At 36.5% G+C, this 72,089-nt stretch overlaps 2 protein-coding genes and 2 long non-coding RNA genes across 8 annotated transcripts; 1 reads left to right on the top strand and 3 right to left on the bottom strand.

Annotated features, from left to right (window-relative positions):
* Positions 1-3,816: 3,816 nt before the first annotated feature.
* LOC113334445 lies at positions 3,817-5,471 on the bottom strand. The gene is made up of 2 exons (XR_003352801.1): positions 4,632-5,471; positions 3,817-4,461 (listed from the first exon to the last, which is right to left on the bottom strand). It is a non-coding gene; the product is annotated as an uncharacterized LOC113334445 (long non-coding RNA).
* A 2,010-nt stretch (positions 5,472-7,481) lies between these two features.
* Positions 7,482-11,586, bottom strand: LOC113334385 (40S ribosomal protein S12, mitochondrial-like). Its single transcript, XM_026580649.1, has 4 exons — positions 11,442-11,586; positions 9,941-10,140; positions 9,377-9,451; positions 7,482-8,382 (listed from the first exon to the last, which is right to left on the bottom strand). Exons 1-4 carry the CDS (start codon positions 11,446-11,448, stop codon positions 7,870-7,872), a joined length of 795 nt encoding a protein of 264 aa, XP_026436434.1. The 5' UTR covers positions 11,449-11,586; the 3' UTR covers positions 7,482-7,869.
* Positions 11,587-23,023: 11,437 nt separating this feature from the next.
* On the bottom strand, positions 23,024-27,740 carry LOC113334818 (dihydrolipoyl dehydrogenase 2, chloroplastic-like). Of its 4 annotated transcripts, none has more exons than XM_026581031.1 (15): positions 27,216-27,740; positions 26,408-26,587; positions 26,190-26,324; positions 25,966-26,068; positions 25,598-25,722; positions 25,370-25,495; positions 25,198-25,278; positions 24,899-24,961; positions 24,733-24,807; positions 24,565-24,643; positions 24,368-24,468; positions 23,927-24,040; positions 23,697-23,810; positions 23,493-23,564; positions 23,024-23,292 (listed from the first exon to the last, which is right to left on the bottom strand). In XM_026581031.1, the coding sequence occupies exons 1-15, from the start codon at positions 27,534-27,536 to the stop codon at positions 23,083-23,085; spliced, it is 1,899 nt and encodes a 632-aa protein (XP_026436816.1). In that variant the 5' UTR covers positions 27,537-27,740; the 3' UTR covers positions 23,024-23,082. The 4 variants fall into 4 exon arrangements, with proteins under 4 accessions (XP_026436816.1, XP_026436817.1, XP_026436819.1 ...); XM_026581032.1 differs by having other exon boundaries at positions 26,441-26,587; positions 27,216-27,739; XM_026581034.1 differs by having other exon boundaries at positions 23,024-23,396; positions 26,441-26,587; positions 27,216-27,738.
* Positions 27,741-46,308: 18,568 nt separating this feature from the next.
* LOC113334494 lies at positions 46,309-49,187 on the top strand. 2 transcript variants are annotated; one of them, XR_003352844.1, is made up of 5 exons: positions 46,309-46,567; positions 46,663-47,336; positions 47,500-47,642; positions 47,996-48,492; positions 48,757-49,187. It is a non-coding gene; the product is annotated as an uncharacterized LOC113334494 (long non-coding RNA). The 2 variants fall into 2 exon arrangements; XR_003352843.1 differs by having other exon boundaries at positions 46,309-47,336.
* Positions 49,188-72,089: the final 22,902 nt, after the last annotated feature.

Below are 72,089 nucleotides of genomic sequence, written 5' to 3' on the forward strand. Positions count from 1 at the left end.
TTTACTTCGAAATTGAAGTTGTGTTGCACTCTATTTCCCTTCGATCGAGAATAGTTTTTCCCAAAGGGTTTTGTTACTCGACAAAGTTTTTAACGAGAAAATACTAAAAACATCAAGTATGTTGAACGTTGAAGACATAAACATCGCGTTGATATTACTGAAAATATATGATCAAAGAAACAAAACGCGATAGTCTGTTAAGTAAAGTAACTTCCAGAATCAACAACAGGGTCTTATAAACATTCAAGTCACCAAAGTAAAGTGTGATAAACTCCTTTTGACTGCATTATACTAATGAAAATTTTCTGACATCAGGGGGAGCATCTAATGGTGTGTTGAACTATTTTCCTTTCCGAGGTTGCTTTTTCCCACATGGTTTTGTTACTCGGCAAGGTTTTAATGAGGCAACATATTCGAGTCGAACTATGTTCTAAGTTTGCTTAATATTATACTCTTTTTCTTTAGTTCAGGTTTTGTCCCTCTGGGTTTTCCTGACGAAGTTTTAACGAGGCAATTAACTTGGACTCATCGGTCTCTGAAGATCGTACTGCATGTGATGAATTACATGTAAAGTACGAGACAACATGTGAAGAGTTGTACCAAGGTTTTGTCCCACTAGGTTTTCCTTGTCAAAATTTTAATGAGGCAATGGACTTCGGCACAAGTCATCAAGGAGGACGGCATTTTAAGAACTATATGTGAAGCATTATGTATAAAGTTTTGTTATTGAACCACACAAGGGGGAGTGTTACAGGGCCTACGGCCCATGGATGTGCGGTCCAACTAGATTCCTAGGGTTGTATATAAAGGAAACTATGTAATGCTTCTACCCTGATCTCCTAATAAGATTATTCTTCTCCTTCCTCTTATCTCTGCTTGTTTCATCTATATTTGTCCTTAAACAAATTATCTTTTTAGTTATAATTAAAATTAAATACAATGTACATTAATCCAGACACTATGGTTGATCCTTATAGTTTAAGGTTCGGTTTCGGACTTATACTATATACTAATTAAGTATATACCTTGTTTTCATCATCTTCTTGACATTCTCTTATATTATACCACACAAGGTATCAAACTTATAGGTTAATATCGAAAAGACTGCGGTGTACTTGGTACCCTTGTCATTTTGGCATGTTTATCATGTCTATTTTTATCCATCTATCTTTTCAACAAATTATGTAGCTTTTCTAGGGTTATTTTATAAATTCAATGGACATAACTTTTACATGGCAATTTACATCTGAAATTTATAGATTTGGTCATCAATAATTCTTCCCTATCATGTTTACATATCTGCGGGTAAAATTTCTTATTGTATTGTAGATCCTATAAGCTCACTTTTTAAATTCGAGATTAATAATCGTTATTTGATAACATAATCATGTAAATGTTGAATCTAAGTGTGCTATTAGATTGGAGTTTACTCAAACTCCTGCTGCTAAGATATAGCTGATTATTGTTAGATCTGTTACCTACATATAGTTTGTTATGTTGTGTAGTAAAAGCAACAGATGACAATACCGAAAGAATTTTACCATCTCGACCGGGTGTAACATTTCCAATGTGAACAACGACACCTACAACACTAACCAATTCACTAGATATGTCAACACATTATAACACCTATAATACATGCATGCCTTCAGTAGCTCCAGTTCTTATTGGCACATAATACACTTCTCACCACTCATTTTATCTTACACTTCTCATGTGCTCCTGGAACATACACACACTCATAATTCACACACTCTTTACGCCATCAGTTTTCCTTTTATGACACGCTCAGATGCAAGATTTGCTAAGTGCTATTTTCCGATCCTGTCAGGTAGTTGAACTTCTTTCAAATCCCTATAGAAGACGAATCCATTCAGGCTTGAACTCCGGCTTCTTACTAGGAAAACTCCTATAATATCGAGGTAAAAATATCCATAACTTAAGAAGTATTCACATATATGTGAACCCTTAGTATTTAGTGGAGTTAAAATCCACCATAGAGAAAAACCAAAAAATTAGTCCATCAGGTCCCTTACAGTCCGGATTTTCAAAAAAAAAACATTCACAAAAAATTCATCTAGCTATTCCACGACGGATAAAAAGAATTTTAGGTTGATTTCAAATGTTTGAAATTAACAACACTTGTAACTATTCTAATTTAGAAAGAAACGGTTGCCATTACCTAGGAATGGATATAATTATGTCAAACTGAAAAAGCAAAAGTCCTATCTAGTCGTTCAGTGGCCGGATGGAAAAAAAAAGTTTGTTGCATCCGGTTATTAAGTGACCATATGGAAGAAAAAAAGATAAAAACAAAAAATACATGTCCGACTAGCCTATTGTAGCGCCCCTAAGCTAGTAGCTGACTAATCCAACATATTAACAAAATAAAAAAGCACTAAGAAATCTAAATCATATACTTGAACATTTAATTAAAAAATCTGCTACAGAACTTAACCTAAAACTAACCCCTCTCTGAATTATATACAAGAACTCCTCTCAAATGATACATATACAATAGTCATTTGGTTTCCAAACATAATAAATATAGTAGAAGTTAACTAATTAACGAAGTCAGCTCCTCGAAGCTTCCGCTGCGCAACTCTGATCTATCTCTGAAACTGAAAGTGGGAATGGGTGAGCACATCATATCTAAAAGAGATGCCCGTAGGAATAACATTTAACTTTCAAGTAATCATTGGCATGAATTTGGAAAACAATACATGTTTTCCCAAACGTTAAAAGACAACCAAACCACTGAAATAAACAATCATGTATATGGACCTAAACTCCTTCTTTAGTTTCTGCGGTGACATTTACACACCTGATAACTTTCTGTAGTGACATTTACACACCGTAATATGATGGCCATTAAAAACCACCTAGATAGTCTGTGGGTGAATGTATACACCCGTAATATTGATGCCAATTCCCCACCGATAAAGCACAAAAGTAAAATAACGAAGGAGCGTATCCGATATACCATAGTTGGAAATTCTCATTTCCCAAAGACAATCATAAAGACAAACAAAGCATTACAATTCCTTTCCAAACAATGGAAAGATTAAAAGAATCAACAGTATTTTCGGAATTTAAAATAAACAATGCATGGAATACACAATTAGGCAATGCATGAGTTTGTTAAACGAAGACTTTTATAAAAGAAACAACACAATGGTTACAAAAGAGTTAAAATATTCCCACCTCTTTTGATGACAAACCACGCCTACCTCGAGATCCACGATCCACCGGCTCATCCTTTGAATCGATTGTTGTTAATAACTAACTGTTAATTACACAAGAACTCTAAGAATCTAGTCACAATGGCTCACACAAGAAACATACAAGTCTATCTAATGGTTCTAAGCCCATTTATGGTTCTACACTTTTTCATTCTCTATCTTAAGCATAAATAAGGTTTACTAATTGAATTTGGTTTGTATCTAAAGTCCACTAGCTAAATCCCATGAATATGTACGACTTTGTAGAAGGAACCAAAGGCTAAATCAGACCATAAGGGTCTGATATATGCTCATTAGGAAAACTGGCTATAAGCCCAAGCTCACTAAAAATGCTCATTAAGCTAAGGTCCAGTCCATCTGAGACTAACGGTCAAACCAGTCACGGGTCAACTAACAGTCAATGTCTAAGTCCAGTCAAGGTCTAAGTCAACGGTTTGGTCATTCGAGTCAACTCAGTGAGTTGAACCTGGTTTAGACTGAGTTAACTCAGTCAGATGATTTAAGTCAGGAGAGCCAGTTAAGGCAAGTCTGGGATGACTAACAAGCCTAACTGCCTAAGCCTCAAGAACAGAAGTTCATACAATTACTAAACATTTCATCCATTCAAATAAACTACAAATTTCAATTACAAACTATGCCTACCTGCAATTGCAGCTCTTCCAAGCTTTCACTGCTAGCACTAACTACAGTCCTACAACTCCCATTATCAATCCCTTTCTCACAACACATCAATTCTAATCAACCCCATCTCCACACTCAGCAGAACCCATCAACAGTTCTTGTATGCCGCGCACACATTCATATCAGCAGCATCACAACCATTGCCATCTCATCAACAAGCCATGACATCTCCACCTGTAGTTTCAGCTCCACTGCTATCTCAACTCTTAACTGATTCATATTCATCAGCTACCATACTTATCTCAACTAAATCACTCTTCCATCTATAGCTCATACACTTAGACCCAAATCCATACTCTGCCAATTAAACAACTTGCACTACTCACTCAGTTCCATCCAACAAGAATATTTACACATTCATCCCTATAACTCATACCACCAGACTTCACTACACCATATTACCAGAATCTACAACTCGGAACTTAACAATCCTTCACCAGCAGCAAATCTCAGTTCATACTCCTCGTACCATTCTTTCATCCATAAGCTGTAAATCCCATTTTAATAACACCAATACAACATTCCACCAACACATTCCCTGTAACAACATCAACACCAGTTCAAATATATTTCCTAATCATTCATCTAACTCCATATCAATCACAACAACAACTCATTCTTCTCAGATGAAACTTAAATTTCAGATAACATTCATCCATGGCTCAATAATTGAACAACTCCACTGAATTGACTAAGCAAAACAATTACCTTTGATTATCTGGCTCAGGCAATTGAGATCAAAACCTCTACATCACATAATTGAGCAAACCATCTCCACCAGCCTCATTAACCGCATCAGTTCTCAAGGAACTCCAATTTAATTCCCAAATCAAGCCTCTTCTTTTCTTACTCAAGCTTAAGACATCAATCGACTCTTCATGTCAACAAAACCCAAAACTAGATTACCTTCCATTTTTCCTGAGTTTGAATCAACATCTGAATCAGCACCAATAACAACTCCATCACCTTATCAAATCAAATTTCTTCATCACCATCCTCTATGCTCAGTAACTCCAATTCCATTCCCAATTCTCAACACAAGAACCCTAATTCTAATTTGGTGAAGAACATGAGGAACTGAAATCAAAATTAAACTCATGCAAACATTACTACCTCATTCCTGATCAAAACCGATCTCAAATCTCACCTTTAAACCATCAATTTCAACTCCAAATGCATCTTTCAATTTCTTCAAGAAACCCTAATTTATTCACAGACGTCAAACAATCCTACAGCTTCAATCAAACATCAACCTTTCCTTCTTCATCCACCTAAAGCTGTATTCTTCATCTCTTGATCTTAAACTCATTATCATTTTCACCTTCATCAATTTACAGAGGAATCCTAAACTCAGTTCATCTCCGATTCGAATTTGAATCAACAACAAACACCATCACCATCCCCACCGACTACTAAATATCTTCTCCATCTTCTGCTGAACGCAGAACTTCACTTGATTCTCAAACTCATTTCTCAAATTCGCAGAAGAAGAAGAACATGACGAAGAGAAACATAAAGAGAAAGAAGAAAAGAGAATAGAAGAAGAAATAGAAATTGAAAGTCTTCTCTCGAGTCGACACGTTTTGGTGACAAGGCTAGCGTCCCATGATAAAAGAACCATTCAATTGATATGGGCAGCCACCACGTGTCTGTGTTGCATCGATAGCGTTTTTCCGAGAAATGATGATTTTACCCTTCGTACATATCTGAAGATATCTTCTTTATCCGGTATCCGAATGACACAGTCGAGTAGTCCATTCCACGTAACTTTTCGAGATATATCTAACAATACTAGTTTCATATCTAAATCGTTGTTGGATTAATTTTTATTAATTTAAATCTATATTATCTAATTGAGTCATTAGCGGCTTAATCGTTTCTTGACTAGTCTAATAGCGTTGACGAGCTTGAGGCTCGTTACACCTATGAACGGTAGTGACCCTTCAAATTTGTGGAGTAGCATGTGGACTTCACAAACATATGGATGATAAATTCATACATAGTAGCGTTTTTTAGTCCATAAGTTGCGGACCATCACAAAGATGTGGACGACTTTCTTTCCCATAGAACCCCTTAGTACATGTAGGGACAAATTAATAGTAGAATCTACTATTTAGTCCTAGAAATAGTAAAATAGTATTAGTTTGGTCTTGTTGACCTAGTCAACTGTCTCTGTTTTTTTTTTAAAATATATATTCTTGTTTGGTCCTTAGGTGGATAATACCCACGCGGAATTAAGTCATGGATGATGTAATTGTCGTTGATAGTGACAGAAATACCCTTTTGAGTAGATATATATAGAAAAAATCAAAAGAAAATATCTTATTTTCAGATTCACTTTCTCTCTCTTCTTTAGTTTCAAATCTAGTTTCTATCTCATCCGAATTTCTTTCTCTGCTGCTGTTTAATTTGATATTGAGATGAAGATTTTTTACAGAGATCGGTATAATTTTATTTTAATACAAAGATTGAGATGAAGATTTTCCTCTCAATTTTCTTATTTCTGTTGCTTCTATTGAAGATGATGAAAATGATAAATATGATGAAGACGATATTGCTGTTGCTGTTGAAGAAAAAGATGTTGTTGTTGCTGTTGAAGACGACGAAGATGATGAAGATGTTGTTGTTGAAGACGACAAAAATGTTGTTGGTGTTGAAGACGACGAAAATGTTGATGTTGTTGAAGACGATGATGTTGTTGTTGTTGTTTGAAGACAATGATGTATGTTTGGTATTATGATAAAGAATGAACTGATTTCGTGTAGATCTATGTTTGTTTTCATCATTTTTTTTGTTCTTCGGATTTGATTTTGATGATCTATGTTGTGTGTTCGTCTTTACGAATGAACTCTGTCTTTTGTTCATAATAATGAACTTTGATTAGATGTTCATTTGAAAGAATGAACTATGATTTTTGTTCATTATAATGAACTTTGATTAGGTGTTCATTCGAAAGAATGAACTCTGTTTTTATTCATGGTAGTGGAATTTTTGTTGTGTGTTCATTTGAAAGAATGAACTCTGTTTTCTTATAGGTTTTATTAGGTGTTCATTTAAAAGAATGAACTCTTGTTTTTGGTCATAATAGTGGAGTTTTTGTTGTGTGTTCATTTGAAAGAATGAACTCTGTTTTCATATAGGTTTTATTAGGCGTTCACTTGAAAGAATGAACTCTTGTTTTTGTTCTTAATTATGGAGTTTTTGTTGTGTGTTACTTTGAAAGAATGAACTCTGATTTTTTGTTCTTAATAACAATTTTTTTATAGAATATAATGAAGTTCACATAATATAATGAAGTGTAGAGTTTTCATGAAACAGAATGACATGAAATCTACAAAAAGCCTGATAGTTCGTCAAACAGAATGAACTGTTACAAAAAAATAAGTAGAAATTAATACGTATGGGTATTTTTGTCCGTTTTATATTTTCAAGTAATTATGGAGCAAACATACTTTAGATTACCTAAAAAAAGGATCAAACGATTATTTTCCCAAATTAATATTTGTTTGGGTTTGGCTAAGTTTCACAGTGTTGAGAAGAAAAAGAACAATCTTACTGTACTTAATAATAACCCAATTTGGTGTTTCTATTTATCATTGGAATGTTTACACTCTTATGATCTGAAAAGAAAATAAAGAAAATTTAAATGACTATTAATACCAGAAGTCCGCAAACGGTAATCCAAACTACATTGACAAAAAATCTCAATGTTTGTACAGAAGGTAGGCAAAGCTGTTGAGTTTGACCTCGCTACCCGCTGTATTGATTGCAAACTACATAAAAGTCGGCAATAGAAACCTTAATATATAAAGAAGAAGCCATATTTCTAGGAAGAACTGGCTTTGAGCCAATCATCTCGATTGCTAACAAGTGAGTTATTCCTCTACCTTTACGGATCTTGCCAGTCAAAGAAGTTAGCACAGTTCATGAGATAAGCATCTTTCACTCATTTTGATTTAGGTTTCTCCGCACCATACTTGGATCGACCTCTTCTACGGTCTGGAATTCCCAGCAAGTCCTTCACTCCTCGAATGCAATGGAATTTCACACCTGGCAAATCTTTGACTCTACCTCCTCTAACTAGGACCATGGAATGTTCTTGTAAGTTATGCCCCTCACCGGGGATGTAAGAGAATACGTCTTGTTTATTGCTCAAGCGTACTTTGGCTATCTTACGTAAGGCTGAATTTGGTTTTTTAGGTGTTCTTGTTGAAACACGAAGGCATACTCCTTGCTTCTGGGGACATTTATCCAAAGCTCGATTACGGTCAGTTCGCTGTTTCTTTGCTCTCCCTTGACGAATCAATTGATGATGAGTAGCAAAGGAGGCACACTGGACATGACGAGATGCCACGTCCCCAAATGCACTAAAACCCGTAGGCCCTTTTGGAAAAGCGTGACGACCTGGAGGCCTCATCAAAGCAAATCCTATAGGTGGTGGGTAACTTGATGCTGTTACCTGAAAGGTTCAAATTTAATAACAAAATAAGAGCTCGATAGTTGATTACTTTCAAACTCAGGTCATGATACCAAGACCCAGCGACTTCACCATTCTACTAAGAGATTTCCGCGTCACCCTAGGGCAATGAATCAATAACAAAAACTGAAACAGATGAAGTTTAAGTGTTTAACAGATAAGAGATGGAAGAATCACCTCTGAATCTACATACTAATATTGCTGCTCCAGCAGCTATGAGAGAATGGGATTTCTCATGAACTGACTAAGTTTTTCATGAGAATCAATTTCCCAAAACAGAAAAACGAAGTCACTAACTACAATTTTCATGTTCGACTTGTTGGCTCTAAACATACAGGCAACTTATCATAGTGTACTCTGTAACAACCTGCATAACTTAGCTAGTTAGGCTGAAAGACATCTTCGGCATTGCCTTAATATCTACGCTAATCGTTGTCCCAACCTAAGAACCTCGTAATTACCATTTACCAGTTGTCCAATGACTCCAAATGACCTTTTGCTATGTGTACAAGGAACGAAAAATAAATCCAAAATCCCTGAATGTATAAAGCCAATGAACAAATCGAGCCCTTCTAGGTGAACTGATCTAATAGTTAATGATCATCGCCTCATCGGTGTAAAGTGCCACACCCAGCTAGTTCAAAAGCCTGCAGCAGGTCTGAAATCTGTCTCAACCTGTGTTCTATTATGTAATTGGTCTATGTCTAGAGTAAGTTGCATCAGAATTTTTGACATTTACTACGTGCATATATCTAGTTAGTGATAAACAATGTCCATTTCTTCTTCCCTTATGAACCAAGCCCGTATTTTTCATACCTTCTCATGCACACAACCGTAAGATTTTGACTGAAACAGTTGCAGACTTAAACTTTTAAAAAATTGAATGATATCTGAACCACGGTGCTGACCATAAATAAACATAAAAAGAGTCTTAAGAAAAAATATTTAATGAAACATCTGCAAGCGGTTTTCATACCTTGGAAGTGAGTTCCAGTTTCTCAAGAGCACTCACGATTGCTAGAACCCTGAAGTTAGACTTAGGACACGCCTCCTGTTTATACAACAATTAAGACAGCCATTAATAAAACGAAAAAAGTCGAGGAATGGCCTGATCAGACCCCTATAAAGAGGTCGGTCGGAATGTTTTTTCTTGACCAAAACTAGTCATTTGCCTTGCCTGCAGATCCAAGGCAAAAATACACAAGAGGCCCAAAAGGAACACGTCGTGAAAAGAAGCCTAAGAACGTGGCAGCGTGCACGATTGAGGATTGAACTGGGAGAGGCAAACTATGCTCTATCCCTAGATGATACAATCTACTCTAATCTTCAGACCTTCTACCAACTAGAGTAAATAATTTGCATTGGGAGACATACCAATCATGCAGTCATGAGTCAATGATCCAATCGGGTCTTAAGAGACAAAGATGTATAAAAAGTTGTAGTTTTTCAAACAAGTTTGCTGTACAACTTCTACACAATAATATGCAATTAAGGCAGAAGCAAGAGAAAACAACTTGATTTGTATTTAGCATGTGCATACCTGATTATGACCCATTGCTGATGGTAGACAACAGATCACACGCGAATCAGATTTCTGTGCATCTTTTGCCACACTACTTGAACATGAAAAAGGATATCCAGAAACACTTCTTTCTAGTTTGAATATGTTATTCTGTACCGCATGTCTGTAATAATTTCCTTGTTTGAGCAAGGGGTCGCGCATCCGGCAAAAAGCATTCCCTGTTTAAAGTACGGCTGACTTGTAAATTTAAAAATGCAGAAAGGGGAATGAAAATTACATCACCAATGTAGAAAGTGTAATAAAGGAAAAAGAAGTTGTTCCTGCTGACCAGCTTCATCAAAATTTTGCTAGCATGTTATAGAAGGCTATTGAGGGCATCGTTTGGGTTATGTGTTATTATAAGCACTGAACTATTTATATGGCTACTAACTACTAAGACTGATCTTGAGTTTAAACCAACAATCAGGGTTTTAAATTTTTTAAGTCTTTGTTTTAAGAGACAACGAGAATGTGCTAAATAATATTACCACTAAACTATTTCACGACTACTAAAACAAGTCTACAGTTCCAAACAACATTATAAATTCCAGAGCTATTCAATGCTCACTTTGTAGGAGATCGAACTCCTTCAATCTATAAAGATTTCTTTCCACCCATTAAAACATTGTAATTCTGCTGAGAATGTAACAAGGATACGAGAACGAGTATCGATAACAGACACAGGTACATGGTGACCAATAAAGCAGCCTCAAAACTACACACTATATAATTCAGTTGAGATCCTTTATCTCGGTGAACAAATCAATGGTATCAACATAAAGTTCACATCCAAATGCTTGGAGACCATTGTGTTCCATGATTCCAAAGTTCTATCCGCCGTATAATCAAACGTTTAGCAGACGTAATACTCCTCTTTTACTATAATTCAACATCATCGAAATTCACTGCAAATTTCTTTCACTGACCATATATTTTAGTTTTCTCATACCCGCTACTAATAACGCTAAAACACATATTCTCCTTAACAGGCATCGAATGAAAATGTTTGATTGCATTTCCAAGCTTCAGAATCCTAAGGAGAAGTTTCAACAAGGGCATGATCCTTCTAACATTTCAATGTACACTAAATTAAATTTGGTTTGAATTTCCTTCAATGCAGGAATTGAGTATGTAAAAGTATCAGCATTTAAACCGTTTCTACCAATTAAACCCTCATAATTCCACTGACAAAGTAACAACATTACGGGTACTAGTGCCGGAACTCCAACACACTGGCCTCAAAACTACACACCAGGGTACATGGTGTTGAACACAGCCTAGAACGAAGTAAATCACATTTCATACCTCATAAGCAAAATTAATCACTTCAAATTCGTATCCTTCAGAGTTTTCATGATTCCCTAAACAATAATGAAGATTGCAGTGACATTCCAAACGAACAAATCTAATCACTCAATCTAGGATAATAATAATACATACATCATCGAACTTCATGGTCTAAAGAGTAAGAACAACTGACCTAACATTTTGTGTCCTTCAACAAGAAGCAGAGATCCTGGAGATAGGCTTCCTCGAGTTGTTAGATCTCTTTATGATACGGATTTTCTAGTATAAGTGAGGAACAAGGGATCTACAGTTCGGAAGGGTTTTAGTTGAGAGGGACAAGAGTGCCCTAAAATGAGTCGACTCGATTTTGTAATTCGTGTATTAGGAAAAGTCACGTATAGTCAAGTCAATGATATTGACTTGACTTTGTCTGTCTGTTTGGTTTAAATACCTCTCCCATGTGTTAGTGTAAACTACCTGATCAGTACCTTTTAATAATACTTTTCCTTCACGTTCATCTCTTCGTATGGTATCAGACGATTCAGACCACACCATGACATTTTTGTTATCATTACACCAACTGTTGTTCTAGATGTTAGAGGATCAAACAACGACACACCATCACGAATAAAACATCTTTTAGCCTTAGCAACACGAGTGTCACAAGGCTTGCAATCCAACATTTTCCAAAAGTATATTTTTGTGGAGTTAGAAAAATAGCATCTGAAGATCCAGGAGATTCGATTCCAAGAAAAAAATGTAAATCCGCTAAAGGCTTCATAGCAAATTTCTTGCTAAAAGCTTGTATCAAATTATTAACAAGAATATCAGAACTTCCTGTTAGAAGAATATCATCCACATACAATACTAACACCAGCATGTCTGACTCGGTGATATAGATAAATATAGAATGATCATTCTTTGATTTGGTAAAACCATACTGAAGAAGAAAGAAACTAAATCTGTGGAACCAGGCCCTTGGAGCCTGTTTTAAACCATACAAGGACTTCTTCAAATGACAAATATGATTTGGAAAATCTGGATTAGTGAACCCTAGAGGTTGTTTCATATATACATTCTCAGATAAGTGTCATGATGTAAAGCATTGGACACATCAAGTTGTTTCACTAGCCAGTTATGATTGACTGCTAAAGTTAAAACAACTCTAACAGTTGTGGACTTAACTAGACTAAATATTTCTCCAAAATCAACTCCTTCTTGATGATTATAGCCCTGAGCTACTAATCTAGACTTAAGCCTATCAAATGTGCCATCAGACTTCAATTTTACTTTATACACCCATTTCCAACCAAGAATATTCATGTGGGGTTCAGGCAAAATATAATCTCAAGTCTCATTCAACATAAGAGCATCATTCTCATCTTTCAAAGAAACCATCCACTTAGGTTGTTTACATGTTTCTCTAAAAGTTTTAGGCTCGAAGATATTAGTTAACAAGCTTGTAAAAGCAGAATGAATAGGATGCTTAACTGAATGATGCAAAAATAAAATCTGAAAATTGTTTAGGTTTAAAAATGCCTTTCATTTATCTAGTAACAACAAAAGAATGAGGAGTATAAGTAGATGGAAGTAAGTCAGAATCTGAAGATTTAACATAAGAAGGAGATTGAAGTAAATCAAAATCTGAAGTAGATTTTTCAGTTGAAGGAGAATAATGATTATAGTAAAATATTGATTCATCAAAAATCACACGTCTAGATATATGGAATTTATGAGAAACTGGATCAAAACATTTGTATCCTTTATGAAGGGGACTATAACCAATAAAGATGCATTTAACAGATTTATGAGCCAATTTCTCAGGTCTATAATGACCAAGAAAAGGAAAACAAATGGATCCAAAAACTCTCAAAGAAGAATAATCTGGAGGAACTTGAAATAAAACTTCATAAGGAGACTTCATTGATAAGACAAAATATGTAGCAATAAGAAATGCACCATACCAAAAAAAAAAAAAAAAAAAAAAAGTAGGAGTGGATGAGTGAAATATTCATCTTTTCCTTGTAATCGTGAAACACCCTATACTTTTGGTGAATTAAAGGCTAAACTGTTAGCACATGAACAATGTCTTAGTGATCAAAATCAAGACTCTAGCAGTATTCTTGATAATCCTTCAACATTTTGTGGAAGAAATGTTCATAATGGTAACAAGAATGGGAAGAATAAGAGTAGAACAAGAATAATCAAGGTAATTATTCCAAGAATGGTATTGTCCCATTTAAAGGTGGTGCTGGTTCTACAAGTTCAAGTGCAAATGTTTCAGATGGTTCCAATAGCAGGCTTTTGTAGATTTCTCTTCAGTTAAATGTCAGATATGTCGCAAAACAGGAGATTATGCAACTAGATGTTTCTTTAGATATCATCCACCACCTAGTTATGATTCTAAGCCCGCTGCCAATGTTGCACAAGTTTAAATAACTTTTAGCGGTATCCAAATCAATTCAACAGACTTATGTGATGATCCTTCTGGTGGGACTACCTCAACTACTTGGATTTCTGATTCTGGTGCTTCCAGACATATGAATGGTGACAAGGAGTTTCTTCAGAATACTTTTAATTATCATAGGAAGGACAAGGTCATTGTATGAAATGGTAAGACTTTGCAAATCAGCTGGTTCTTCAATTTTACAAACTTTTGAAGCTAGTTTTGAACTAAAGCATGTCTTACTAGTACATGATATTAAACAAAATTTGTTATTTCTTGCACAATTTACCAAGGATAATTGTTGCTACTTTGAGTTTGATCCATGGAGTTTTGAGATTAGAGACCTTAGTTCACATGTTATGTTAGCTCAGGGAAAAATGGTTTACAAGTTGTATCCTATATCCAATATTTCCTTGAACAAAATGCTCTTTTCACATCATACTAGATTTTTTGCCCGTGCTACGCACCGGGAGGCTCCGCAAACTATCCACCATCATTTTTGTTTTTCGTCCCGTCGTGTATTTTTTGATTTGGTGTCATGGGGCTCCGCCCCGCCCCGCCCCATCGCTTAGAATTTTTGATTTGGTGTGGCTCGGCTTCGCCTCGCCCCTCCTCTTAGGATCTTTAGTTTGGTGTTGCTTCGCCTCGCCTCGTCCCGATGCATGCTTAATATTTTTGATGGAAAACATCATCGAAATTTAATTAACCACTGGTGTCACCCAGAAAAGAGTTATTTTCGTATTTTTACCACATCAAGTATGAAAGATAACAACTGGAAAAAAGTTGTTTGCTGCTTTCGAGCCTAGTCTCCAACACTTTCAGGTAACTAATCAGGCACCAAATGAATCCATGAACATGTACGATGAATTTCAGAAACTCCAAAAGCACAAAAAACCTTTAGGCTTGCCAAGCAACAACTTTTACTTCAAAGTAAAAAGTAAGGGTGCACAAGGTACGGTTCGGCTCGGTTCTTGCCGAGGCCGAGTACCTGTACCTCCCTAGGATCGGTACGAAGATTTTGGACCGGTACCGGTACCGTGTACCTCGGTTCCGGTACCATTCGGTACCGGCACCAAGGGGGAATAGGAAACAGAGAATCAGAGTAGTAGAACCACCAAATTTCTTACTGTAAAAATTAGAAGAATGGCTCGTTCAGGCATTTGTACAAGCACATTGTGTGCGTTTTTGCTGGTGATTCAGATATGAGATTATTGGTTATTACTATCACCACTATATATCCTTCCCTGCATTCGACAACAACCCACATAAACCAAACCATTAAATCATTCATAAACATCACCGTTCAGTCATCATCACTAACAATGACACTATTTCTTCCCTGTTTGCTTCAGAACTCGCCATATTTCTTCTCACTGATTTCGTCTGGGAGTAGTCGTTTGGTATAAACTGTTGTTGTTCGTGGAGTTGTGATTCTTGTGAAGTAAAGAAACGAATCACCAAGAGGGAATACGAATCAGAGAATCAGAGTTCTTCTGAGTTCTCCATCTCAGTGAGAAAACGAAAAAAAAAAGAAAAATGAAAACCCTAGTGTTAAGGTTGTATATATACCCCTCCTTAATCTAACGGCTATTATTACTCTACTATCCCTAAATCTAATGGCTACAAATGGTCGGTTCTTTCGGTCCGGACGGTACGGGACTTGGGCAAGACCGTGTACATGTACCTCCTCAGCCTCGGTTCCTATTTTTTGGACCGGTACCTGTACCCCCTTCCTCGATTCGGGACAAAAACAGGTACGGTTCTGTCGGTTCCGGGACGGTTCGGTTCCTGTGCACGCTTAGTAAAAAGTGATGACCAGGAATTTGAAATGTGCAGGCCTTAAGATACGCTACACTCAAAGAATCTTCAACTTCAGAACTGTATGAAAGAACATACAACATGAAAATATAGTAACCACATGCACTCATTTTTTTCTCCACTTTTGAAATGAGCCCACTAAACCCTCAACACAGGCACCTCACAGTCCAAATGTGTTTTTCAGAGAAGTAAATTTCAATAAGACTACCTATGCGGCTATGCCACATATATATAAGCTACAAAAGACCCTTCGCCCCTTCTCCGTGGGAACATAACAGAAGCACCAAATAAAGGTGAGAATCTATTCAAACTTATCCCAACTGGAAAATCCTACATTGTAATCTATCCTACATTATAAATGGACCAGTAGTTCCATTTATAGTGATGGCTTTTTCCAGATGGTAATTGCCTGGCTTAGCCTAATCGGGCTAATTTTTGAGTATGAACAGAACATTCTCTGGGTATCATGAAAACATCTAGCCAAGGTTCCAAATTTAGAAATACAGGATAATAACCATCATAAATTATGTGTACTAAACAATTAATGTCAAGGTTCCAAATTTCGTATTTTTCATGCAAGTTTTCCTCCGTGTCGTTTTGAGAACTTACAAAAACTAAGGCATGTCCCAGTTACTACTACAACAATGAAGAATAAATGGGTGAGACTTCTATCAAAAAAAATTGTGCGACCATTAATGAGGACTAATCCAAGATCGAAGGCTTTCTTATGCATCAACTTTTTTGGCACCATTATAATTTGCTCTTCTTCAGATATATGTAAGCGATGACTGCATTAGGAACTGATGGATTATAGAAGTATTCAAAAAATAACTAATCCATGAAGGCAAAAAGAAAAACGAATTCAAGCAAAGATATATGATTATTGAAATGATCTAAGCAGAACCTAAAATTCTAAATACAAATTTCCCGTATATAAAACCCAAATGTGAATCCCTCGATAGAATAAACAGTCACAATTCGACAAAAAGGTTTCAAGTCTCTCTACCTCTTTTCCCCACATCTCAAGCTCCTCCCTTGAGATTTTATTTGTAAGCTTTACTGCTCAATACAGATCTTTTTTATAAAAAAAATTAGTAGTTCTTAAAAGCTATACTGATTACTAAATTGGAAATTGCAATCATCTCAAAATCAAATATGCAACACCATTCTAAGATACTCCAATGTCATCTCAAAATCAAATATGCAACAATGTCAAGATAATTCAACTTAGAGATGTATCATCCTGTCCATTAGAGGAAACTCAAATCAAATTAGAGATGTATTGATTAAGCAGTATGAAATCTCGATCCAGATGGTGGAGACTTCAAAGATTATGTACAAACCCTTATCTATTTACTCAGCAACCATCATCTATTAGTTTACTCATATTGGATGAAACCATTATATTTATGTTTAATGGTGGTGAAGCTTTATACACACAGAATAATGGAAGTGGAGAGGGAGATGGGGAACCATTTTTTTCCTCAGATACGTGATCAAAAGAGATGCAAAATAGATAGTGAATAGAAGAGATTTAAGGCTCGGAGTTTTTAGAAGAAAGTGTGAAAAAAATGATGCTTTCACTTTTAGATCGATATAAGAAAAAATAGGCAGCGGCCGGAAAAATCAAGTTACGGTTTCGATTAGGTTTAGGGTTAGATTTTGACCGAGGTATTGTCTACATCAGACGGTGTTAATAATGTCCAGTTAAGTATTTGGTGTAAACAAAATGTAAGTAATTAGTTAGGCGTAAACTCATACATAAGTATTGTATACCCACGTTTTGGCTAACGGTGTTACAAACGACCAGTTAAATATAAGGTGTAAACGGAGTGTAATTCAAATTTTAATGCGCTGACCAATAGAGTGTCGTCACTTGTCCTCTACAGAATTGCTCTAGTTCAAAGCTTTTATCTAATTTAATTTGAAAGAGGTGTCACACTCACTGTGCGACGTGGAAGCTCATATAACTTAGTGTGTAAAGGAGTGGAGATTCATCTATTACTGCTTCTCCTTTTTTGTGGCATAATAGGTTAGGCACCCATCTAAGAAAATCATTCAACATCTACATTCTACTGAAGCTATTATTCTTAATTCTAATCATGAAAAATTATATGTATCATTCTTGTCAAATTTTTAAAAGTAAAAGGTTTTCATTTCATCTTTTTTTTTTCTCACGAGTCTAACCCATTAGCACTTATTCATTGTGATGTTTGGTGACCCTCTCCAATTATTTCTCATGCTGGTTTTAAATGCTACATTATTTTTATAAATAATGCCTGTACATTCCACTGGATTTATCCTATGAAATTCAAAACAAATGTTGTAATCTGATACCCTATTAGCAATGTTGCTCAGGGACAAGTATTACTATTACGTCCCTAAAAAAGCAAGAATATTGATGGTCAACAACGGAGGGAAAGTTTTTAAACGAGATGAGCATTTTGGTTGGTAATTTCTAAGGAAAGGATTGAGCATCATGGTTGGTCATATTGGGTATCGATATCGGATTAATCCTTAGCGAAGATACGATAAGTAGGATCCACAACACTGACAAAAATTAAAGATTTTTCTTTAGTTAAAATATCATTATCATCCATCATATAGTATTTATATTAATATTATTATATATTAGATGTTTAAATATATTTTCAATTACAATAGCCAACCCGATATACTAACAAACTGGAATTTACTAGGAGGAACAAACTGGTTAATATTCTTGGCATTTTTAGGGCAACCAATAAGATTAGGGGCGATTTTTTTCATTCTCATCTAGTGAAGATGGTTATGGGGTGTCTTAAAAATAGAAATTGTCTATATTGTTCTTCACCTTTATACTAAATCAAAATTTATATCCTTTATTTTCATAATCATAACATTCCTCTTCTCCTTCATCGATTTTTTTTTCATCGTTTTAATTTTGATCGAAACCAAATATCGCCGATCAAGCAAATTTTAGAATTAATTGTTTAAAATTAAAACCCAAAATTTGTTAACCTTAAAGTTGAAACTTAAAACTTCAAAAAAAAAATCGAGTTAAACAAACAAAACGGATAAATTATAGTAGTTGTGATCCAAAATTAGGATTTGATTGCTTGAAATCAAAAAATTGATCGGAATTCTTGTAAGGATTTATAGTTGCGGAAACATAATCGGTAGGTACAAAATAGATTTTATCCACCGATTATGGTTGATGTTCTTAAGAAACGAAGAACATCAACCATAATCAGTAGGTAAAATAGATCGTTTTCTACCGATTATCTTTTATTCCGAAAACTATGTACTAAAAATTAAGAACACTCGGTGGATAATGAACATCACTTATCTACTGATGGTACAATCGACAGATAATGGACGTCACTTATCTACCGATTATGAAAGCAGAGAAATTCAAAATTCCATTATTTTTGAGAAAACTAGATTTGGTGCGATTATCACAATCGGTAGATAATGAACATCACTTATCTACCGACTATAAAAATAGAGAATTCAAAAGTTATTAGTTTTGAGAAAATTTACATTTGGGAGGACTATCACAATCAATAGATAATGAATATAACTTATCTACTGATTATGAAAATAAAAGAATTCTAAATTTCATTAGCTTTGAAAGATTTACATTTGGGGAGACTATCACAATCAGTAGATAATGAACATGAATTATCTACCGATTATGAAAATACATAAATTCAAAATTCAATAAGTTTTGAGAAAACTAGGTTTGGGGCGACTATCATAATCGATAGATACGTGAAAATAGAAAAATTCAAAATTTTATTAACTTTGATTTTTTTTGCATTTGGGGCGACTATCACAATTTGTAGATAATGAACATCACTTATCTATCGATTATGAAAATAGAGAAATTCAAAATTCTACTAGTTTTGAGAAAACTAGATTTGAGTCGACTATCACAAACGGTAGATAATGAATATAACTTATCTACCGATTGTGCTTCTGTATTAGAACACAAGTTATAATCTGTAGATAAAGTATTATATTATCTACCGATTCGGGGACGTTAATGGCGTTGAATGCATCCAATCGTCTCTCTAATCATTATTGAATCTTCAATTTAACATGATATTCTTCATGATGTTTCCCACTTTCTTCTTCACACCCATCCATGTTTAGTTTTCTCCCATTTTTTTTCTTCTTCTTCTACTCAAAAAATGGACCTAACACTAACCATAAATTCTATTTCTCCCGGTTATAATTAAATTACCGATTGTGAAAGGAAAATTATCCTTTAAGAAAATTGAAAGATTAGGGTGGCTTCATTTTAGGTTTGGATGACCCGTTTTTGTCTTATTAGTCGCCCCTAAAAATGCATTTTAGGAGGAACTCACTTGCATTCCGCAGCATTATTTATTCTTCTCTCTTCTAGCATTCAGCTTAAAGAAACAAATGAAGCACCTGAAGATCATAGACTTGATTCCACATGTCTCCCTTCATTCTCAGACTTCCTTCAAAAACCAATTGACATAGCCTAGATTTGAATTTTCTGATATTAGGAGTTACACCTTCATGAACCACTTTATTGCGCAGGAACCAGAGCTCAACCAGGGTAGCATAAGCTGTAGTAAGCCACATTTATTCAAAAACGGAACTTTTGCTTATAACGGCACTTAAGTCCTCAAATGGAATAGGCTTGGTAATCTGAAAAACATTACACAACCATCTCCAAATAGAATCAGTGAACTCACAACTCCAGAGTAAATGAGACATAGAATCAGTATGGTGATTACACAACACACTTGGGAAAAATATTGAAACCCCTGTAGACAAGAGTCTCATCAGTAGCATACACCCCACTAATAAGCTTCCACCCATTTCTACTGATACTTGGGTTGATAAAATTCTTCCAGACCTTACTAGCCCAAATAACCACTTCCTCTCTGTTCCTCTTTAAATTTTGCACACCAAACCATAGAATCCATTCTGCCACTTATGACTGGCAAAGTCCATCCAAAAAAATGTCTCAAGTGAGGAGGGATATTATGCGGATTATTACCGGGAAAAATAACGTTTGGTCCTTTTTTAGGTGGTCCCATGTCAGTTTAGTCCTTTGGTCGAACGCCTTTACTGTTTGGTCCATAATTATTTAAAAATATTAAATGGATAAAGTACCCTTCCATGATAATTTCTACTTATTTTTTGTAGCAGTTCATTCGTCAAAATGAACTCCTGTTAATTTCTACTTATTTTTTCAGGAATCACCTATATAAACCAGAGTTCATTCCAGAAATGAACTCCATATAAAAACCTAAAAAAATGAGAGTTCATTCTACAAATGAATTCCATATAAAAACTTTAAAAAAAACAGAGTTCATTCATATAAAAAAACAGAGTTCATTCCAGAAATGAACTCCATATAAAAACTAAAAAAACAGAGTTCATTCCAGAAGTGAACTCCATATAAAAACCTAAAAAAACAAAATTCATTCCAGAAATGAACTCCATATAAAAACCTAAAAACACAGAGTTCATTCCAGAAATGAACTCCATATAAAAACCTAAAAAAGAAGAGTTCATTCTAGAAATGAACTCCATATAAAAACCAAAAAAAGAACAGAGTTCATTCCAGAAATGAACTTCATATAAAAACAGAGTTCATTTATGGAATGAACTGCAACATCATCATCATCTTCATCATCTTCAACAACAGCAGCAAAACATCATCATCACGAAAAAACATCAACAAATCATCATCAACAAATCGAGATCTTCAACACGAGCAACAAAGGGAAATCATCATCAACACGAAAAACATCAACAAATCGAGATCTTCAACACGAGCAGCAAATAAAAAAGATCATCATCTTCGTCTTCAACACCAGCAGAAACATCAAAAACAGTAGCAAGAAATCAAAAAAGCATCTTCATCTTCGTCGTTTTCATAATCTTTATATGATTCTTCGTCTTCATCACCTCTACAAATCGTCTTCATCATCTCTGCAAATCAAAACCCTAGAAAAAAACACAAATCTTCATTGTTTCTTTCAGCAGCGGAAAAAGAAGAAAAAAAATGGAGAGGAAATAAACTAGATATCTGAAAATAAAAAAGAGAGAGAAAGTAAATATGAGAATGAGATATTTTCTACTCTTTTTTTGTATATATGTGGTCCAAAAAGGGTATTTCTGCCACCACATGATGACATTTACATCATCCATGACATCATCCTAGGACCAAACCATAATTTTTAGGACCAAACTATAATATATTTTCCTTAAAAGGACCAAACAGACACATGAAACTGGACTAGACTCTCTCTAATATATTATTCATAGGACTAAATGGTATTTCCTACATTATTACCTAGCATCTCTGGAAAGTTAACAATTATAGGAATCCACCGGAGCCCAATTAGTAGTTGGAGTAATTCTTAATTTAGAGACTTCAAATGGTTAGTTGAGCAAAATCAAGATAATTAATAGGGGGAAAGCCACTTTTACTGAAGGGAAAGCTGACTTTAGTCTAGGTCATTTGACTCCGGGTTGTCATTGGGTGGATTTAAAATAAGCTTTCCCCCTATCAAAAAATGATTTTTGTATTTTAGTTTCCTATCATCCCGGACTAATCTTTTATCGTTCGTACACATCCTATTTAACCCTAATCTCTTATTTACATATTAACAAACCCTAGATAACATCAGAATGCTTAGATTATTAATTTGATCCGAGTGTGAAGTACTAAAATGGAAGAAAACTATCATATATTCCATTTTGATAACATATTTTGATATTTCAGGAATGATAATGCTTTCTTAGGTTGAACTGAGATAAGCTTAGTACTATAGAGTATTACTGTAGAATTGCATCAGTACCTGTAGCCTTGTTGGATCACATATAATTTCAGCACTTGGAGTGTTTTGCAGTATTATTTTTTTTTCCGCGTTTTAGGCCATCTGAACTCTTCTGCAGCTTATAACTAGATAACTCCTCATTGTTGGGATCTACAACTTCATTAATATGTCTCTTTCCGGTTTAAGTTATCTACAGTTTAATAACTTGATTGTTGTTTTTTTATGATCAATCATATGGCCATAATTGCGTCTGCAAGGAAACTTTCTTCCACATAATCTTGGGTTTGGAGTGTCCAGGTGATCCGATCTTCCCTTGAATATCCATTAAATTTACCTGGAAGTAGTACAACATTGTTGATTCATATTAGTTTTTGATAGCATTAACTTACTTTTAAGATATAATAATCAGGGGTCTTGCATATGGGGGATTTTCTTTTGTGCCTGAGATTTGTAATATCAGTAATATAAGCACAGTGTGCAGTATGCAGTCTCTTTCATAGGAATAATTAAGATTTGTTCGTTAGGTTCCGTTTCCATTGCAGCACATGTATCATCCAGATAATCAACGCATCCTGCAGCACATGTATCATCCAGATAATCAACGCATCCTCCCGTATGTCCTGTTTGAATGCAACCAATATTGACCCAATATTATGAGATCCACCCAATATTGACTAAAAGTCAAAAATAACCTGGACCGAGTCAGCTTTGAAAGCTATTAATAGGGTTTGGAATCTTGAGTTCAAATCCAATGCAATGACTTATTGACTTAATTTAAATAAGTTAAGTACACTAGATATTAGGTATCTCCAAAGTGCAATCAAATTGAGTAAAACTAATAATACAGGCAAAAATTGCCACATAATCTCCTTCCTGTGAAAATTTGCAGATGAAGCTGGTAAACTTTCCTTCTCTTTAGGCGGATGTGTCGCTTTCTTCTCTACACGAGAGGTTTTGGCTCCTTGGACTCCCTACCATAATAACACAAATATCCTCACTAGATTAATACCAAAAGTTTCTGAATAGCCTACGCTGCTACTGGTTCTCTCACTTGACTGGTAACATTAGCATTTACCTTGAGAAAAAAAAAAAACGAATCCTATTGTCAAAACTGCCATATTCAATTAACCTTGGTTCACAAAATAGAATCACTACAAAAAAAAATTCATACATGGGCTGATTTGAAAAGCTCGTCAAGCACTTCAGACAGTGTTGGGTGCGCATGGACAGCATATTTAATGTCCTGCAACATTTTAAAAATGCAAATGAGGATTATAATGAAAGAAGGAAATATGCTTAATAGGAAATCCTAACAAAACCTTACTGTTCTAACGAACTTGGTCTTAATGAAAATTTTATTTCTTCAAAAGCTCACCTGAATTCGGGTTCCCATCGCAATTGCATTGGATGCTTCATGGATGAGGTCTGCTGCATGCATACCAAAAATATGAACTCCAAGAATCTCACCGTTGTCTGGTCTGTATATCAACTGCGTGAAAGGGAAAAGGTGGGGAGTTAGGAATATCTATCAGACTACAAGATACACGAGTCACCCAATATTTGTTACAATTAATGACCAGCTAACGAGTAGCAAAGCAGGATTACCTTAGCAAGTCCTTCGCCTTCATTCTCTGCTAGGGCCTTTGTGTTGGCCTTGAAACTTGTTTTTGCAATACTTATTTCAAATCCCTCCTTTTGAGCTTTCTCCCTTGCTTGAGGCTGCAAAATTTGGAACTTTACAGTTACATCTGGATAAATATAAATTGAATGGACCAGACAGTAGAACTGGACAAATAGAAATTGAATGGATATACAGCTGGAAGATCTGATTCTTAAATCTGGACATGAGGATTAAGTTAAACGATATAACGAGAGAAATCGAAGTTGTGGAGGTTTGAAAGACTCATTGAAGTTGCAAAACAGCAGATTCAACTGTAAGCTTAATGTATGTTCCAAGGTTCTAATTCTAAGCACATTGGACTATTTGAAATCTAGCATATGGAGAGATGCATATATATTCAATGGAACTGGAGGACTAGATTTTACCTCTGTGTAGCCAACAAAACTGATCTCAGGATGGGTGAAGCAAGCAGCAGGAATGCTTAAATGGTTTAGCACATGATCCCTACCAGTGACTTGTTCAACAACTACGCAAAGGAAAAATAAAAGGTGATCAATAGTTTCTTGAATAAATCTTACGACGATTAACAGTTCACAGAAGTGCGAGCTGGCAGGCTTAGTACCTGAAATCCCTTGTGCACTTGCCGCATGTGCAAGCATCAATGTTCCATTCGCATCACCAATGCAGTATAAATTAGGAACCTAATGACCAAAACCCCACTTCGTAAGGGACTAAGAGCGCCAAAAAAAAAAACGAAACTTTAAACTCAGCAATGAAATAAGTGACGTACCAACTTGCCATCCATATCAATTACTTGCATTCGCTCATCAACAGGAACAAAACCCCTTTGTGTTTCTACATTAATCTGCAGACAAATAACGTGTATTTATCTTAAGAGGATTGTGCGCGGATATATTAGTACCTAAACTACTGTAATTTACTAAAAGTAAACTTACATTCTCCAGACCAAGCCCTTTTGTAAATGGAGCCCTTCCAGTAGCTATGAGTGCAGCATCTACCTGCAGCAATATCATAGTTAGTGTTCTATTGCGAAGATAGAGTGTATGTAAGCACATTAAATTATCCAAACTTTTCTCAAGCTTATCTATGGTAGTTTCAACTTCATCGAATTACTATACCTTGCCAAGATCTCTGTATAAAACGTATATGCTATTTAAAACCAACAATCAAGCTAGGATACGTTAGTTGCGCATTTGTCTTTTACTGTGGGTCTACAGAGAATTTTTTTTTTTACCTCCAAGGTCTCTTTATGTTCCTTTGTTTTAGCATCAATAAGCTCAATCTGTACAGGTTTTCCATCCTTTGCTGGAGTAATCTACGACAAGCAGCAAAAGTATAGAAACAAGTAGATCAGTTTTAGTTGCTCGAGTTATATGGTAAAAATTCAACCCGCACCTTGAGAATACCTTGCTTGCAAATACACCAACGTGGTAATCAATTTTCCGTGGGTTTATGAGTACTCGTTGAGCCAGCTTTCCAATTTCAGGGTCAAAACCAGGCATTAGCTGATCTAATGCTTCAATGAAAGTAACCTGTGCAACAACTTCATGTTAATTCAGGAGTTAAATAATGAATGATTGTTCCATTGTTGCTCTGATGTGACGGGTTTAACTAAAAATGACAATTTTACCAACCTCGCTTCCAAGCGCAGTGTACACATCACTAAATTCAAGCCCAATGTAACCACTGCCTACAATAGCTATCCAATCGGGCACTGTCTCCAGCTTGAGTGCATGATCACTGGTAATGACAGTCTTCCCTGCACAGCGTTATAAAATCTTCTTAAAATCCAAAAAAAGAGCTTAAGAACCTTCTAATACAGTAATTCTTAAAGGATAATAAGTATATTATTCTAGCAAACTCTAAGTTAGAAGTTCCCAAGTCTGGATAACATTCTGAAAAGCATCTCTGGTCTCAATCAGTACTACAATCTCAAGCATAATACTGTAAATATCAAAACAATCAATAGACAATAATAGTATGGTAGGAGTAAAACACTTACCGTCAACCTCAACACCTTTAGGTACAAACGGAACAGAACCTGTAGCGATAATTATATTTTTGGCGGTTATAACAGTGTCTCCATATTTCACTTTTTGTGGACCCTGAAACAAATCCTTATATAAGTCACACTAACACTTCCTGAGGTTCTTACAATAATTTTATTTCTAAAATATAGCAAAAACATGTATTTAATGAAGATCCACCATAAGGATGATTACTTACTACAACGGAGCCATAGCCTGTCAATATGTCCACACCAAGAGCCTTCATTGAGTTAGTCAAATTATTACGTATTTTTGAAGCAAGATTGTTTGCATGATCGGCAACTGCTTGCCTATCATAACTAGCAGCTGAAACCTATCATCAGAAGTTACATAAATAAACATCATAAAAATCAAATAAGTTTTCTGCATTCAGAGCACAATATTCTACAGCTTCACCTTCACACTTGCAACAAAACAATTATCCATTACCCGTAGACCAAAAGCTTTCATGTGTTGCTCATTCTGAAGCTCACGCATCCGACCACTCACAGCAAGTAGAGCTTTAGAAGGAACGCAACCTCTGTTAACACAAGTTCCTCCCACGACATCTCCCTCAATAATGGCAGTTTTCAATCCCTATAACAAGCATTACATTCACCTTCATACTTATTTAAAAAAAGACAAACTCCCGAAAGTGACAAACATGCTCAAATTCCTCCAGTAGCGAAACAATAAATCCAGACATCCAGTTCGAACTCAATATACAAACTAAACATCAAATGTACCAAACCGGACAAGGCGAACCAAAATTCATCTAACTTAATCCTAACAGAGTAAATCATATTCATCACAATTTTTAATAGAAGTCTGGATTTAGGATAGCATTTTGCTTAATTTCATGGTAGGATCCAGTATCTCAAATTTTGTTTTAGATAGCTTCAATGAAAATGAATAGTGATCTTAATAGAAATATTAGAAGTTCTTACATGGGAGTATAATAACATTTTACTGCCATTTATTCGATGACTGCATCTAAATTCGGGAGACAATTTGGGGGGCAGATGGTTTCATGGACGTATATAAAAAGTATATAACACCGACATTTTTTCCAGTTTTCAGATAAAGCTTTGTTTTTTCTGGATGCAGATGTTGAATGAACATGTAAATTTTTTTATGCTTTAAACCTCTCATGGGATTGATTTAGTTAAAATCAATTGAAGATCTAACTGAAAAAAAAATCTCACTTAAGAAAATTCGGCATTACCTTTTCAACGGCATGTAACGCAGCACCATGACCACCAACACCAGCACCAATAATCACAAGATCATAATCAAAACCTTTACCATTTGCACTTCCATTACTCGAAGAAGAAGCCGAAATCTTTGTAGAATACTGTTGTCTAACAGAACGAATATTAGTAGAAGAACAAGATTGTTTTAAAGAAGAGAAACCTAAAACTTCTCTTCTTAATCCACAGAACCGAAGATTAATTGAATTTGAACTAGTAGAAGAATTAATGGAAGTACGATTAGATCTAGCAGTAATTGACGATGGCGATGAGATTGAAAGAGAAATTGAAGCCATAGATTTGATTAATTTGGAACAAATGTGAAGGATTTGACCGAGTTTCTAGGGTTTTGAAGGGAGGAGGAGGAAACGAGGGAATGAGCTTTGAGAGGTCCGTCTCTTTAAAGAGCGTGGAGAAGGCGGAGATACCAAACCAGAGAGCAGTGTAGTGTTTGTTTGTTGGCAGATAAACTACTTCTTGTTTTCTGTCTGATTTTAGCCGAGTCAGCACTCTCTGCTCGTTGGGTTTAATAGTTCATATCCAATCAACTTCAACTCCAAGGTGTGGCTTTCGACTAGATAATTTACGCGTGTGAAGGGAAGCTTTTCTTCCCAAGCAGCCACAACGCTCCTACCAAATGGGACTCACAGAACCACAAAATCGGATTCGCAATTTTTCCAGATTACAAACACGCATAGTAAATCCTATAACCACACCCTTAATGAAATCTATATAAGAACTCAAGTAATCATCATAAAATTCATAAGAACATTCATTGGATCTTTTAATTTGGATACAAAATAACAAGAAAATTCTAACTTGGAGAACAAACAATCTTTCTCTCTCCTAAATTCATTGTCTAAACTCTCCGAAAGATTTCTCCCACTACAAGGTCGCTCGATCCCTTATATAGGGGTTTACATAGTGGATGATAGCTAATAAAGCCCTTATTTTCGGATCTCGCGAGCGTTAACGTTGACTCTTTTTGCACGTGCTCTATAACATCGCATAGTTTTTCACAATTTTCTCGTGACTAAACTGACGTCATCTGCTGCGTCATTCTGGATACACTGCATGTGATTGTCTTCGCTCAGTCCTGACGCTCGTTATTTCGCATATCTAATAGGTGTGTGGTATTTTACTCCTACATTTTATCTCTTCTCATATCGTTCTTTTGACAAAGGGAGCGATATGATAAATTCCTATTTACTTTGCCGCACCCGTTCACCTTTTCGTATTATTTTCTGCCGACATATTTCCTTATTTTAAGCATGTCAACTTACGTGTGTCTTTTCATCCACTCGTTATCTGACATGTCTCTTGTAACCGCTTCTTCATATCCGTTCATTTTCAATCATCGCATTAATGGAGTTAATATCTTGGGAATTGGGAGTAAATCTTTTATTTACTCTCGGTCTTCTTCTTTCTTATTTCTTTTTACCCTTTTTTGCCCCTCTCCGCAACTATTTTTCTCCTGCAGCTATTTTTCTGATTTCGTTGTTATTTTTCTGGTTTCGTTGTTATTTTTCTGGTTCAACTTTAAAATTAATCACAATCTTACCCTTTTCTCCTTATCTCTTCATCTTCGTGCTTTACTTCTCGTATTCTGATCGTCACCCTGATTTTGATCTATTTGATCATCTTTGGATATCATGTTTTCATCATCCCTCATTCACATACTAAAAATGCCTCCTGCTAGTTGGAAAAACAACAGATAATTCGATAGGATTCAAGAGGAGCTCAAAAATAAGGGTTTTGCACTATCCGTTCCTCCCAATTCGAAATCCACTTCTACTCTTAACCCTAGATGGTTCTCGCTTGATCACTGGAATGACCAAAAGATCATCATTTCAGTTGGGCAATTCCTCGCTGGCCTTCCCATTCCTCTTTACAATCCTCATATACCTTTATTCTATAGGATCCTTTCTGATGTGATATTCTCGCGTGCAATCTATCAACTGAGCGGTGATTGCATCAGAATTATGGTAGAGTACGCTCGTCGTGCGGCTGGATTAGAATCCCTCTACCCCAAAAGGCTAGGAAAGCGGAGTATGCAGATTTAGAGATCAATCCTGAAGAGTATACAGTAGAGAATTTCTTCGCTCGCTATGCTATTGTTATCGTAAAGAATGAGTCATCTCGTTGGGGCGTTCGTTTGCAAAGGAAGGACGACATTGCAAAAGAGAATAAAATCATGCGAGATATTGATTTTCATGACAAAACCAACAATTCCACACGACATTCAAAGGATGATCGCTGGAATGTCTTCCCCATCATCCTATAAGGACCTTATATTTTTGGTGTTGATGCTAACGGATCAATTAATCCTCTCCCTGAGGGTTTTCCCGTTTACAATCCTTGGGAATTCAAGTGGATAGAGAGAGAGACTATGGTATGTTATTCATAACTTCGCTTGTTTACTTTTTCTTATTCACCTTATTTTTTTTGCTCTGTTAATCTTTAATGAATTTCAGATTTCCAAGTTGAAGAAGGATCTAAGGACCTATGGGAGACAGAGCACGTTGGAAGCGCTACGTTCGATCACTGACGATGTAAGAAATACCTTCTCTCATCTTTTAACAATATTGTTTCCTCTGTTTCCTACCTTCATCTGTGTGCAAAGGTTGACGCTGGAGAGGTTGGTGATTCTGGCGAGGCTGTAGGTGTTAAAGATAAAGGTGTAGTTCGCACCAAGAAGACTGCTTCTAAAACCTCTTCCAAGAATCCTTCAAAGAAGCGGAAAACACCTTCTCCCTCTTCTTCAAGTTCTCACTCTAGTGATGATGATGACAATCTTCTCGTTGAAGATCCCTTAATCAAATATTCAATTGATCAACTATCTGGTATCTTCTCAAACTCTATGTCAGTAGCCGGAGATGATTCCTTAATTCGCACATGTAACACCCTTGCGAAAATATTGGATTCTCCCACTTTGGATGACGATTCTCTTCGCGGAGCTGCCTCAGCTCTAAGTCCAAGCTTTCAATACTCACTTGGCTTTATGGTAATTTTTATGCCTTCACACCCTCTTTGATAATGTTTTTATATTGTATATCATTATATTCATCTTTTATCTTTGCAGGTGGCCCGTTCGTGTATGTAGTTTCTTCAGATTATCGGAGAAAACTTCGCAAGCTTGAGGCTGAAAATATTAAACTCAAGGCCCAGATTTCCACTCATGAGGATGATGCGTTTGATCTTCGCAAGAATAACATTCAATTAGAAATTGACGTTTCTTCTTATAAGAACCATATATCCGATCTTCAGAAGAGAAACAATCAGTTAGTTGGTGCGTAATTTCCTATTATTTTTGTCAATCTGTTTATCCATATCTTTCGCTCCCCTTGTAATTATCTATTCTTGCAGAGATTTACAGCCTTACTGATGAGGCATCTTCTTTATTTCGCTCCCTTCATCATCTTGTTAATGATGATGTTCTCCTTGAGCATCTTAATGTTTCCCTAAAATCCTTTGCTGATGAAAAAATAAAATCTCTTTCCTCTAAAGAGCTTAAGGAGAAGTTCCAACTTCTTAAGGCTGATCATAGGAGTGCTTTATCTACAAGTAATGGTTTTAAACGCCGCTTCTTGGAATCCAAAGAAAGGATCAAGGATTTAGAATCAAGAATTAACACCTATTTTAATGAGAAGGATCAAGTTGCTCTTAAAGGTGCTAAAGTTTTGAAGGGATTTCAAGAAACCATCCTTCAAGTTCAAATAGAGCGAGATCATGCTATAAGCGAAAAAAAGACACTTATTGAACGAGGAAATTTAATCCGCTCCCGACTTCTTATAGAGAGTGATACTGAGTTTGAATAGGCGGCTAGGATCTTAGATAATGCCATGAATGGTTTAGTTGTACATGTTAGCCTCGAATCGGATCATACTGCCTTGGTTAAGGATATTATAAAGAAGGTTGTTTATTATACTTCTTTACTTGTCATTTCCTGAAGAATATTCTTAAGCGATGTTAAATTTTTAATCTTCTTTCGCAGAGGTGATAGACACATTTTTGTGTCTAATTTGTCCTCAATGTCCGTATTGTTGGAACTCTATTTTTGTACTAATATTGTGTTTTTATGTATTTTTAGGAAATAAACATTTTTGGAAAATTCGGCTCGAAAATTTGATTTTGGCACCCGGAGGACAAGTGTTATTCGGGCTCTCGCTTTTGGATAAGGGGTAACCTAATTACTAAGGGGCACTCCCAGGTCACCCCCAAGGAAGCTTCTATTCGCACCCCTACTCTGGATAGGGGGATACTAGTTTCTTCCCCATTTGAAATGATTTTGGCGAGAAATTTCTAAATAGTTATGGCAGAATTTCGATCGTCAAAATGAAGGGGTTATGGGTCGATTCAATGGCTGAAATTTGGTATAGAGATGTGATATAGGTTAAGGAACATAGTATGGGTGACATGATCGATCAAATTTGGCTGGAATTTTCGGTATGATTCACACACCCAAAACAGAGCACGTGTACTGTAACACGAGCAAAATTGAAGTTCTTGTGTGCATGGAGGAGTTCTGCTGGTGTTGGAAGAGTGTTGAGGCGTGAATAAGTCGAATTGGAGCGTGCTGGACCAGAGAAAACGCGTGAAAAGCTAAAACAGGAAAGAAAATATCCGAAAATATTTTCTTCACTGCCGAGGATTTGTGGAGTTATGGAGGAGATTCGATGCATGCTTCGGGTTTAAATAGAGTCCTTGGAGGTCAGAGAAAGGTGGTCGAGAGTCTGGGGGGCTGAGGAGAGCCAGAGAAGAAGAAATTCGAGTTTTCCCAAACTCGATTTCTGCTGCTGCTGATGAACATGAAGAACACGAAGAACGGACCTGCAACAACAGTCGTTTTTCTACAGTGATAACGACTCACACATGTGGGTCGTACATCAGGCAGTCTTATTTTCCACAGCGTTTGCGACACAGCAACAACAGTCTTATTTTGTCACTGAGGGTCGTAGGTCTCTGGTTTTATTTTATTTCTCATATTCTCATCATTTGTAAACCATTTTTGAGCCATAATAAATTATTTTGAGAGCATTTTTACTATGATGAGCTAAATCCCTCGTAACCAAGGAAATGGAGGAAGCTATTCACGCAACATAAATGGGTAACTATTTCATTTAATTATATAATTCACCTAATCGCTGCTTTTGCAGAGTTTTAAATTATTTGAATGATTGTCTTAATTATTTGTTATTCAGTTTGATAGGTTATGCTTGGTTTAATCTCTTGATAATCTATGCTTAAGGTTTACAAATAATGTTTGAGAATCTGTATGATTGATAGTGAATTAAAGATAAAAGAGGACTTAAGAATTGAATAGAGTTTTGAAATATTTATCATTCAATTTTGCATAATAGTGGAATCTAGTGTCTTGGTTACCTCTCGCCCACTTTGTTAATATTTTTGTATATAATTTTATCAAATCTTTAAATTTAATCTTCACAAGTCCGAGAGTTTGAACCTCATTACTACAACAACCCAAAAAAAAAACATTAATCATTTTGGCGCCGACGCGGATTTGTGCTTAGGTAGAATTTTTAGGTTTTTATTATTTTTTTTACTATTATTTGTTCCTTTTTACGTTTCTTTTTGTGTCTTTGATTTACAGGTTCGAAGTGGAATACTAAGGACTTGGGAACAAAAAGCTTAAAGCTAAAAGCTAAAAGAGAAGAAAAAAAAGACATAATTTTTTTTTTTAGGATTTGTAAATAGGCTTTATTTTTCATAATTTTTGTAATTTTTGGAATTTTTATTTGGACTTTATTCTGGACAATTGGACTTTATTCTTTTTTTTTTAACCCTACGGAAGGGTATTAATAAAAAAAAATAAAAAAAAAATATATAAACTGTGTGCAGGGAAGGACGACGATTATTATATCGTCTCGGCCCCTCGGGTTCGTACATGACATAGGAGTCGTGGCCCGAGTCGACTTCAACGGTTCATCCCCCGTCTGGTACGGGAGGTAAGTCCATCGAAACACTCGCGAATCTCCTGTAAGCGAGTTACTGTATTCCTTAAGGTGATTCATTGATTGAGGACGAATTTGGACTGTTTTTAAATTCCTAGTAAAGGGCAAGGCCTGGCCAATACAAGATAAGGGTTCGGATTTCATCACCGCTCCCTTCTTGCCCGCCTTAGGAAAACGAAACCTAACACGAACCCAATCTTAAAACTTGACTAGAACGAGACCGATAGGGTAACGCGCTTATTAGGAAAAATTTTCGAAGGATATTGGTTACTTTCTTAAGCACACCTCGAAGTTCATGATGGTTTCTGTGAGTTGAATGCGTGAGTGCGCCGCCTTGTGATAGCGGTGAGTCCTTGGGTATCAAAGCTCCACTGAGCTTCCCTCGCCTCAATTCAACTTACTTTGACTCGGATTGATTCCAGAGGGGTTTGCTCAAATTGCAACGAATTCCCTTTCGAAAGATAGAAGTTGGTCTATAAATAATCTAAGTGGAGCCATCATGCTTTTTATTTGCTAGATTTTATAGGTTTGATTTGGTCGAGTCATCCTTGTTTGTGATTGTGTAGAATTCCCTTGCAATTAAGAATGTCGAACTGGTATGATAGAAGCCAATACAATGATTATCGACCTGATTTTGAATATGGACATCATCCTTTTTATGACCATGTTGGGAATAGTGGTTGGGAACGCCATCCTTTGGAAGGATATGGGTCATACCCTGGTGAGCCCAATTACTATCCACACATGCATCAGTCTTACGAGCAAGAAGATTATAGTACTAGTTCTTCGTCTCTAGAGGATACAATCAAACTATTGAAAAGTAGTCCTTTTTATGATCCCTCTGTTCTTATTCCTCCTTTAGAAGAGTCCCTCAGGAAGTTAGCTGAGTCGATGCGTAAGTTAGCTGAGATGAATAGTATAATTATAGACGAAAGATCTACAATATTGAGTGAACCTTCTTTAGAAGACAACCTCAAGCGGATAGCTGAGACGAACGAAAGAATTGCTCGAAATTACTTGAATTGCCAATATAGTGTATCCAATAATACCCTTGAGAATAAAGATAGTTATTTACATAATCAAGATAACAAGGTTAGAATTGGTAGCACTACTTGTTTTGATGAGGTTCGATCTTTTTCATGTTATGATGATGAGGATAGTAGTAATGAAGAAATTTATAGGCATAGTAATGAGGAATCTGTTACTCCCAATGAGATTTATAATGATAATATTATTTCTAGTTCAAATCCAAATAATTTTAATAATTATTCACCTATTTAAAAGGACGAGGATTTGACTAGAGATACAACCGTTTTAGACGAGGATTACGAAGCCGATAATGGTTTAGAGGAACGAGTTTATTCTGAGAATATTGTTTTAGAGTCTAGCGATTTAGAAATATTAGTCTTAGACGAAGAACATGAACTCGTAGAGATTTTAAATATGAGTGAGGATGCATCACCTGAGTATAATTTACAAGAAACAAATGACCATTTTCAGGATTCTGATGATCTAGAAATTAGGGAAATTGTAGCTAGTCTATCTAGAGACACCCAAAATTCTAAGTTTGGGGGTGGTTATCATCCATGTGCTTTCACTCTTAGAAAGGTCCCTCACTTGGGACTTGACATATGTGCCTCAACCATTTTACAAGATTACCTTCATACTCGTTTTCCCGAACCTAATGATGTCCAGGAAGAAGTTCAGTCGTTAGAAACCCATCCTCTGGTTGATGTGGTTTTCCCAGGCTATGATCCCCAGATTGACTTTGTTTTCCCACCAAATAGTTTTCTTCCAACTTTGGGAACGTTTATATTCCAAATGTGTCGAATATTAAGTTGTGAGACTAAACCTAAATGCTTTAGGAAATTAGAATCGACACATTTGCTTAAGAATGACCACTACTCTCATTTTGGTCAATTATGTAAGTCAAATCTTATTGACTTAGAGGATCCTCAGTTATTTAGGTTATTATTGTGCGCTTCTAAGATCATATTTGAGTTTTTCCAGACTCTAGGACCTAATGATTCGGATCCCACCTATGAAGAAACGCAGCCAATGAAAATTTTCTATTTAGACCCTTTCATAGAACCTGAACCTGAACCACAATTAGATATAAATTTCTTAACCAGGAAACTAAGTAAGGGCATGCTAGTCTTGTTCACTTTCTTGGTTCATTGCAGTTTCCTTTGGTCAGCTCTATTTAGTTTTGAAGACCCACAGTTATTTCGACTGTTATTTTATGGTTCGAGTTGACTAATCCTTTCCTAAGTCTGGCTGAAGACTTTAAACTTAGCACTTCTTGGGAGGTATCCCATGCTCATGCAACACGGTAATATCTTTCCTTAACTCTTCCGCTTCAAATGGTAACAGTTTCTCCATGCTTTTAGTTTCATCTTTAGAACATTGAGGACAATGTTAGATTTAAGTTTGGGGGTATGGGAGAAACTTTTTAGTTGCAATAAATAAAACTCCAGAGCCTAGAAATTTATGCGTATTAAGGTTTGCACTAACCAATCTAAGTGGATGGGAACATCTTGGTTATAGGAATTGAGGAACCAATCTGATTAGATGGAAACATCGAAAGAGTCTATTCATAAAAGCACAGAGCTCAGGTGTTAGAAATAACATGATAGTTGCACCATATCTCGTTGAGTCCTTTTCATTGTTTTTTTATGTTTTCATTTTAAACTATGTTTCTCTAAGTGATTAGGTGGGGCACACGATTCAAGTTGTTACCACTGCTAGGGTGAATTAGAGTGACTGAGTTACTAAAAAAAAAAAAAGACCGGACCAGTTAGACCAATCGGAATAAGTATTAACACTTGGATAGCAATATGCGTGTGTTCTCCCTGTTTCCGTCGCCTAAGCAAGCGTGGAATGCAGGACCCGTGGGAACTATCGTGTAATCTGCTGACAAGAAGCATGCGCTTGGATCAAAAAGATCTATTCATGCCGTTAAGTTAAAAAAAAAAAAAAAGGTTATTGTTCTGTGTAGTCAACTGCTGGTTCCCTTATATTTGCCAGTTTGTTGATCTAGATTTAAGTTATTAACCACTGGTTCCCTTGTATATGCCAGTTATGTTGATATTAGTCAGACCGGTATCTCAGTCCATTAGGATAGGTTCATTCTGGCAGTGGCCTTCAGACAGATATGTGAAACATCGATCATTTGGTTAACATCAAAACCATCTACATTTTTCTATTTCCATCTCCTTTTTCTATCCATATGATTAGTTTGACTCCGAATATGATGTCCATAGTGCAACTATCTTAGTAGAGCTCTGTCACTTTATATGAATTTTAGTATGCTTGAGTGCAAACTCGTGTACATCAATTGGAATTTCGCATCAGGGTACTTCCTCCTATAGTCAATAAGTATGCCAACCAAGGAGATTCTTTAGTGCCTTCCAAGGTTCTGCGTAGATAAGCTAGGGTCTGGAGTAATGGTTTTGTGGGCACACCTATGGTAAACCCTCCCAAGATTAACTCGGTTTTATTTATTTATTTTTTATTAGTTTTGCTCGAGGACTAGCAAATAATAATTTTGGGGGTATTTGATAGACACATTTTTGTGTCTAATTTGTCCTCAATGTCCGTATTGTTGGAACTCTATTTTTGTACTAATATTGTGTTTTTATGTATTTTTAGGAAATAAACATTTTTGGAAAATTCGGCTCGAAAAGTTGATTTTGGCACCCGGAGGACAAGTGTTATTCGGACTCTCGCTTTTGTATAAGGGGTAACCTAATTACTAAGGGGCACCCCCAGGTCTCCCCCAAGACAGCTGCTATTCGCACCCCTACTCTGGATAGGGGGATACCAGTTTCTTCCCCATTTGAAACGATTTTGGCTGGAAATTTCTAAACAGTTCTGGCAGAATTTCGATCGTAAAAATGAAGGGGTTATGGGTCGATTCAATGGCTGAAATTTGGTATAGAGATGTGATATAGGTTAAGGAACATAGTATGGGTGACATGATCGATCAAATTTGGCTGGAATTTTCGGTATGATTCACACACCCAAAACAGAGCACGTGTACTGTAACACGAGCAAAATTGAAGTTCTTGTGTGCATGGGGGAGTTCTGCTGGCGTTGGAAGAGTGTTGAGGCGTGAATAAGTCGAATTGGAGCGTGCTGGACCAGAGAAAACGCATGAAAAGCTAAAACAGGAAAGAAAATATGCGAAAATATTTTCTTTCACTGCCGAGGATTTGTGGAGTTATGGAGGAGATTCAATGCATGCTTCGGGTTTAAATAGAGTCCTTGGAGGTCAGAGAAAGGTGGTCGAGAGTCTGGGGGGCTGAGGAGAGCCAGAGAAGAAGAAATTCGAGTTTTCCCAAACTCGATTTCTGCTGCTGCTGCTGCTGATGAACATGAAGAACACGAAGAACGGACCTGCAACAACAGTCGTTTTTCTACAGTGATAACGACTCACACATGTGGGTCGTACATCAGGAAGTCTTATTTTCCACAGCGTTTGCGACACAGCAGCAACAGTCTTATTTTGTCACTGAGGGTCGTAGGTCTCTGGTTTTATTGTATTTCTCATATTCTCATCATTTGTAAACCATTTTTGAGCCATAATAAATTATTTTGAGAGCATTTTTACTATGATGAGCTAAATCCCTCGTAACCAAGGCAATGGAGGAAGCTATTCACGCAACATAAATGGGTAACTATTTCATTTAATTATATAATTCACCTAATCGCTGCTTTTACAGAGTTTTAAATTATTTGAATGATTGTCTTAATTATTTGTTATTCAGTTTGATAGGTTATGCTTGGTTTAATCTCTTGATAATCTATGCTTAAGGTTTACAAATAATGTTTGAGAATCTGTATGATTGATAGTGAATTAAAGATAAAAGAGGAATTAAGAATTGAATAGAGTTTTGAAATATTTATCATTCAATTTTGCATAATAGTGGAATCTAGTGTCTTGGTTACCTCTCGCCCACTTTGTTAATATTTTTGTATATAATTTTATCAAATCTTTAAATTTAATCTTCACAAGTCCGAGAGTTTGAACCTCATTACTACAACAACCCACAAAAAAAAACATCAATCAAGAGGCTGAGAAGGAATTTCGTGAACAAATTAAGGATCTGGAGGCGAAGCTTGCCGCATGTGAAGGTTTTGAGGCGAAGCTTACCGCTCGTGACTCCAAATATCGCAGGCTTAAGAGGCAATTGGCTGTCACTGTTTCCAATAATAGAAATGATGCTATTCGCGTCCGTGATGCGGCTATTAAGAAATTCTATGCTGATAATGGCATTCCTGTTTCTCAGTACAATCTTGTTGATGTTCCTCCCAACGAAGAAAGCTCTGATATCTCTGATAACGAAGGAGAAGACGAGGAGTATGAAGAGATTGATGAGGAAGATAATGGTTCTGGAACCGATGAAGATAACATAGGCGAGAAGTAGTTCTTTGTTCTTGCAGATCCTTTCTATCTTGTCATACTTGTAAATCCTTTGTCAGTTCTTTGTACATCCGATATTTTCTATCTTTTGAAATTTCTCCTTTAATGCAAATTCTTTACGTATTTAAGATCTCTTAATGTAAATTCTCCTTGTGATATACCTGCATCTACATAAAATAAATATTTCTTTCGAACAGTTGAATTTAACTTGTTGGTAATAACATGTATAATGATATTTACTTATGACTGAAAATAACTTGTGCACAAGTCTATCATATGGGGGCGAATAATATCCTTTTATATGCTTGCATTCCCATACTTGCCTATGTTAGTTTCCACCAGATGAGTGAACTAAGCAAATGTTTAGTCATAAAAGATTACTTGTTATCATGCATGCGTTATTTAACTTGTGCGGTGATCTAGGATGTGTCTATTTGTTTCGATTATTTTGTCTTACCTCATCTTAATGTACCTTATTTTGTTGCCTCAGCTACATTCTGTTTTAATGCATCACATCTATGCATTTGTTAATTTCTTCTTGTGGGAAATACCCTTCCCATATGCGAATATATTCGCAAGCTTAGTTTCTCTCTCATTAGTAAATCCTGCAAAACAATGATTATTAATTTCTGTGGGGTTTTTCTCATGAGGTCTTATTGTGCCTTCCTAATTAAAAGTCTTATTTTGCCTTGTATATTATTTTGTTTCTGTGCGACGAGATCGCAGGAGGCTTTTACATGTTCGTGTAACTGCCCATTGATCTCGCCTTATCATCTTTTAGTATTATTGCCTCTTCAACTCTTATTGACGCTCAAATACGACAAGCCTTAATACTCCCATGAGTAAAAAGTCTCATGATATTTGCATCTTTTGACACAATTCAGCTCCCTAATGGAGGGTGTCGTCCTTATATTCCCCCTGATTGCCCCTTCAAGGAGGCTTACCCCTACCGGGTTAGGGTGGGCTCCTCCCATCCAATGATGCAACAGCCAGTTGTTTTCACGACCTCTTATCCCTCTGACGATATGGCTTATGGTTACAAGACTGCACCTTAAGTGGGGTTTCTTCGGACCGAGTGCATCATAGTCAAGACTTGTCAACAACCGCCAGGTACGCTCGCCCCAGGCACTCTTGACTCAACCGTGTACCTCGGCGCCTTGATCGAGTTTCTGCACTCCTTAGGAGAGACCTTATCACCTTAATCTTTCGATATAGGCGCCTCTCCTGGATGGGCTTTTATTTCACCCAAAATCTCCATGAATCAAGCTCCAGGGTCGATGTAGCTTTCGATTGAGCCATGCTAACTAGGTTTTCCCAATTATGACCCGCGTTAGGTCTTATAATTTCCTTTTGTTGTATGTGAACTAGGGTGCACGCCATAATTGATTACCTAGCCTCCCTAATTTGAGTCTTTACTTATGATGCCTTCTATTAAGGTCTTATTTTTGTTTTTTTCTGGTGTAATATCATCATAAGGAAAAGATGTTTATCACATTCATATGTATGATTAATACAATTATGCTATGTTCTTTTCTTTTTTTTTTCTTATTCGCATTATTGACAATTGTCTTCTAGAAAATTTTATATCTAAGATTTTTTGCTTGCTTCTTTTTCCTTCTGCACTTCCTGAAGTTCCCGTATATTATCCAATACATTGATTCGCAAGAGTTCCATTTCTTTTGTTGTGCGAGAACTGCCGCAAAGAGCATATCTCTTCAGATATATTTGACTCCATAGCTCATTTGATGATTCTCATCTGTCAACTCATATCTTCCATCCCCAACTACCTTTCTGATTTTGTATGGTCCTTTCCACATTTCCTTTACCACTTTTCTGATAACGCGGTTTCTGCCTCAATACTAGACCTCCTTCATGGAACTCGTGCCTGTGCTCCCGTGCGGTTGTTATCGCCTCTGTGGAAGTCTTTCTTATTTCACCTTACTTATTGACAACATCTACCATTAATCTTTCACCTTGCTGACTTTCTTGTATATGTTGTTTCCAATTTCTTCTCTTGCTTGCACGTTCTTCACATTTATCAACATCAATCTCATGGCAGGTTTTCCCTTCAATTAAATCTCCTCTTATTACTCCAATACCTTGAGGGAGCGGGAACTTGATGCATTGATGGAAAGTGGACGCCACTCTTAGAATACCATGTAACCATGGTCTTCCAATCAAAGCATTATAGGGTGATTCTACGTCGACAACGCATAATACTATTTCAGATGATATGCTCTTTAGAGGAATTCACATTGTTACCTCTTCTTTTGGCTTATTAGTTGTTCCGTTGAAACCGTAAATCTTATACGTTGATGGGATAAGCTCTTCGTCTCTACCACCCATAGTCTTGTATGTGTGATAAAACAGAATGTCAACTGAACTACCAGGATCAATCAATATCCTATTGATGGCCCATGTGTCCACGTTCTCTTCTTCATCTTCTTTTGCCTTTGGATTGATTTATAGCTTAATTATAACCACTAATGGATTTTCATACGGTTCTCCTCCTACTGGTACTTCTTCTGAGGTAAAATAAATAGGTTGCATCTGCCATTCCTTCAAGGGTGATATTTTCGCAAGGTTCAGTATTTCTCTTCCATTACTGTCTCTTGCGAAAACTCGGCTCAAGATGTTATCATGGAAATCCTCTATGCTTTTGACTGAATGTATTATTGAATTACAATATAGATTCTTTGCCTTTGCTCCTACTTAAATCAAATATGTATTCCTTCCTTTCTCCGCACCGGGTGCATGACCTTCTGGTGGTGGTGGTAAATTCTGTGGTTGATGTACCAGAAAATGATTTAAATTCCCCTGATCAATCATTCTTGGTATGATTTTCTTCACATTCCTATAGTTGTTTGTCGTGTGGCCGTGGAAGCGATGGTAAGCACAGAATTCTCCACTTCTCCTTCCTGGTGGTGGCTCATTTTCCATATTTGGTGGTGCTGGTATCTCTTCCACCAAAATTATTGCTTCCCAGATTTTGTCTATTGGAGTATTTAGATGCGGCATCTTTATGTGCTCCCATACTACTTTATTACTTCCTTGATCTTGATTGTAATATTGCTTTTGACCTCCATATCCTTCTGGCTGGTTATCAAGTCTTTGAATCTTATTATTTCCTCTGCGATTATTGAACTGTCTTTCTCTTTCAAATTCTTCTTGATCCCGACTACCCATGGCTACTAGATGTTGTTGATATTCAACCATCACCTTTTCTTGTCTTCCTTCAGATGTGCTTGCAATTGTGTTCGTTATTTTTGGGAGTATATTTGCATTCCCATCTTTTGTACTTGCGTTCGCAACATGATAAGATTCCATTTCGTTCTGTTTCTCTTCAAGAGCAATGTACTCCTCCAGATACTCGCATAGCTCTGTCATAGATATGGTATTTTTGATTCTGAATATCTGTGTGTACAAAAAGTCTGTTTCCTAGAGTGCATTTATGAATGCTAGTATGAAGTTTCTCTCATCTACTCGACCAGTCATGTTACTACACATGGTTCTCTATCGCATAGTTAAGCTTCACAAGCTCTCATTTATCCTTCTTTGCAGACCAAACACTTCCTCTATTCCTGGGAGTAATACATTATTACTGATATACGCTCCTAGGAATATTGACTGTAGATGGTTAAATGACCTTATCGTTCCTGGAGGTAAGCCCTCGAACCACTTCAGAGCTTCTCTTGATAAGCTAGATGGAAAATACTTGCATAGAACCGCATCATGATCTTCCCACTGTAATAAAGATCTCACATAAGCTTTTATGTGTTGAAATATTGGGGGTATAACAACCACACCCAATTATTTCGATTAGCAATCTGTATAGACAAACTCCATTATACTTTTATGAGAATCAACTAGACAGTTAGACCCAATCAATAGAAAAGTATATCAAAGAGTTTTATATCTCTATCTCTTGATTTAAATCTTACTCAAGCAATCTGCGAGTCTCGATTAAATACAAGAGAGATAAACTTGGATGGTACCAAAGACCAATATCCAAGGATCAATCAATTTCCAATCAACAACCAAAGGTTGGATTTCACTATTGATCGATACAACGCACAACCTGTGATATTTCAATTATATAACAAAATATAATGCGGAATAGAAATAACATAGACATCAGAAGTTTTGTTAACGAGGAAACCGCAAATGCAGAAAAAACCCTGGACCTATTCAAGATTGAACACCACACACTATTAAGTCGCTACAGACACTAGCCTATTACAAACTAACTTCGATCTGGAGTGTAGTTTAACCCTAATCAATCTCACACTGATTCAAGGTACAGTTCCGCTCCTTACATCTCTGATCCCAGCATGATACTACGCACTAGATTCCCTTAGCTGATCTCACCCACAACCAAGAGTTGCTACAACCCAAAGTCGAAGACTTTATTAAACAAATCTGTATCGCACAGAAAAGTCTACAAGGATATATAAATCTGTCTCCCACAGATAAACCTAAAAGTTTTGTTCTGTCTTTTGATAAAAATCAAGGTGAACAAGAACCAATTGATAAACCGGACTTATATTCCCGAAGAATATCCTAGTATTATCAATCATCTCACAATAATCTAAATCGTATGGTAGCGAAACTAGATATTGCGGAATCACAAACGATGAGACGAAGATGTTTGTGGTTTCTTTTTATCTTTCCCTATCGGAGATATAATCTCAAGTCAATTATTCAATTGAACTCGTACGATAGAAAATGGCAAGATCAGATCGCTCAACTACAAGAGAAGTAGTTTCGCCTGGCTTCACAATCCCAATGAAGTCTTTAATTCGTTAATCGACATGGTCTCGAGAAGAAACCTACGATTAAAGGAGAATCGACTCTAGCAAACCAACTAGTATCACACAGGAGGTGTGGGGATTAGTTTTGCACAGTTGCTAGACGTCTCCTTATATAGTTTTCAAATCAGGTTTTGCAATCTAAGTTACTTTGGTAACAAAGCATCCAATAATCACCGTTAGATGAAAAACCTGATTTATCCAAGCTAATATCTTTCAACCGTTATATTGAAACTTAACTTGTCACACACAAATGAAATGCATTCATTTAGGTTTGAGTAACCGTACCTAAACGTGTACATTGGTTGGTTCACAAATGGTTGGCCAATGGTTAGCCATATGAGTGCTTTCATATTAACCGTATTCATCTTTCTCATAACTAGTTCAAATGACTCATAAGAACTAGTTCAAGAGTTGTTCAATTGCTTAGGTCTTTATACATAGACACAATTGAAACAAAATCGGTTTGATTCGTTTGAATCAATTCATGAACAATATTGCCACGGTTTGCAAAGATTGCATTCCTTATAATTTATTGTTTTAAGTCCATGAACTACCGATTTGAGAAATAACCAGCTTGGGTACGCGTACGGGCATGCGTACCTTAGCTACCGGATTTTGAGTTGGTTTTAGTTTCCAAACTCAGCAGAATTTTTCGGGTGAAAATTTCCGCTAGTACGCGTACCTAAGGTGACTGGGTTTTAGTCCGTAAACTCCAAACTCAGCAGAAATTCACGGACGTGAACTTCCGCCAGTACGCGTACGGGTACGCGTATCCAACCTGTCTCCTTCACCAATACCGCATGCACACATATGCACGCACTTGGTTTCTGGCACATGGATTTACACACTAATGTGTGAACACACTATATGCTTACATCCATAGGTGGTTACGTATTCTCAACTCTACATTTCAATCATTGAAACATTCTTCTATAATGTTGTAATAGTCGTTAGACATAAAGAATCGACTATCGTTATCAAAGCTATTTTCAAGATTGAAACGTCATCATGACTTTCGTCACGGGTAAAGATGAAAATGGTTAAAGCGAAATCTTACCAACACGTATTTTGAGAAAAAGATATGCGAGTAAACTCGGCTCGAAATAGCAAATGTGCATGTATGAAAACTATCATACTTATACGGATTTTGTCTCAAGAGTAGGAGATAGAGTAGATAGACTTTTGAGTGACAAGATGAGTTCAAGTCTCCACATACCTTTTATTCGGATGAAGTTCCACTAGTTCCTTGAGTAGTTCTTCGTCTTTGCAAGATAATCGCCATGGAGTCTGGAGCTCAACTATTCCTAACTATCCTAGACCGAGACTTAGTCATAAGTATACTAGAAATAAAGACATATAGTTTTGATCACTAATATTGACAAACATGCTTGAGATAACAACTCATGCGAGTTCGACCGAGCAATTCTCTAACAATCTCCCCATTTGTCAATTTTAGTGACAAAACTATCAATACATATAGATTATAAAATAAATAAAACTTTGTAGATTCTCGTCCACATGCTTGATCTCCTTGGTGCTTCAACATTACTCGAAATTCGTCTTTTCCAAGTACTCCCATGATTCCATAGATGTTCAATTCAACATCATAGTTGTTGAAGTTCCGTAGCCATAACAATGAGAAACCAAAAGCTCTCAATCATTGTTATACAATGTCATAGTATTATTACACAACATCAAAGTTATTATATCACAACTTCGACAACAATACTATGGTGATATGTATCACTCCCCCTTAGTCAATACTTTCGTCTCAACATGAAAACCACTCCCCCTTACATAATGACCCATGAAGCATGTAAATCATATGTATTTGTAGTGTGAACTACATATTAATTCTCCCCCTTTTTGTCAATAAAATTGGCAAAGGTACGAAAACGAGATCCTAATGAAATTTCCACGAAGACGCTTCAAGACCAAAGAAAAGTACATATCAACTTGTTTGGATGCAATCATAAAGCTGAGGCTAAATGCATTCATCAAGGAGTTTATAAAGATATAAGGTAACCCCTAAATAATTCCACAGCCGCACTCCCCACAAAGATATGGAAATTAAGCGCAAGTTCAAAAGAACTCTCCCCCATTTGATGTCATTCCAAAGAAAAAAACAGGATCGACCTTACTTTTGCAAGAAAAGAAGGATTTTATTGGACAACAAAAATCATAAAGAAATGATTTTCTATATCCAAAATTCTCAATTAAACTAACCAAAAGAGAACCCATGATTAATTTAATCGGAATACACAATCAAATTAAACACAAAAGTGATCAATTTAATTGAACATGCTCGACATAAGAGAACTTACGGAGTTACGACTATGTTAACCATAAAAGAATGATTAACTCAATCGTCTTATGCGCAACACAAGAAAGACTTATGGAGCATTGCAGTATACACATAAAATATGGATCAGGGAATGATCAATACTGCGGCATATACAAAGATTTATTCTATCTTCATCACTATTTGCATAACGACTTATAATAGACATAATCTTTGTCAACAAAATATTTTAACCTATCTTCCATAAAAAATCTAACTCCTTTTAAATCCTAAGTCATATGAGGCCCCATATTCAACGGTGAGAATACCTCTCTCCTCCTTCAACGGTGTCCCTCACCCACTCATAGAATTTCTCTATTCCACTTTTTCTGAAAGAAGAGAAAAAAAAGGGCTTCCTTCACAAAATTAACAAATTTAATTTAATTAAAAAAAAGCTAAACCTAACAGTATCCTTATTTTCTCTTTCATTCACCGCGTTTCTTTTCTTCTCCGTCATTTCTTCTTCTCGATTCTCTCTGGTTTTTTTTCCTGATTTACTATTGATTTATTTTTGTTTTTATGTCGCAGGTGATATACTTTGATAGGAATCTGAAAAGGGGATTAATTCTTTTGCCATGCAATTCTCAAAAAGATCAGATATGATTCAAACCCTAACCCTAATGCGTTTGAATTTATTTTCGTTTGATGAAACAAAAAAAAAACTTACCGATGATCTACCTCTCTGCGTAGCCTTATTTACCTCTCTTCTTTTCTTCATTTATTTACCTCCAGGTATCATATCTATCTTTGTGAAAAGGATATCCTTCCTAATTTGAGCGTAATTCTTTTCTTCTCCGTCATTTCTTCTTCTCGATTCTCTCTGTTTTTGTTTTCCTGATTTACTATTGATTTATTTTTGTTTTTCTATCGCAGGTGATATACTTTGATAGGAATCTGAAAAGGGTATTAATTCTTTTGCCATGCAATTCTCAAAAGGATCAGATATGATTCAAACCCTAACGTGTCTGAATTTATTTTCGTTTGATGAAACAAAAAACAAACTTACCGCTGATCTACCTCTCCGCGTAGCCCTATTTACCTCTCTTCTTTTCTTCATTGATTTACCTCCAGGTATCATATCTATCTCTGTTAAAAGGATATCCTTCCTAATATGAGCGTAATTCATAGCCTTTTACACACTGTCACTGAAGTTCGGGCACAAAATCATTTGACAATATAGTGAAAATATAGTTTGGTTAGCTAATATTGATTTTTTATCGTCATCTTATTCAGTTTTAGGTTAATATAGGGTTCTTTAGTTTCCTAATAGGTTAGGATAACAGAAAGAGGGAGAGCAGTAGAACCCTTAATATATTGTGAATGATTTAAAGCTATAATTTTGCCGCAATCTTTTTAAATTTTAAACTAGCTGCGTTATCACTTCTCTCTAACAAATTTTCCTCCATTTATATTAGCATTCAACTTTTGAGAATCAAGCATGAAACCGACACCATCCTTGCAGGATTAGGTGGTAAGCATTCGTGATCCGGAGTTAATTAACTTCATATTGTGGATGTACAAGCTTTACATATCAGGGGAACTTTCAGGTAGGGACTTTTCTTAATTTACATTAATTCTTGCATTACAATATTTCGTAGTAGGGAATTTGTTTTTCTTCTGGTCAGTATTTAGCTTCTGAATTTGCATGTAGTGTTAAGCTACCAAACCAGATAATCTGATGTTTTTCCCCTTTGGATTTATGCTTTTTAGAATTGGTAAGAGGAAGGTGACCCATTTATACTACAAAGTACAAGCGCGTACATGGGAGACAACAGATTGTTTGGTCATGATCCTTGCATTATGGTACCAAGTTAATGTCATCTATAGTATTCCCCACTCAGAAAAATAGTTGGGTGAGTGCTACATGATAATTTTCTATATAGATCACTGTGTATTAAAATAATTCAATATCTTCTGATTTTTTGTTAATGAGATTTTAAAATATGTTTTTTCGTTTTGGGTGTGAATTTTTTGAAGTGTTTGTTAGTTAATTAGGTTCATGTTGAACACATGCAAACATGATTTCATCAAATAAAATGAGTAGCATGTAATCTAAATAAAAAATTTTAACCAGAAATAGCCATTGTTGGTCAAATCATAGATATAAACGTACAGTTGTATTTGTATCCTAATTAAAATTGCTGTAAGTTTTGTTGCAAGTCGCAACCAATTATTTTCATTTTCTTCTTGAATTGTATAAATGTAGGTAGCAAAGAATTTGGAAAAGACGGTGTGTGATTTCTAACCGACGGATAGAGAACTTCAGGTGGGTTAGTCCGCTTTTGGTTCATATATTTCTTACATATATTTGGTAACATACCTGCTTTCCTTTCAGAAGTTATAAGGGAATTTGAAAGTATGCTAGAGCTGGAGATTGGTCTTAATGATCTTTCACCTTTTTTGGTTCATGGTGGAGTTATAGCTTCAATAACTACCATTATATATCACTCGATTCACTCCTCTTACCCTCTCTGCAGTGCCTTCTGATGTTGATGTTGAAAATTCAGGCTATAGTTGATCAAATAAGTCGGTAATAGGACAATACGGAGTATTTTTCAAATCCTTATAATGGTTTGTGTTATGTGATTCTTTACTGCCGTGTTCATTTGGTTTGTGTTGTAGCCACCCACTTTTTTTTTCTCCTGATCTCCGGTGTCTGTACACAGCCAAGTCACTACATTATGTGAACATTGTTTCTTGAAGGTACTTTTTTTCTGACTAATTTTTTTTCTTCTTAAAACTCGAATTGTCAATTATATAGGTTAACTTTTATATACGTATGCTGCATTTGCAATTTTTGAATCAATTATACTAGAAGAAAAATAATGATCAGTTGTAATGCACTGGCAACCACCTCCAGGAGATGCTTATAGATGGGGAAAAAAATGTCCAAAGGTGCCAAAGTCCCTTTTGAATAAACGCCTATTTGGGAATTAGTGAATCTTAGCCGAAAATTTATTTGTGCAGGGAATTTATAGAGAAGATAACGTTCTATAATGTTGTTTGCCTACGGACTCCAAATATTTTCTTCTGGCTCTTAAATCACTGTGGAACTGTGCCCCCGATACCATACAAATTTAGGATCGCGTCTTTAAAAACTCCTTTTCAAGTACTCCTTCCAGATGTGGGGTTCTAAGAGATAGCCAAGCATATGGGGGTGCACGCAGTGAGGCAACAAACCGGTTCGTAACACTTTCTATGTGTCCCAACTATGCGAAGAGCACTACTCTGTGATTTGGCAAAGCTTGAGAGATCATTGCTATGGTAAATCTTGAGAGATCATTGCAGTGGATGTGGCACACTAAGCTGATTTTAGCACTCTGAAAAGGTAATACTTAAATACTTATTTGTTCTCAAATTAATCCTGTATACGTGGAGACATGCTTTTATTGTGCACGACTGGGAAAAAGTCAAAAAAAAACAAATTGACAGTAGGAACAATTCAAATGGCAATGTCGTATCTATAAGTATACATAGTACGTCAGAGCATTGTCTAAAGGAAGTCAAATGGCAATGCCTACGCCATTTTTGATGAGGTACCTTACCTCAGACTCTTTTCTTTCCAAGTACTGCCACAAATTTGTGATGACATGACCTAATACGTTAATAAAAATCGGTTTGGATTTGTAATTTTCAGACTCGGGCTACTGGGCATTGCACCTATTAATACGTTTGGTGTTCGCTATCTTATCATTTTGTTAGATACCTAATTTATATGAGTTAAGTGTATATATAAGAGAGCCTTTCTGGGATCTTAACCTGTGTCCAATTTCTTTGGATGATACTCATTTATAGAGATGAAAAATTGCCATCATGGAGTCTAAATCAAAAATGTTAAGGATGCACTAGGATTGGGCGAGGCGAACACCAAATAAAAATTCTAAGCGACGGGGCGAGGCGTAGCCGAGCCACACCAAATACAACTCGACGGGGCGGGACGAAACCCCACGACACCAAATAAAAAATATGCACGACCGGGTGAGGCGAAGCCACATCATACAAAACAAAAAATACGGTTAAAAGACAAAAAAAAATGATGGTGGATAGTTTTATGGTATGTCCGGTGCGTAGCGCGGGCGTAAAATCTAGTTGACATAATAGGCTTAACTTTTGTTTGTCAACAGTTCATCGATCTTGTATCAATACTTGCATATCAACATAAAAAAGAGATAACTTTTGACATCATACGGGACAACAATAGTTCACGGAGCAAACACACATATTGCAATATATAAAACCATGAAGATTAATACTGCAAAAATCATCTTCCAAACCATTTTTTTTTAGAATTTAAAAAAATAAACCTAAAAACATGAAGTTGAAATCGTTGGACATAGCTATGTGTACTCACAATAATGGCTATTCCAAACCCTAGTTATTCTTCCTAAAACATAAGAGATAAATTCTTATAAGAAGATTTACTAGATAAAAGAACAATTTAACACCAATATAAAGAGGCACGAGAAACTACTCATCATCTTCATCTCCGGAGACCATGAAGGTGGAACGAACTTTGTTCATGCCTTCTTTAATCTCGGGATACTTGGCATCAATCACAAGTAATTGTTCTTGGACACAATTTACTTTGGTATTCACCTTACAAACACCTTTGTAAATTTGGCGAAGAAGCTTCAAAGAAGAATCACTCGAGCCATCAATTGTGTCACATCTTTGTCTTTTGCAATCATACTCCCTCATTCGACTAAAAGTACATGGACGAACAAGTTTGGGAGTCCCGATGGAAACGGGCTCAATGGAGAAGTTGCGACAAATACGCTCAATCAAGCAAGGGTAGCCTAACTTCTTGTCGACGGAAGTCATATCCAACATTTGATAAATAATGAATCCACAAATGACTAGATCATTGGTTTCTGTCTCAAGGTAATAAACCAATTCCGCAAACTCACGGATCCAATGAGAATTTTCAATTGTAGAAGAACAAAGGTTAGAAATACCCAATTTTCCAAAAGACTTTAAAGAAAAGTCTAGTTCACTAGTAGGGAATTTTCCTCCTTTCCACACAACACTTTTACCACAAAGACCTTTTGAAATAGTTTCATAAGAAGGTCTTTCATCGATTGGTCTAGGAAGGCGAAAATTACCCAATGGGATTTTCGTAATTTTCGTAATCAATTCTCTATTAACTAGAATCCTTTTTCTATTGACCATGGTCTTGAATTCCATGTCTTCACGAACAATATCATACATGTTGGCATAAAAAATTCTAGTAAGAGTATCAAAACCTTCACCAAGACCATCAAAGATATTTCCAAGATTGAATTTTTAAAAAAAAGTTAAATCCTCCTTATACCCACTTGTATTATCCAATTTCTTTTCTAAAATAAACCCAGTAGAAGAAATATTTTCAAATACATTGCTGGAGGATTCATCCACAAATCTAATCCTAATAGAATTTTGTTCAATAGGAAGATCCATAGAAGAGGATGAAGAACCTAGGTTATTTGAAAAACCTTTTGAACCCTTAACACTCTTCATGATTCTAGAAGAATATAAGGGAGTGGGTAAGAAATTACTTACTTGACTTTTATCTTGAGAAATCCTTTCACAATTGTTCTTCAATCAAGCTTTAATGGAGGGAATACATGAACCCTAGAATAGTTCACGTACGCGGACTGTTTGGGGAGGAAGAAGCGTACGCATACTCCAAACTTCTTTTATACCCACATATCGGCTTGGATCCGTACACGAACCGCGACCCACTAAAGGTAAGTAGGTTTTTGAAGGTACATATATTATTAAGGAAAGTACCTACTGAAAAGATCTTATCACAAAACATAAAAAAAAGGTTAAAACAAAATCAACCCGTTACTTGCCCTATTTCAAGTTATGAACAAATGGGGTGGAGCCAAACCTCAAATCATGTGTTGGAAACTGCAGAGAATTTATCATGAAAATTTTTCGGTTGACAGTTGTAGCTAGAGTCAGGAGTATAATCATAATGACAATACTTAGAATCATTTGGGCTCATTTTCTTATGACAAGTATAGATGGGGAAAACGATTTGCTGGTTTTGACGGAATCGAGGAGATGACTGTGCGGAGGAGACTCCTTGAACCGAGAAAATGCTCAACCTCACACAGATGCACTGCAAGAAGGGTGTGCTTTAAGTTCGATAGATCAATCTGTAGGACTCCGGCCTAAACCAAGACAATGGCCGTTCCAGAATCAATTCGGTCACAAGAGAGGATGGGTCGATCTGTAGGAGGGAAGCTGAGAAATGTGTGAGATCAATGGTAATCGAGATTGTAAGTGTGTTGTGTATTCTGCGTAAGAAAGTTCTGAATGATTGAATTTACTCAGTTGAGAGTGATTGCTCAGACGATGAGTTCGTGTAGACAAAAGATTGTCTGTATGAACTTGTCGAGAAATTCTTGTCTTGTTTCAATCATGATTCAGAGGCCTTTTATATTGCTGTAATTGTAAACACCTTGATCCCATGAAGTGTCACAGTTGCTGAAGTCAAAGAGTGGGGAAGTGGGAAGTCGTGTCAAAACCAGTTGCTCATCGTGCGGAGACTTGGCTGATTTCCCCTCCACTACTATGCTAACTCCTCCAACTGATTGCACGATTTGCTCACATTCTCGTCGTGTGTATGAACACACGTGCCGTAGACCGCCAGACCAAACCCTAGTTAATATCCCCCCATATGACACGATTGATATCTCGTGATTGTGGGGTCAGTTGCTGACTTTATGGGACGATGAGTCCTTCTATTGCTGAGTTGAACGTCTGGGATTTGCCATTTAGGATTTTCTTTCATTGTATTTCAATTTTCTTTCAAACGTTTGCAATACTTGCATTCAATATTTTAATTCAGCAATTTATCAAAGTTCAGTTCATTTTGCTTAAAGAAAATCTCTATCAAATCCAAAAGAAAATCCTCAATCATATCCCAACCCAAAACCAATCAATATCAAAACCAAAATTAAACCTCACATTTCTCAGAAGTTCAGAAGTTCAAGACTTGCAAGGCCACCTTATCCATGTTCAGCTCCTCAGTCAGCTTAGCAATCTTGTCTTCTTTCTCCATCACAGCATCATTGGGAAAGGGTATGTTATTATCACACGAGTTCTTGATAGCATCTATTTTCTTACGAAGCCACTTCACGTTGAAGCCAAGTATTTCAGAATTCTCCAAGTTGAACTCCCAATCAAAGAGTACATCTGGAGTCACAGTATTTCTGGCCTTAGCGCATATATCACTTACAATACGCAAGATGACACTTACTTGCATTGTTAAAGCATAAGCGCGTCCAGGGTCTCTGGTAACAATGATGTGACCAAACTTCCTCCACATCTTCTCGTACAAGCCCGCATATCCAATGGTAACGCTGAACCTAACGACTAGTTCATGATATGGGAGCGATTCATCAAATGGAGGATCAAAGGCAACTCCCACAATTGTATATTCATGCACCACTATACGGTTCTCGATTACTGGAGCAACTTCTACGGTCATGGCAACAGTTTCTTCAGTCTCCTCTACTTGTGGCTCGGTTTCTTCTACTACTTGAGTAGCAACAATCGAGGTTTCCATAACTTCAGTGACAACCATCTCATGGCCTTTAAGTGCAGGTATGGTTGTATCTTCATCAATAACTCCAGCGCTGCTCGCGTTATCATTATTGATTTCAGTATCCTCTACTTCGGTATTTGGTACCTAATACGAAGATTACATGAGGTTAGAGCAATCTAGACATGGAAACCAAGTAGTATCATAAAATACAGCATACAAGCAGTCCAACATCATAAAAGTTCATCATTGTGCACTCAAGTGCGAACAAATAGCGTGAAAGTCATAAAAACACGTTTTGCGGCAAGCTCCTCTGAAGAGATTTTACTCTGCTATGTACAAGATGAATAAATGGGAGCAATTTACAAGGAATCTGAGGATGAGTAATATATCATTTTCTTCGTATGGATGTTATCTACAACATATCAAAATTTCATAGCAACCCGATAAGCGGTCAAGGAGATATGGTCAAAACATTGGGCAACGTACAGTCTGAAAAAGTTCTGAAAGTCTCCTGGAAGTTTACTGTTTCGCCTTTTTCAGGCCCTAAACATGCTCAAAAATTAAAAAGATTCTCTGGAAAAGCTTGGAAATTTTCCTGGATTGAAGATACATATGCATATAGTGAAAATACGACTTCAGACGAAGATTTTATGGCGTTTTTGCTAAAAGACTGAGTTCTGAATTTTCTGGTGACGTATTTCGGCAAAGTTTTTCGTATATGTACATGGATTCTCGTTCAATCATCCATGAATCAACAATTTCATGTTTATATGGATAAAATGCAAGGGAAATACTTACTTGGGTGGTCTCTGAAACGTTCAAAGGATCATAATTTCCCGTGTCAACATCAAGAGTCTCATTACTTCCATTCCGTTTTGAACCTTGGGAATTTTCTTTATCTCTATCCTCTGAGGATGAACGAGTATCAGCACTCTCCACTTCCATGGCAACATCCTCCTGTACATATTCTCAAACAATTAGCATTTTATCTACGAAGCATCATATTTGGCTATGTGGAAGAGTACTCACATCATTCTCTTATTCAACACTCAAGTCAGAAACCGTCTGCCCAGCAGCAGAGAATTGAAGACCATCAATACTTGATGGAGAAAAGTTCTGTAACCAAATAACGAATGTTGGTTTACGATCCTAGTAATACGTGTAATAAAAAGTCACGGCGAAAAAGTATTGACAACTCACCAAGGAAACAACTGGGACTTTATGGTGTTAGGCAACAGCTTACAATTCTTGTTCCTGCCTTCTCCACCGTGAATGATTGTTTCTGCTTCTGAGAATTTTACTTCGATTCGAGGTCTCACAGCACGACCGTCCTGCAAAAAAAAATTGATGCGACAATCAAAAGCAGTTATTTTAATCTTATGAAGAATATGCAAAAGATACATCCTGGTGAACATCCTGGAGAAACATCGTATTGGCGTAGCATTCAATCTTCATAAAGCCATTCAAAACGCTGGAGTCTATAACCAAGGAGTCCAGGTTAGAGTACAAAGAACCCAAGAATAGACTACCTATGGGAAGTTGTTCACCTTGAGCCATCTTAATGGAAAAAGAGATTACAAATGGCTTTAGCAAAGTTCTGAGGTCTTCAAACACATCCCTGGACAAATATAAACACAAGAAAGCAGCAATAGATAACATACCATCATGTTTGTCAAGAGGGGTATCTCGTGTCCACCAGTGGGCGTAACAACTTTTGCTAGACGCATTATTTATTCTCTCCATCTCAACTGTCAAGATGTTGGGAACTGCTGTCTCCTCTGCTGAAAGCTCTTCAGGGAAGTTACCCGTGATTGGGAGATGCAACAAGGCAACTACATCCTCCAAATTAATGGTAAACTCTCCCCATTTGCATATGAAGGTATGAGTTGGAATGCACCAACGAGCAAGTAAAGCTACAATACCTCATGCATCATGGAAAATGAACAAATCTCCAGATGCTTGGATTTCCCTGGTCACCTGTGCTTTATCCAACATGGCTCTAACACGAGGAAAACCCAGCATATGTCTCGCCAACCCAGAGAATTTTTCTAAAGGTCGTCGAGAAAGCTTGAATTCTATAATCGACGCAAGAAAAAGTCCTCTTTCAAGACAAAATAAAATAGCTGCTCGAGGAGTCACTAATTTCTTCTGAACAACCTCTATGGGATTTATCAGAAGGCGAAATGCTGGAGATTAAAAACCTTTTTCAGTTCCCTGCTGAACCGCGAAAACTGCATCATCTATATTTGGAACGTTTGTTGAGCCCAGGAGTTTCTTCTTCTTCACCAGCAGAAGTCTCATCCATACATGTATCGTCTCTGGAGGAATCATTTTCCTGGGAGTCAGACATCTTTGCGAAGTAGCTGTAATGTGCGCAAACATTATTTCAGAATATTGTTATACATGACGCAAACTTCGACAATATGATGGAGCTATACAATTCATGCATGCATCTACAAAAATGGTAATCCTTAACTCTTACCTTTTTACAATTCCACTAACAGTAGTGATTGTGATACGAGAGCTAGCACTTCAAAACCTTTTGTTTCTTTGAATCTACAATAGACGAACAAAAATCAGGTTTTCATAAAATCACGAACACTTCCATCATGCGAGCATTAATCACCGGATTATGAAAAACTAAACAAATATTTCATCACAAATAATTGTTTGTTTTCAAATATTGCTCAAAATGTTTTCGAAATATATACATATATGGTAGGCTTTGAAAGGGGACAGAAAATAAGAGCAAGAGGAAGCCTACATGTTATAACCGCAAGTGCACGGTGTCGGTTGTAGCTTGTGCAAATACGGGTCGAATCCACAGGGACTAGGGTGTGTAAGTTGAAGTTTTCTAAACTAGTTAATCTAAATGCAATGAGTGACAATGACACAATGAAGCAAAGAGAGCAAAACAGGGCCTACACAAGGTGAGTTAAAGGTGACAGTGGCATATACAATGGTATTTACAGGGCAGTGATAGTTGCAAAATAAACAAAACAGATGCAAACCAAGGCTACAAACCAAGGCTGCAAAATAAACAAAACAGATGCAAAGCAATATGGCAAAACAGTTAAGAACCAAGGTTGTAAGCCAAGGGCAGGGAGGAGTTTGTGCACTGATTTCAATGCACAACAGCTAAAATTTGCAAGAAAAACTGAACAAGATGGCTAAGAAATTTAACTGAGCAGGGAATCAAAACAGGCTTGAAATTATAAGTGACTGTAAAAAGATTTGTGGCTAAGCCAAGGCTTAGAATCCACCTTGTGACCTAATCAAGCAATGCAATTCTAGGTTGAGTTGGAGACCTTGAGCATATATTAGAATGGGAGGAAAATCAGCTTGTTCACTGATATGCCCCTAGTATTGACTGTCTTTTGACAGCACAGTCAATCACAGGCATACCAGAGCACTGATTACATCCCATTGCTCAAGCAAAACAGGCATCAAGATAACTATCCTAGCAATACATCATTCAACAGTGCACTAGAATGAGACTACCCTAAGAACAAATCATAAGAACATAACATAACATAACATAAACATGAACAGGAGCTTGATATAAATTGTAACAATCACACACTCAAATTCAATACATGTTGGAGTTCAGAACAGCTAAAATTAACAATGCATTTGAATTGAGAATCATGGAATTGAAAAGATTGATAACCCTCAAAGCTACAGTTCATGGAAATAACAAAACTAAACTATTCTACTGATGCTCTGGCTAATCCAGGCATAACCCATTACAACACCCAAAGACCCCTATTTATACATACAATGGAAATCCCAAAAAAATCCCAATTAACAGCAAAATTAGGGTTTGTAAAAAAAATACAATTAAACCCAAAATTGGTTCACCTAACCTACTAATAACAACCCAATCAACCAACCCATGCTTCAATTAGACGTACAATCATGTTCCCCCAATTATCCCCAAATTATGAAATTAGGGTTTATAAGAAATAGAAATTAGGTTTACCTAATCACTGCAAACTCTTGATAGCTCTCACCCATGCTTCCTTACTGTCTTCTGATGCTTCCTACGCCTTCAATTGCCTTTCTAGCTCACTAATTTCATCAACCCCTAAAACTAGGGTTTCAGTGGGAAGAATAGGTTGAGGGGTTGATGTAATGAGTGGCTAGGGGATAGGAGAATGATGGGGTGTAGTTGTTGGCTGATATGAGAACTCGTGTTGGTGGTGAAGGTGAGGCTGTTGCAGACGGAGGTGAGGGAGGTGAAGTCGATGGAGAAGAAGGTTGGGGTGTGTTTGGTTGATGGGTATAGGTATTAGGTAATATGGTGTGAGGCGGAGATAGCAAAGTTTGATGATCTGCGACGCTGAGCCGTGGGATGTATAAATGATAGATCGATCTAACGGTTATACGTGAAGAGCTTGTAGCGACCGTTGGATTGTATAATACAATGAAATTAACGGCGCAAGATGGAGTTAGGTGCTGTAGTGTTAGACAGGAGCTTCAGACTTTGATGTACTGGCGATGTTGCGACCATTGGATTCAGATGTGTCCAATCTGACGGCTAGAAAGGGAAACGGGTATGGATATAGGAAATGGATCTGGGTGAGGGTTTTGGGCCTTGGATATGCCAAGCCCATATCTTCTTTAAGAACAATTCTTCCTCTTCAAGCCCAGTTCTAACCTTTTGGTCTTGTGCACAACATTCTTCGCGGCTTCCTTGCGTAATTCCTCCCGGCTTTTCACTACTTTTCTGCTCTTTTCCGCTCAGCAATTCATCTAACTTTATTTATTACCTAAAAATGCAAAATTAATTAATAAAAATATTTATTCTTGAAAACAATGAAAATACAGAATATGGGATAAAATGTAGAATTAATGCACAAAAGATGAGTTAAATGCCAAGAAAAATATATAGAAATATGCACTTTTTAACACTCATCAAATACCCCCAAACCTGAATTTTACTTGTCCTCAAGTAAAACAAAACTAAGGAAATCCTACCTATACCACTGTCGCTGGTTTCTCGAATGCATTTAGCGTATGCACTAAGCCTTTTAAACCACTGAGTGTCCCTAGTGGACGAGTGAAGTCTCGTGAAGGTTTGCTTAGAACGTACCTACAAAGTTCTAGGCCAAAATATAAGCTCAGATTCCATGAAATGTGACATGTGCAAGACAGTAGAAGCTCACAACAAAATGGAGATGTCAATCTAGCTATCAAAGGCACAATCCTAGCACTGATAACAACTAAAGACAAGTGACAAGAGTGTAAAGTGTATCTACACATGTTTCTAGAATGACCTGAAGTTATGACTACTAACCACCAAGAAATAGTTTTTAGGCTAAGAAACGAATTCTAAGCCAAGCTAGCTGTCCGTCTTTACGAGAATTGTGAATGTTCACCCAATGAGTTGGTGATATTTCAGTTTACCCGCGTTATACATCGATGGCTGCACCCTCCTTGCTTATTACAAGACTATTTACAACAAAAAGATGACTCTTTACATGACTCTTATTTACATTGATTACTCTCTTTTATTTTTGGAACAAGAGAGAACTATTGTCTTTAACATGACAAAACATGGAATAAATACTTGATTTTTTTTTTCTTTTTCTTTTTTGATTTTTCTGAATTTTTTTTTTTTTTTTTCAAGAAAAAACTTTGATCTTTACAACATAGTGACACTTTTGATACATGAACAAAAAGAAAAACATAATTACATGACTCTTAGCAAGAGGTGGCCCTTATCGAATGCATCCAGTCAAATTCTATGGTTGCTTTTCTTAACGTATCCTCCAACTTCTATCCCAGCCAACCAAAGAACAAGCTAGTCAAGTCTCATTCAGTATTCTAAAGTGATTGGCAATCGTGACTTCCTATCAAACACCTTGAATATCGAGGCTATACATGTATTGGTAGATCGTGCGCGTGCAAGTTTCTTATCACTATGTGAATTGTGCTAGAATCAGGGTGCCTAAATATCTAGACTAAGACTCCTAAAAATTACATATTTGCACAAGAGTCAACATTTCAAGGTAAATGAGCTCCATTTTTATGATTTTTTAATTAATTATTTTTTTTTATTTATTTTTATTTATTTTTTTTCAATTTTTCAATTTTTTCAAAAAGAAGGAGTTCTTGTTTTCAATTATGGCATATTATCGTGGTATCTACTCTATACCACCAAACCTAAACTAAACATTGTCCTCAATGTTTCAAAAGATGTAAAGAATTATAATACAACATATGGAGAGGATTATGCTGAGCAGGGAAAAAGGAAAGAGAATACCCGATTTGACGGTGAAAGCAAAATTAGAACTCCGTTAAAAAATCCAACATATTTCAGTTAAGAGTCACATTGGATTAGCAAAATATGTACAAAAGAAACAAAAGATTTAACTAAGAAACTATCTACTAGATTCTATACAAGAAAATTTGGTTTTTAATGGGATTGGACTTTTAGGGAAAAGTTTGGTTTTGTCGGGAGACATTTGGAAACTTTTGGTTTTTTAAAGGGAGCAAAGAGCTTTGTGTTTCTTGGGAATTTTGGAAAAGAAATTTGGTTTTTTATGGGATGAGGAAAAGTTTTGGTTTTTAAAGGGAGCAAAGCCTTTTGGTTTTTAATGGGTTAAAGAAAAAACTTTTGGTTTAAATGGGATGAAGAAACCTTGGTTTCTATTCGGGAAAAAGCCCAGATAATGGGTAGATCTTCTAGTGCTTTTGGAGAGGCCCAGCTGTGAGTTTTGAAGAAGAAGCCCAGATGATGTTTTTGAAAAATAGGCCCACTGCTCGCGTGTAAAGCCCAGCTGTGAGTTTTGAAGAAGAAGCCCACCGCTTGTGAGTAAGGTTCACTGTTGGTTTGTTGGAATTTGCACGGCTCAGCTGAGAAATTTGGACGAAGCCCAGCTGGTTTTTTGAAAAACAGGCCCAGTGTTTGAGGGTTTTAAGTTCGTTTTGGCCCAGTTAATTAAGGTCCAGAGTTTGTTAGGAACTGAGCCCAGGTAACAATTTGAAATTTGGGCTCTTAAATAGCCAAAGGTCGAGGCCCAACTGGGCTTTGAAAACGTTTTCTGTTTTTGGGTCAAGCCCACAGTGTAAATGTTTAGTTTTCAAATGGATGTTAAGCCCACAGTCCCAGAAATTTAGTTGGGCTTTGGCTAGCTACTAACTAAAATATGAGGCCCAACTGGGCTTTCAAGAGTTCAGTTTTCTTTAATTAAAACAACAGGCCCAAATCAATCTAAAACCACAAGCCCACAAGAAATTAAACAAACAAGCCCACAAGAAATTAATTACAAACCCAACAGAAAAATGGAAAAAATTATTACAAGCCCACAAATTAAAAATGGAAGCCCACAGGTTGGGTTCTCTTAATGGGTTTAGGCTTACTTGCTTAAGTACAGCCCAGCTGCTCAGTTTGGTTGCAAAAGCCCAGTTGGGCTTTGGATCATCCTAAGCTTTTGTCTTTGTTGAGGCCCAGTTGGGCTTGGCTTATGAATGGCAGCAGCACCACTTCAGGCCTAGCAGCAGGAGCAGATCAGCAGCAGCAACAACAGCACAACAACAGGCTTTGCAGGTTCACAGGGCCACAACAGAGCAACAGGTGCAGAAGGCAGCAGCAGTTAGCAGCAACATGCAGCAACATGGGCCACAGCAGCTCAGCAGCAGTCTTGGCCTGGCACAAGCAGGAGCACCACAGCAGCACAAGCACAGCAGCTCAGCAGGAGAGCAGGAGTACAGCAAGCACAGGAGCAGCAGCAGCAGCAGCTCCACAGCAAAAGCAGCAGGATAGGCAGGTACCTGCTGGCTCAAAGCAGAAAGTGAGTAAAGATGCAAGCTATGATGCAGGAATGTAAGTGAACAATATGCAAATAAGTATGCAATGCAGGGAAAGATGCAAATGCAATGAACTATGATGCAAATATGAAGATGAAAGTGAATGCAACAAAACAACAAAGAACAAATCAACACACAACGCCAAGTCCCCGGCAGCGGCGCCAAAAACTTGGTAGGCTTTGAAAGGGGACAGAAAATAAGAGCAAGAGGAAGCCTACATGTTATAACCGCAAGTGCACGGTGTCGGTTGTAGCTTGTGCAAATACGGGTCGAATCCACAGGGACTAGGGTGTGTAAGTTGAAGTTTCCTAAACTAGTTAATCTAAATGCAATGAGTGACAATGACACAATGAAGCAAAGAGAGCAAAACAGGGCCTACACAAGGTGAGTTAAAGGTGACAGTGGCATATACAATGGTATTTACAGGGCAGTGATAGTTGCAAAATAAACAAAACAGATGCAAACCAAGGCTACAAACCAAGGCTACAAACCAAGGCTACAAACCAAGGCTGCAAAATAAACAAAACAGATGCAAAGCAATATGGCAAAACAGTTAAGAACCAAGGCTGTAAGCCAAGGGCAGGGAGGATTTTGTGCACTGATTTCAATGCACAACAGCTACAATTTGCAAGAAAAACTGAACAAGATGGCTAAGAAATTTAACTGAGCAGGGAATCAAAACAGGCTTGAAATTATAAGTGACTGTAAAAAGATTTGTGGCTAAGCCAAGGCTTAGAATCCACCTTGTGACCTAATCAAGCAATGCAATTCTAGGTTGAGTTGAAGACCTTGAGCATATATTAGAATGGGAGGAAAATCAGCTTGCTCACTGATATGCCCCTAGTATTGACTGTCTTTTGACAGCACAGTCAATCACAGGCATACCAGAGCACTGATTACATCCCATTTCTCAAGCAAAACAGGCATCAAGATAACTATCCTAGCAATACATCATTCAACAGTGCACTAGAATGAGACTACCCTAAGAACAAATCATAAGAACATAACATAACATAAACATGAACAGGAGCTTGATATAAATTGTAACAATCACACACTCAAATTCAATACATGTTGGAGTTCAGAACAGCTAAAATTAACAATGCATTTGAATTGAGAATCATGGAATTGAAAAGATTGATAACCCTCAAAGCTACAGTTCATGGAAATAACAAAACTAAACTATTCTACTGATGCTCTGGCTAATCCAGGCATAACCCATTACAACACCCAAAGACCCCTATTTATACATACAATGGAAATCCCAAAAAAATCCCAATTAACAACAAAATTAGGGTTTGTAAAAAAAATACAATTAAACCCAAAATTGGTTCACCTAACCTACTGATAACAACCCAATCAACCAACCCATGCTTCAATTAGACGTACAATCATGTTCCCCCAATTATCCCCAAATTATGAAATTAGGGTTTATAAGAAATAGAAATTAGGTTTACCTAATCACTGCAAACTCTTGATAGCTCTCACCCATGCTTCCTTACTGTCTTCTGATGCTTCCCACGCCTTCAATTGCCTTTCTAGCTCACTAATTTCATCAACCCCTAAAACTAGGGTTTAAGTGGGAAGAATAGGTTGAGGGGTTGATGTAATGAGTGGCTAGGGGATAGGAGAATGATGGGGTGTAGTTGTTGGCTGATATGAGAACTCGTGTTGGTGGTTGTGGTGGAGTTGGCGGAGTTGGTGGTGAAGGTGAGGCTGTTGCAGACGGAGGTGAGGGAGGTGAAGTCGATGGAGAAGAAGGTTGGGGTGTGTTTGGTTGATGGGTATAGGTATTATATAATATGGTGTGAGGCGGAGATAGCAAAGTTTGATGATCTGCGACGCTGAGCCGTGGGATGTATAAATGATAGATCGATCTAACGGCTATACGTGAAGAGCTTGTAGCGACCGTTGGATTGTATAATACAACGAAATTAACGACGCAAGATGGAGTTAGGTGCTGTAGTGTTAGACAGGAGCTTCAGACTTTGATGTACTGGCGATGTTGCGACCATTGGATTCAGATGTGTCCAATCTGACGGCTAGAAAGGGAAACGGGTATGGATATAGGAAATGGATCTGGGTGAGGGTTTTGGGCCTTGGATATGCCAAGCCCATATCTTCTTTAAGAACAATTCTTCCTCTTCAAGCCCAGTTCTAACCTTTTGGTCTTGTGCACAACATTCTTCGCGGCTTCCTTGCGTAATTCCTCCCGGCTTTTCACTACTTTTCTGCTCTTTTCCGCTCCGCAATTCATCTAACTTTATTTATTACCTAAAAATGCAAAATTAATTAATAAAAATATTTATTCTTGAAAACAATGAAAATACAGAATATGGGATAAAATGTAGAATTAATGCACAAAAGATGAGTTAAATGCCAAGAAAAATATATAGAAATATGCACTTTTTAACACTCATCAATATATGTGTATAAAAAAAAACGTGATTAACTCGCGTAAAAAATAAAAATAAAAAAATTCACGTGATTTTATCAACAAAAAAGAAAATCTTTGTGGAGGCTCCACAATTTGATAAAAAAAAAAACTTTTTCCTTCGTACAATCGTTTTTCTTTGAAACGAAGGTTTATTTAATTTTTGTGAAAAGTTCACACCTTTTGACATAAAGTTTTGATTTCCATGAAAGTTCATAAACAAAATTTTATCAATGGACACAGGCCTATTTCAAAAGAAAAATCTCTCTCAAGCTAGGGATTATTGCTAGTCTCTTGAACTAACGATCGAACTAACATACGTTTAATAAAATAATGGTTTTTCTGCAAAACTCACACTTAATATATGCACATATATATAATTTTAGCATGAACAACTCATGGAGGGATCATCAAACTTCTGGAAAGAAAAAATTGACGCACCTGACGGCGGCGGCTCTGGCGAACTTCTGGCGATTCTTCCCGCTGCTGACGTGGGGGAGATGAAGAAGCAAGGGTGGTGGTCGGTCTAGGTGAAAAAAAAGAAAGAGATTAATTCCTTTTATATCAAATTTTATTTCTAAAAACCTAATTTCACAAGGTTTCCTTATTGGGCCCGACACGTGAGTCCTAAACCGACCAAGGTTCCACCATCAAATCAGCGGTTCTACACCAATTCATGCTCATTAGACGATTCTCTATCATGCGACTGGGATCTCCGTTCAAGCCGTGGTTTGCTCGCACGATCAAAAATACGGTAGCATCTTATCTTACGACTAAGTTCAATTACTTATTTCGTTCATAACTGGAAAATCACCATTCAGTGTTGACTGAGGAACATGACTGTCCCTCACTAAGAAGGGGACTTAATGTAGATGGTGGATTTTCTACAAGGATTACAATCGTAAAACCATAATTATACATGCTCCTGATCCATCAATCAGATGAGTATTGAGGCTCATGTATCTCATTGAAGCATGAAAGCTCATGCCATGAAATCTCTGACTGAGAATACTGTCTCTCAGAGTATATGTGGATGTGTGGTCTCTCGGCTGAGGTAGCGGCACATCTCATGAATACTGAGAAATTTCAGTAATTACTTCTATATAGAATCTAAAGATTGGACGGCTCCTAGACAGCTTGCCTGCTAGTATAGAGCAATAACGTCTTCAGGATGCCACAAGGTTTTCCCTGACTATATAAAGGAAATATGACGTTTCAACAAGCTTATGTTTCTAAATTCTCAGATAATTAATGCTCCTAGACAACATGCCTGCTAGTATAGAGCCATAAATTAATTATCTCTAATCGTTAACTGAATGTTCAGCAATATTCTACGATTCTTCGTAATATTTCGTCACTTCAATTTGTGGTTCTTCCCAGCAGAATTCCACGGGTTAGTGATAAATGTTCAGTGTACGGGAATCTGAGCCGCTATCGAGTAAGCCCAGACTAAAATGGTGCAAGTGTACTCAGCAATAATGCACAAATGAGCACCGGAATGCACGAACGAGCATTCCAAAACACGAAGGAACGATGAACCTATGCAAAATAGGAAGATAATAATAAATAATAAACTATTAGTTGAGGCGCCAGGGGACTGGGCCCACCGGATAGCATGTCGTGCCGTGGCCAGTCCCACGCTCAATTTTATATTTTATAATATTTTTATTATTTTCCTTGATCTCATGAAAATCTCTTCATTTCAGCAAATATCATTTGTTTCATGAAAACTCCTTAAATTCATGAAATTTTCCTCAAGCCATGAAAAATAATATAAAATTAGGGAAACTCGTGGGATCGGGCCCTAGCCGGTCCCACACACCCCTTATCTTATTATTATTACTAGCCCTTAACCCGTGCCGTTACCATGATGTTGGTTCATTTTTAATATATCGTATAATTTGTATCCCGAATACTTATCAACTCCTTATGATTTAATATGAGTTTGCCATAAAAATAGTCGGGATTTTCCTCTCTTTTTTTCTTATTTTTTTCCTTTAATATTTTACCGCCGGAGATTTGCTCAAACGGAAAAAATATAATCTTAACTTCCATACACTTTTTTATTTAGGTTCATTGCTTATAATGAGATAATGCTCTACATGAACATGGAAGTTTAAATATTTTTTGGAAATATGTCTCCAGCAGCGCTCATCTCAGTGAAATCAACTAATCAATATCGTTCATAAAAGTCTCCCCATGCTCCTATTTCGCTCCACCTGACTCATCTATCATGGTAATGTTGTCGATCATCCAAATAGGCAGAGAATAATATTTTTTTGCATCGAACGGATGATATAAACTCGCCAATGGGACATGACAATGTTTAAAATGTGTACCAGTTACCTTTTCGAAGGGATTGTATATATGAAAACCTCTGCCATTAAATCTTCAACAAAGTATTGTGCCCAGCAGTTCGTCTTAATGAAGGCTTTGGTAACTTCAAAAGTCTTGGACATTTTGTCACTTCCATATGTTCCTACCTTCACTTGGAATACAATCTGGCAACACATTACCTCATAAAGAACCTTGAACACATATTGTACTCCCTGATCCTATTTCAAGTTTATAGGTTGTCAATAGATCCTTTACCAAAAGTTGACATCTTCTACGTTGAATATTTATAAAAAAATTTTTAGATATTGTGGATCGTTGCTTTCTAAGATTGTAGTTTTCAGAATTGGCCTCTTCAAGTCCCACGGATTTCTAAGTTTATATATCCTGTTTTTTTTAACATTTTAGTTAGCCATATTATGTTTGTTACTAACTTTAAACTTGATGTCATCTTCTACTGTGAACTTTATGGGATTTCAGAATAGAAATAGTTATACCTCTTTCATTCGTATCAAGTAATCCGTCATATATCCCAACAATTTTTCTACAACAATTCCTTTCTTTTGCCGTTTCCGGACCATCGGTAGCCATTATTATCAGACGCAACCTGTCCTATTTATGTTGATGTATGTATTTGCAATGTTCATTTTTCTTAAATAAATAGATTGTGGAAAAACTAAAAAAAAACATAAGTATTGCATCGAGTCTAAGTTACTGTATCCAAAATACTCCGGACACTGCTTCTGGTGCCTTGTTTCCTCAAATTCATCGTTGCATTCTAGACAGTACGTGCAACAGCAATCATTTGCGAAGTGAGCTATTTGCGCAAGTGTGGTCAATGTATCCCTTACCTGTAATAAAAATAACAACACGTCAATTTTTTTCAAGGCGTCCAGTTGTAAATATTATGAATATAATAGATTTGAATTGTACCTCAATCTTAGATATCACCTTCTTCTCACATAACATAACAATTGAGGAAGGACAAATCTTGACCACTCTTTACATAGGCAAATTAGCCAAACTATGTTTTGAAATTGTCTTATGTGGAAATTATTATTAATCCATATTTTAGTCGGATACTATCTAAGCCGATCTAATTAGTCCTATAGAAAGTTAATCTTAAAATTTTGACCTTATTTCTTGACCAAATTATTGTAGTATTCTTAGTCATGTTTTGTTTTGTGTGATCTACCCATCTGTATCCACTTTACTTTCTAACCCAGTGAATGAAACCTATACATATTGATCCGTAATTTGATATTGTTGATTTGTAATCAAGAGGTCGCATGATTTGAGAATGTAAAATATAAAAAATATTCTATAAACATCGGAGGTGAAATTTAGATTTATAATTTAGAGTTTTTTATGATGATTTTGATGAACAAACATAATTTTCAAACAAATATTTTAAAATGCAAATGCATTTTCCCGGTCAATAATGTTTTATATTGGGAATTGAGTGAAAGTTGTTGTCTTTGTAGGTAGTTTTCGTGAAACAACTCGACATTGATGGTCTTTCAGGAAAAAAAATGTAATAGTACTTGAGAGAGCGATAATGTTCTCTTACGCGGGTACACCAATTGCCTTTATATAATACGAATACTGTTTCGGTGATCCAACAGTCATGGTCATATTGTTTTGATTTTTGTCCTTATCAATGTGCTAAAAAGAACCAATTACATCTTTCACAATACAATGTTGCATGTTTTGTGAAGATTTTTATTTTACTCGGTCAATAAAACTCACATAAAAGAAAAAACTATTATTATCCACTACTATTACCAACACTCACCACTATTAAACCATCCACCGCCACTATTTCTTCCACCAATAGTAATGTTACCGCCTCCACCATTCACAAACACCCGCAATCGTTTATACTAACCATACTTCCATTACCACCATTAGAATTAATATAGCTTTTAGTACAATTATTTATTAATAAAATTATGTATTTATGTTAGATTATTAAAGGAACATTTATAATAGAAATTTAATTAATCATTATGAACAATCAATGAGACACTAATTAATAAAATATTTAAAAATGGTTAAGTTAAACAAACCCCATCGATAAATTTATCTTTGCCAAGGACCTGACCACTCTTTACATAGACAAATCGATAATAAATAATTTCATATGTTCTGATCTTGATCCGTGTCGTTTGTTTAGTTATTACATAACATGTCAATTGATTGCACCAATTTTTAAAGTGGACATGCGGTTTATCGAGTTTATTTTAACATTAGAATGATCAACCACGTTTTATACTTTATAATATAACGTTACATATTTTGTGGCGTTAAGAAATTAGCATAATATGTTTTTGTTCACCAATACCCGCCACCACCATAAAACCATATGAACCCGTTTTTTCTATCCACCACCACCTAATGGCAGAGCCAAGGGTTGACTAACCTGGTTCTAACCCCTTAAATTTTTAATAACTACATAAATTTTTTAGTTTATTTTATAAATAGTACTTTGTCCATATATATCTACGGTTTAGTCCACCAAAGTTTACATGTTTCTTTTTTTTTAAAAAGTAGGCATCCTCAGTGTCAATTTTTGACTCCACCATTGCCACCATCACTGCCGCCCATCCCATGTAGGTTGTTGGACGCAATTCTAATATTCAATCACAAATGCCATGTATGAGGTTTAGATTGAACAAAATGTTGTCAATTGATTAGTTTCATTTTTTTTCTTCCGTGTATATATTCTTTTTTGTATTGCAATCAATTTTATTTTAACATTAAAAAATCATGATTTATACGACATAATATCAAAGATAACAGGGGTACCATTTGGGTGATCCAACTACGATCATGAAAATATTATCTTGTATGATATCATCCCTGAAATATATGGTATCTTCCTTTATCAAAAGTGTTAAAAACAACCAACCAGATCTTTCACACGACGATGTTATCGATGTTGTAACGACAACATAAAATTAATATCGTCCATCACTACTCACCAGCACTCACCGTCACTACTTCTTCCACCCCAAACCAGGGGCGGAGCCAGGATTTTGACGAAAGAGGGAGAAAAAACTCTTGGCAAGTTGGATACGTGTGAAAAATGGACTTTGTATCCCATTTTATGATAAAAGAACAAAAATAAATATAATTGTGCTTGGCGCCGCCCTTAACCACCACTAATCTTTCGGCTTACACCACTTCTACTACTCATTGTTGCCAAAAATGTCTATTGATATTATTTATCAAAATTACTTATTAATAGAAATAAATATTATAATTAGTTAAGAAAACATTTATAACTAAAAAATGATTATTCATTTATTATGAGCAATTAGTGAAACACTAATTAATAAAACACTTTATAATGAAGATTATTTATTATGTGCAATTAGTAAAACACTAATTAATAAATCAATTATGATATTTAAGTTGAACAAACCACCACTGTTGATTTATCTTTTCTATTAATTCCAACCAAGGTGGAACACTGGTTAGAGGCCACTCTTATGACACAATAGGTCATGAGTTCGAAGCTCCCCGTTATAATTTTTGAAAATCCATATCTTGACTTGAGTATTCATTTTTCATTCATAATATTGGAATTAATGCCACGCGTGCGAGTTGTAGGAGGTGGTCAGGAGAACCACAACCCTTGATTTATCTTTGTCTGGACAAATCCTGACCACCACTAACACAGGCTAACTTAGCCTAGCTTTGTTTTGTACTAGTGATTTTTTATGTTTCCCTCATCTCATGGAAACTCCTTGATTTCAATAAATACCTTGGTTTCAACAAACTCCTTGGTTTTATGATATTTCCCTAAAATCATGAAAATATTATAAAATTAGGGAAAGTGTCTTGGGACCGGGCTCCTTGGACGGCCAGCCATGCCTTGGCCATAGCCGGTCCCACACTTTATGACTCCCTATTTTATTATTATTATTTCCATAATCTCATGGAAATTCCCTAACCTCATGAAATTCCTCAGTTTCATGGTATTTCCTTCACAGCAGGGAAAATACATAAAATTGGGAAAGGTGATGCAGGACAGAGCTTGATGCCCTAGCCGTGGCCGGTCCCACACCTTGCAATCCCCTATTTTATTAATTATATTTCATCATCTCATGAAGATTCCACAGTTTCGGCAAAACCCTGAATCCTTCATATTTTCTCAAAATGTTGCTCAAACGCGCATCAGAAAATATCGAAACTCTCATGACTGAGACACGAACATTATGGTGACACGGGCATATCTCCTTGACCGACCAAGGCCGTCCCTAGGGCTTGGAAATATCCGGTCCCACATGTTTTAATAATTTTGACCTAATTTGCTCAATTGCTCATATTAGGTCCAAACTCTTCTCAAACAAGTGGGAGTTTGCTAAAGCGACCATCACTGGTCCCACGACCACCAAGAGCCTGTCCCATGACTCCTTGGTTGGTCCCTCATCTCTCCATAATCAGGTTTTACTACCTAACGCTCACACGAGCACTATTTCAATAAATGATTAAACCAACATTTTATCATCCTTTCACCAACTGGTCTTCAAGAGACTTTGGTATTTTGCTCATTTGAGCATCTAGGTGTTACATGGTCGACTCGTCATCCCATGTAGCCGGTCCCTCCTTCACTCCATGGATGATTTTCAATAAATCACCGATTGATCAAAAATTAGGGTTTCGAATTCAGAGCTCTTCAAAACATAATTCTAAGCAGATTCAAATACTAATAATTTTATGATGATCCCGTGATCAATACTTTTATTATTATGCTCGGCCAATATCTTAAATTAATATTTTATTTTGGTCCTGCCACCAACAATTCATCAGATGAGCAACATTTGCTCAGGAATATTGGTTCAACTATCAATATTCAACAACTCAGCAACATTTCCTCACCTTAAGTTATCAACATTTATTCGACAATATACTTTTGTCTCAGCAGGCATGTTCAATTCATGAGTCTCAGAACATTAGCAAATCACGTTCAACTCAGCAATACAAGGACTCATCGTCCCATAAAGTCAGCAACTGACTCCACAATCACGAGATATGGATCATGTCACATGGGGGGGATATTAACCAGGGTTTTGGTCTGGCGGTCTACGTCACGTGCATTCATACGCACGACGAGAATGTGAGCAAGTCGTGCAATCAGTTGGAGGAGTTAGCAAAGTAGTGGAGGGGAAATCAGACAAGTCTCCGCACGATGAGCAACTGGTTCTGACACGACTTCCCCACTCTTTGACTTCAACAACTGTCACACTGGTGTGATTTTTAGATAGTGGTAAAAGTGGTTCGATTCTCAGACTTGTGAAGGATATTAATTAGACTTAAATTCTAATATTAAAATAGACAACTCACTAAAAATTATAGCAAACTCAATCAAAGTTGATATCAATATTAAAAGAACACTAAGGCTAAGATTCCACTATTTTCCAAATTCAAAGTGATTTAATCCAATATTTATATTCATGCAATTTTTTCGTTCAAAAACTATTGCAACAAGTAGATTCTCAAAATAACAAGTGTAAATCCGAAGCATAGAAAATCAAAAACCTAGGTCCAAGCATGCTCTATCAAAAGAAATAACAATTGCTTAACAAGAATCATTCAAACAATTTTCACCCAAGGCAAAACAATCATAAAAATAATTGCGATAAATAAATAAATAAATAAGAATATACCACTTTTTGTTGGAAAAATAGTTTCCTATATCTCCTCAGCAATGGGGTTTAGATCCTCATATTAATCACTTGCTCAAAATACATGTTTGTTGCTTAAAAGTTGATTAAAAGAGTGAAAGGTGTAAAGCAGCTGATTTGCAACAGCGTAAAAGTGTTACAAATCTCTGGTACAAAGAGGAACAATGATTACTGTTGTATATAAACGTTACTTATCTTCTGTTATTGAACAACGACACTGTTCTGCGACTGTTCGCCGTGCGTCAATGTTCTTCGCGTTCTTGAGTTGTGCAGCAGCAGAAACAGAGTTTGATAAAACTCTGATTTCTTCTTCTCTGGCTCTCCTCAGGTCCCCAAACTCTCGACACACCTTATATATGACCCAAACAATCTATTTGTATCAAAAATACCGATTAAGTCTCTCCCAAATCTTCCAAAATCTCTTCCCCTCTCTTCACGGCAAAGTTGCGGCAATTTCTTGTTTTAGAATTTCTACGCGTTTCTGAGC

Source organism: Papaver somniferum, unplaced genomic scaffold (genome assembly GCF_003573695.1).
Source record: "Papaver somniferum cultivar HN1 unplaced genomic scaffold, ASM357369v1 unplaced-scaffold_137, whole genome shotgun sequence".
Classification (NCBI taxonomy): domain Eukaryota; kingdom Viridiplantae; phylum Streptophyta; class Magnoliopsida; order Ranunculales; family Papaveraceae; genus Papaver; species Papaver somniferum.

Coding starts and splice junctions, on each gene's coding strand:
- LOC113334385 (XM_026580649.1), bottom strand. Junction 9,452..9,940: donor CAGCAATGGGTCATAATCAG/GTATGCACATGC, acceptor TTGTATAAACAG/GAGGCGTGTCCTAAGTCTAA. Junction 8,383..9,376: donor AACTGGAACTCACTTCCAAG/GTATGAAAACCG, acceptor TGAACCTTTCAG/GTAACAGCATCAAGTTACCC.
- LOC113334818 (XM_026581031.1), bottom strand. CDS start 27,536: ATGGCTTCAATTTCTCTTTCAATCTCATCGCCATCGTCAATTACTGCT. Junction 25,723..25,965: donor TAAAGGTGTTGAGGTTGACG/GTAAGTGTTTTA, acceptor AACGCTGTGCAG/GGAAGACTGTCATTACCAGT. Junction 25,279..25,369: donor TTGGTGTATTTGCAAGCAAG/GTATTCTCAAGG, acceptor TGCTTGTCGTAG/ATTACTCCAGCAAAGGATGG.